Below are 71268 nucleotides of genomic sequence, written 5' to 3' on the forward strand. Positions count from 1 at the left end.
TGATCGTGACGGACCCCCGGGCCGACCACCAGCCCCTGACGGAGGCGTCCTACGTCAACATCCCCACCATCGCTCTGTGCAACACCGACTCCCCGCTCAGATACGTGGACATCGCCATCCCCTGCAACAACAAGGTATGACACAGACACTCAGAAACTCAGACACTCAATACTGCTGAGGAACAGTTGAATGATCCCTGATGTTCACGCAAAGAAACACAAACAAGTGTGACTTATCTATTGTTGTTTACAAGCTTAACCTGGCTACTAGGAAGGAACTGCATGTGCCTTTGAGCCAGGCAGTTAACCCCTAATTGCTGTAGGGGTGCTGACTATGGCTGACCCTAGAGCAAAAAAAGACCAAATTCCAACAATTGACTGACAAGTTGATTGCCTGGCAGATCAATGATAATGTCATAATAATACATTAGACTTATATAGCGCTTTTCTAGACACTCAAATAAGCTTTACAAACTGAAAAGATTGAGTAGTAATAATAAAAATAAACAAGAAATAAATAAAAAAGTATAGGGGCCTAATTAAGGTAGTGCTGGGGACACATGGGAGGGGGGAGGGTTAACTAATGAAGGCGAGCTTGAAGAGGTGGGTTTTGAGGGCCTGTTTAAATGTTGGGAGGATGTAATAAAACCTTCTACTCTCCCGTGAGTTGCATGATGGGAGTTGTAGTCCGTACAGCACACATTTAAAGCCTGGCACCGTGTGGTCGGTGTTCGGGTGTCGGAAGTGTGCCAGAGAGACTCGGCCAGGATTCGCTAACACCAGAAGGGCTTCCCGCCCAATGACTGGAGTTTGATAGTAACCTGCGCCACACTTACACAACACGCATCATGACCTGTACTTTAATGGGGGTAGATAAGAGTGTGTTTTTATGATAATACCCCACCCCTCCCAAAACAACATTCTTTAAAACAACACACCCTCTCTGGTTGGCATGGTAACATCTAATCCCACCCACTAATTCTGTTTACGTGCTCTGACAATAACTGAGCCTCATAGTGCTGCACATTCCCCACGGGGCATTCACACTCTGTGTGTGTGTGTGCCTGCCTGTATGCATGCATTCCCCGTGCGTGAGAATGTGAACATTTTGCCCGTACACTGCCTAGTGTTGTCCCGCTGTGTTGTGTTCCTCCATTGTCTCCATTGTGCGTGAAGCCGGGGGGGGGGGGGAAGAATGTTTACATGCCTGCCGCACCAAGGACGTCAGAGCGTGATTCTGCGTCCTGTGAATGACCTTTGTCTGGGCAGTGGTGGCCTAGTGGATAGTGGAGTTGGACTGGTGATCAGAAGGTCATGAGTTCAAACCCCACCTGGGAACACCACCACTAGTGTTCCTTTGAGTAAGACCTGGGAACACCACCACTAGTCTTCCCTTGATTAAGGCACTTAGCCCTACATTACTCCAGGCTCTCTGAGATCTCTTAATTCTAAGTCGCTTTGTATAAAAGCGTCTGCTAAATGGCTGTCATTTAAACGTCTGTGTGTGTGTCTTGTAAGCTAACGTGCGGGGTTTCTCCTGTGTTCCAGGGGCACCACTCTGTGGGGCTGATGTGGTGGATGCTGGCCAGGGAGGTGCTGAGGATGAGGGGCACCATCTCCAGGGAGCACCCCTGGGAGGTCATGCCTGACCTCTTCTTCTACAGAGACCCCGAGGAGGTGACACCCCCACGCATACACAAACTGGCCTACTGCTGTGTACACAAACACACACACAAACTGGGCTACTGCTCTGTACACACACACACACACACACTGGGCTACTGCTGTGTGTACACTGCTGTGAGTATGTACGCGCACACACACACACACACACACACACGTGGGCTACTGCTATGTACACATACGCACACACACGCAGGGCTACTATGGTGAACCCCCCCCCACATGCACAAACACTCCTTCAAAAAAGCACTTGCTTGGTCTGGTCAGTGGCTGTGTGAGTTGTCGATGAAGGGCAGAGTGAGCTCATCACTGGTGGGTGAGTTGGCAGTCTTACACATGCTGTACAATCTCAATCCGTGATGGAACAACACTCAAACCTGGCAGTTTAGAATGTTAGCCGTGACACCAGGTGTGTGTTTGTTCGTTTGTTTTTAAACTGAACATATGAAATGGGTTAAGTATACGATCACTCTTGTTCCCAGCTGCTATGCTGCCCCAGAAAGTATTTCTGTCTGTCGGCATTATATTTACCACAGAGGAGAGCGATTACGCCTGCGTCACATTGAATTAGATCAGCTCCAGTGGAGAATAATAATGTATGTGTTTCCGGAGGTCTTAATGGAAAGCTTGTCGTCACGGGTAACGCATCACGTTGCCTTAACAGCCTCCTGTCCCTGTTTCAGATCGAGAAGGAGGAGCTGGCCGCGGCAGAGAAGGCCGTCGGCAAGGAGGACTTCCAGGGCGAGTGGACCGCCCCGGCCGCCGACTTCGCCCAGCCCGAGGTGGCCGACTGGTCGGAGGGCGTCCAGGTCCCCTCCGTGCCCATCCAACAGTTCCCTGCGGGCGTTGAGGGTAAGGAACCCCGTAAGTTACCCTGTGGGGGTCGCACCGCCGCGAGGGACTAGTTGCTTGGGTGTCTTAGTGATCTTTAGGTCAGTTGTTATTGGCCACCCCTTCAAAAAAGCACTTGCTTGGTCTGGTTAGTGGCTGTGTGAGTTGTCGATGAAGGGCAGAGTGAGATTGCCACCTCACCCACCGGTGACTGTCTTAAACATGCTGTACAATCTCAATCCGTGGCGGAACAACATGCATCAAACCTGGCAGGATGTCAGTTGTGACACCTGTTATGTTTGTTTTTTTAACTGAAAATATGAAATGAAACTGATCACTTGCTAAACCTGTTTCTCTTGTTGCTCTCAGCTGCTGCCCCAGCCAAGGCCCCAACCCCTGCTGAAGGCTTTGCCGGTAAGTTATTTATATCATTATTAATCATCGTTATTATAGTTACAGGTATATATTGTTTTATTACTATTTTACATGTTCCAGTTTGGTTGTATGTTCACACACACACACTCCTGTCTCAACAGAGGACTGGAGTGCCCAGACAGCCACTGAGGATTGGTCAGCTGCCCCCACCGCCCAGGCTTCTGAGTGGGGCGGAGCCACTTCTGATTGGTCTTAGGTTGATGTCTGTCATAACCCAGGCCTGACTCATAAGCAGCTGTGAGCTGTGAACTGTGAAGTCAATAAAATTGGCTGGTTATTTATTGAGCCTGGTGTTTGTCTGTGTTAATGGGGGGCGGTGGTGGCGGGGGAGTCACGGTTATATTTAGTTTGGGTACGAAGGCGTTCTCCTGTCCAAAAGCAGAAACAAAACAAGCTATCCGATACTGACCCCATTGCTATGGATACTGCCTACTAAAACCCATTGCATTTATGTGCACTGTACAGTTTATGGTGATGTATGAAATCTTAGACATAAACTGTAACTTGGACTGAGAATTGATAGTTGGACACATTATCATGTGTTAATGGTGGATTTTGGACCAATACAATTAAATGGACAGACATGGATGAACAAAATGAAAAAACATTGAAGGAAAAAGGCACTAAACGCAAGGTGAAAAGGCTGTCTTAAACTTTATTTTGAATATCCAGCTTCAACTGTTCTCAGATCTGGGCAGTCACTTTACCTTTCATGAACATGTACTTAACACATACATGGCCAATTCAGAGATGCAATGAACAACGGAATTTAGGTTGTGTTTATTTGTCATTACATTGAATACAATTCAACGAAATACCGGAGGCAGAGCAGCTCTATAATAAAATGTAACAAGAATAATACATAAACTGCCAATAATAAAAGAGTAGAAATAATCAGAACATACAGGATTATTACAGCAGCAGTCATCCTCCCTCCTGAAGACCTCTGTCTAGTTCTTCTACTCTTAATAATAAAGAAATAACTTCTAGCATTATGACTGTCAACGGCACCTGCTCATAACAGATTTTTCCTTATGATCACAGAGATGATTCACTTACTTTAGACAGATGTGCTTGTAAGTCTCTTAAAGTGACTTACAACAAGTACATTTGTCCAAGTAAGTGAATCATATATCAGTTAATATACATAATATGTACATTCGTGTGTACTTTACTAGTGCTCCATTACATTTTAGACGGTAATATGTATATTAATGATATATTAATGTTAAAATGATTAACTTTAATATACATATTAAACTCTAAAACGTAAAGGAGAGCTAGTGTACAGAGTACCGTAACATATAGAAGATATTCTGAAACCTGTTGGTCTGGGACCAGAAGCTTCAGTGCCGTCTGCCAGATGGAAGCAGAGAGAACAGGACCATCTTCCCCTTCCTGGCCTTCCTCTTACATCTCTCAGACTAGCCGGCTGGGATGGACTGGGCCCCGGACACCACTCTGCAGGGTTGTACAGTCATGTGCGTTGCAGCTGCCATACCAGGTGGAGATGCAGACAGACGGTACGCTCCCCACGGTCCACCATCAGCTCCTTGGTTTTGCTGACGGATGTTCAGACAGATTATTATCCTGTCACCAGTCTGCCAGGACGTTTAAAGTTTAAACTCCTCCTCGTAGGCCCCCGCCTCGTCACTGTTGGCTGCTGATGACATCAACCACGGTCGGTGGTGTCCTCAGCAGACTTGATAATGGTCTTGGAGCTGTGTGTGGCCACACAGTCGTGGGTGAACCTTCTAGAACCTTCACACACACACTTCTAGAACCTTCTTCTATAGCATTATGACTGCCAGTGGCCCCTGGTCCTAAAAAATACTGTAGATTACTTTTTCTTACAATGACTGATAGTATAGACGAGTCACTTACTCAGACAAACGTATTTGTTGTCAGTCGCTTTGGATAAAGGCGTCTGCTGAACGCAAAACATGTAAATGTAAATGTAGGCAATAAACAGCATTCTCACGTAGGTGCCCTTCTTGTCCAGGTGAGAGAGCAGTGTGTAGGGTGAGGGCAATGGCTTCATCAGTGGATCTGTTGGGACGATATGCAAATTGAAGGGGGTCTAGTGTGTGTGTGTGTGTGTGTGTGTGTGTGTGTGTGTGTGTGTGTTGAATCTTACTGCATGTCCCAGGTCTCCCAGAGAGAGAAGGGAAGAGGACTGTGTCTGTCCATCTGTCACAGGGAGACTCACAGTCACCACCCACCCAGACTATGTTCCTCACTGGGTTCACAAAGGGTTAATAAATAAAGATGAGAGATGCTCTTGCTAAGACGTGTGTGTGTGGGCTGATTTATTCACACAAGATCTTCTCTACCTTATCATCTTTTGTGTATGTTATGTATGTATAACAATTGTGTCTGCCTGTGTGTTTGTGTGTGTGTGTGTGTGTGTGCGTGTGTGTGTGTGTGTGTGTGTGTGCCAGGTCCTCCCTGCTAGACCTCAATGACCCCGCCCAAAAGGACAAGACCGTCATCGCCACCCTGGACGCCAAGATCCTGCAGAAGGAGGAGCAGCTGAAGCAGCAGAACAAGTAAGGACCCGGCCAGGCGTCTTTTGGATTGTTGACAGACAGAAGGACGGACGGACGGACGGACGGACAGACAGACGGACGTTTTTTTTTATTGAATGCGTTTCGTTGTTTTTGTACTTTGTACTCTACTTACTCTAAAAAAAATGTTTTGTAATATTATTATTATTTATTTTTATTTTTTATGCGTGGGCCAGAAGGGGGCAGTCCCACTCCTATGTTTCATTTTATTGGACAGATTTAGTGAAGACAGACAGTAAAGTAAGGAGGACCCCCCCAGGCCATGGTGCTAGACCACTGCACCACCCCAGGCCATGGTGCTAGACCACTGGACCACCCCAGGCCATGGTACTAGACCACTGGACCACCCCAGGCCATGGTGCTAGACCACTGGACCACCCCAGGCCATGGTGCTAGACCACTGGACCACCCCAGGCCATGGTGCTAGACCACTGGACCACCCCAGGCCATGGTACTAGACCACTGGACCACCCCAGGCCATGGTGCTAGACCACTGGACCACCCCAGGCCATGGTGCTAGACCACTGGACCACCCCAGGCCATGGTACTAGACCACTGGACCACCCCAGGTCTTTAACCGTAGTGAGCTGTTTGCGAGAGATAGGTTTCACCCAAACAGGTATGGTGCCCGCCTGCTGTCGATGTCCATGGACCTCGCTGTCCAGCCCTGGACCTGGCCGGTGCCCTGTCAACGCTGATGTGGGATGAGTCCGATCCATTCCTCTAACACCAAACATGCCATCCAGACTATTGTCTCCCATCGGACTCCCTCCACCACAAATAAGGTAATACATGGCGCAAATTTGAGAAATGTATTACCCATTTCATTAAGTATGCCCTCGAGTCAGTCCCAGTGTCAAAATGACATCTCCATGGCAATTTTGAATATCAGGTCCCTATCAAACAAAAAAACATTTATCATAAATGAGCTCATTTGTGATAGAAAACTCGACTGTATGCTACTCACAGAAACCTGGCTAGATACAAATGGAGCAGCAGCCCTTATTGAGGCATCTCCCCCCAACTACAGTTTTTTCCAATCAATCAGAAATGGAAAAAAGGGGGGAGGAACAGCTACCATAGCTTCAAATAACCTAAACTGCAGGAGCATATCCTTTGATATATTCTCCTCCTTTGAATATCATGCCACAGTTATGGCATGCCAACCACCTATTCTTACGGTAACTGTATACAGGCCGCCGAAACCAGCCCCTACCTTCCTACCTGACTTCTCTGAGTTCCTATCCATTATCCATCCCAACTATGATAGGATTATTATCACTGGTGATTTTAACTTTCATGTTGATAATGAGGCTGACTTGAGGGCTAGGGATTTTATTGACCTCTTGGAATCTATGGATTTTGTCCAACATGTCAATGAACCCACTCACAATCATGGCCATACCCTTGATCTTGTGATTACAAAGGGTCTTGAGGTCTCAATATCAGGTATCAGCGACCTGGCCCTCTCTGACCATTTCTGTATTTTCTTTACCATTGTAACACGTAAAGCTGAAAGCAATGCTGAACGTGTTGTTAAAAAACGTTATCTTACCCCTGCAGTGGCTGAACATTTCAAAGCTTTAATGAACAGTAATCACACAACTCCCACGTTATGTGAAAACGACTTAGTAATTACCTTAAATAAAGTAAAAATGGCCCTAGACTCCCTGGCACCTACCAAACTAAAAAAGGTTGGAGCCAAGAGGAGAGCACCATGGCGAAACAGTGAAATAAATCTCCTAAAGAGAACATGTAGGAAAGCTGAGCGCAGATGGAGAAAGAGCAAATTACAGATTGATCAGAATATTTTTAAAGAACATCTATCTGCCTTTAACTTGGCAATGCGAAATGCTAGAAAAAAATCACTTCTCAAAGATAATATCTACAAACAAGAATAACCCCAGGGTCTTGTTCTCGACAATTGATTGCCTTGTAAACCCTGCTCCTAGAACTCTAGACGGCGCAGCCTCTGTCACCAAATGCGAGGAATTTGCAGCCCACTTCAGGGATAAGATAACAAATATTAGAATGTGTATTACTCAGGAAAGACTAGGTTTGTGTAGCACCACAGATCCGCCACCACAGAACATGACTATGAGCATGTTCACCATGATTAGTACGGAAACATTAGGTAAAATTGTGTCACAGCTTAAACCGTCTACGTGTCCTCTTGACCCTATTCCTACCACCTTTTTTAAGGACATTTTTGAATCTGTGTCTGATGACATACTAGGCATTGTAAATCACTCCCTACTTAAAGGGATATTTCCAGCGGCGCTTAAAACTGCCCTGGTTAGACCCACCCTGAAGAAAAGTAACCTAGATCCTTCTGATCCAAAAAACTGTAGACCAATATCCAATCTCACTTTTCTAAGCAACATTTTAGAAAAGGCAGCGTATAGACAGCTTCATGAATTCTTAGTCTTAAATAATAGGTATGACCCACTTCAGTCAGGTTTCCGATCATACCACAGCACAGAAACCGCTTTGCTTAAGGTAACTAATGACCTTAGGATAAATGCAGACTCGAAAAAACTCTCGATTCTTGTACTCTTAGACTTAAGTGCAGCCTTTGATACGGTAGACCACTCCATACTTATTGAGAGACTTGAAAACTGGGTTGGCCTCTCAGGTCCGGTCTTAAACTGGTTCAGGACTTACCTGGCTGACCGAGACTACTTTGTAGCCCTTGGTGACCATAAGTCAAAAAATTATAGCACAACCTGTGGAGTTCCCCAGGGGTCCATTTTAGGACCGTTGCTTTTTAGCCTATACATGCTACCCCTCAGTTCTGTTATCAAGAAGCATAGCGTTAACTACCACAGCTATGCTGACGACACTCAGCTTTATATCTCAGTAACTCCCAACGACTACAAGATGATCGACCACCTGATAGATTGTATTGCCGATATTAATATTTGGATGACACAAAACTTTCTCCAACTAAATCAAGAAAAAACAGAGGTATTGATCATTGGCGAGAAAACTGGGAGAGAGAAATTATCTGCACACTTGAAAACACTAGCTCTTAACACTAAGTGTCAGGCCAGGAATCTTGGTGTCATAATTGACCCAGATCTAAATTTTGAAACTCATATTAAAAACACTATTAAAACATCCTTCTACCATCTAAGAAACATCACTAAGGTACGACCATTTCTCTCCCAGGCAGACACTGAAAAATTAATGCATGCGTTTGTTACTAGTAGGCTAGATTACTGTAATGCTCTCCTGACAGGTCTCCCCCAAAAAATGATAAATAGACTACAAATGGTTCAAAATGCTGCTGCTCGTGTCCTTACTAGGACCAAACGAAGAGCGCACATCACACCTGTCTTGAGATCACTACACTGGCTCCCTGTCAGTCATAGAATAGACTTTAAGATCCTTTTACTAGTTTATAAATCACTTCACTGTGATGCACCCAATTACATGGTGGACATGCTCATAAGATACACACCAGCTAGACCCCTACGGTCTAGTGGCACGGAACTTTTAATAGTGCCAGAGGCTAGGACAAAGAGATTTGGAGGATCAGCTTTTAGCATATATGCTCCTAGATTGTGGAACACCCTACCTGAGGGCCTGAGGTTGTCTAAAACTCAGGACATTTTTAAGCGTGACCTCAAAACCTACTTATTCAATGTCGCCTTTTGATACTAAGGGAGACATTGGACATTATAGAACTAGGATCACTAGGCCATTACACCATACTCGTGTTTTGAGATTTGTGTTGACAGGAAAATGGACCCGGGTGCTGATGAGGCACTGTCAGCTCCAAATAGTACCTAGAGCAGTACTGGAACCGGTACAAGGGTGTACCAGGACCACCATCAGGTTGTATTGCTGTCATCTTTATTGTCTTTATTGTGTTGTTGCATCATAACTGTGCTTAAGATTCTCTTTTGGCAGGACCTGTGACCATACTGGATGCAGAACGATGCAAATATAACACTAAATTTATGGACAGTGTGTACGCGGATAATATGCAAGGAATTTTTCCTGGATACATGGCGTAGAGGTTTTTGCCCTTGCTTGCTTGCTTTGTGCCGGTGGTCCTTGGCCTCCCCTTGGGGACCGCTGGGTACTGGTAAGAAAACTGGCTAGTAGTCGCTCTATTGGTAGAGGGCTGCAAGGGAATTTTTCCTGGCTACATAGTATACAGGTTTTTACTTTTGCCTGCTCGCGGCTCTGTCAGTATTGATTGATTGATTGCCTGATTGACTGAACATTTTCATTGTGTGAAGCGCATTGAGTTGCATCTTGTAAGAAATGCGCTATACAAATAAAATTTGATTTGATTTGATTTGATGGTGCTAGACCACTGGACCACCCCAGGCCATGGTGCTAGACCACTGGACCACCCCAGGCCATGGTGCTAGACCACCCCAGGCCACTGTACTCCGCGGTGTCTTGAAAAGTATTAAAAGTTGATAAATACATATTGGGAAAATCAAGACGCTTAATAAGTATTAAAAAGTCTTATCACGATTTTATGAGGTCTTGAATTTTGTAGGTATTTTTCTGAATTAGAGTCTTTCCAAAGAGTTTGAGTCCTAAAAACCTTTAGTAAAAGTTCGTGAATTTATTAGTTTTATTAAAAAACTAAGATGAACCGGAAATTCTGTTGTATGATAGTGGTCTAGTCTATTGCAAACTAAAACTGTTAAGTTAAAAGTGTCACTGATGTAAACGGTTATAGCTCCAAGTGGCGGTGAGGTCTGGAAAAATATTGACAAGGTCTTTAAAAAGTCTTTGAAAGGTATTGAAATTAACCTCAAGATTCCTGCATATACCCTGCTCTAATTAAATTGAATCTGAATTATTATAAAATGTTTTCTTTTTCTTTTTTTATTGAACTCTATTGAATGCGTTTAACAGAACGACTATTAATCAATCACAATGTTTACGATACGTTTTCATCCCGTCGCATTTCGGCCCCATTCCCCCCCCATCTTAATCAGAGTGACGTAGAATAAGTGTGTTTAGATGTCTGAGTGGATCACTGGAGGGACCCCAGGCCAAAATGGAGGCCAGGGTTCATGTAGTAGTGAAGTGTCTGACATCACCGGCGTGCTGCAGAATGTCAGACCACCTCAGTACACTCACACAGTGCAGTGCATCAAGAATATGAAGAAGTTCAAGAGGGAGCTGGAGGAGGCGGAGGAGGAGTCCACCCGGGCCAACGCCTCCCGCAGGAAGCAACAGCGGGAGCTGGACGACGCCACGGAGGCCAGAGAGAGGCTGAACCGCGAGGTCAACACCCTCAAGAACCGCCTCAGGTACCCACCCCACCAGACGTTCATTTTTTCATTTTTTTTCACTTTTTGATGATTTTTTAAAATCATTTTTATCATGATAGAATGACAGAATGATCATAGAATCTGTGTGTGTCTCTTCTGCCCCCTCAGCCGTGGCGGTCCTCTCACCTACTACTGCAGTGCGAGGACCGAATCCAGATGGTCCAGGCGGCTTCGGGGGCACCAGGGTGACGGGGCGTCCGTGGACCTGTCAGACGACGACGTCTGACCTCACCCCGACCTCTGCTGCCGCTCCCTGGCCCCTGCAGCGCAATACATGAAGTATGGCTTTACAAGAAAGTTCTGTTCTCTTACTGTGTTCTACTGTGAGTTGCCTAGTTAATTGTTTCACTCGTCATTGCTTGGCTAGCTATCTAATGTACTTTACTCTGTTTATTAATACTTATCCGCTCTCTCCTTTTTCATAGAGAGTAGTTTTCAGTTAGTGTTTCATGGGAACCTGTTTTTGTTACCCTTATACAATAAATCATCAAAACTATAATTCTCCAGTCACCTCTGGTTCTTGTTCACCTGGTTTATCTTATTGTTCCATCCCATATCCCCTAGATTCTACAACCTGTCTCCCTCCCCCTCTACAGCCTGTCTCCTCCTCTACAACCTGACTAACACCTGACTAACACCTGACTAACACCTGACTAACACACCTGACTAACACCTGACTAACACACCTGACTAACACCTGACTAACACACCTGACTAACACCTGACTAACACACCTGACTAACACCTGACTAACACCTGACTAACACACCTGACTAACACACCTGACTAACACACCTGACTAACACCTGACTAACACACCTGACTAACACCTGACTAACACACCTGACTAACACACCTGACTAACACACCTGACTAACACACCTGACTAACAAACCTGACTAACACACCTGACTAACACCTGACTAACACACCTGACTAACACCTGACTAACACACCTGACTAACACACCTGACTAACACACCTGACTAACACACCTGACTAACACACCTGACTAACACACCTGACTAACACACCTGACTAACACACCTGACTAACACACCTGACTAACACACCTGACTAACACACCTGACTAACACACTTACTTATATATATATATATACACACGCACAGATGAGGATGTTGCCGTGGCGGTCCTCTCACCTTCTACTGCAGTGCGAGGACCGAATCCAGAGGGTCCAGGCGGCTTCGGGGGCACCAGGGTGACGGGGCGTCCGCGGACCTGTCAGACAACGACGTCTGACCTCACCCCGACCTCATCTCAAAACCTCTACCCTCCTCTCTCTCACCCATCCTTCCTGTCCGTGGAGCTGCTGGCCGCCTCCCTCACTACTGGCCGCCTCCCTCACCTCCCTCACCTCTCCAGTTATCAACCTGACTGACTGTATCTGTCCCCCACCAGTGGACTCAGCTTGCCATGGATGGTAAGAGTCTTTTTTCCCAATTTTCTCTTAGGATGTGGTTGTGTTGTTGATCAAGGTAAAGCTACAGTATACCGGCTCTCTCTGGCCTTTAGTCTGCCAGCCCCGTTCAGCGGCTTCCTGTGGTATATCGAGCAAATGTCAGGTCTAACTGCACTCACCTACCTGAACAAGGAACCACTCACCTACCTGAACAAGGAACCACTCACCCTCTGAACAAAGAACCACTCACCCTCTGAACAAGGAACCACTCACCTACCTGAACAAGGAACCACTCACCTACCTGAACAAGGAACCACTCACCCTCTGAACAAGGGGTTCTGATGTGTGTCTGGTTCACCAGACCTGAGACTCTATAACCAGACCTGAACATCTGACTTCCTCTGAACGTATGGTCATACGAGTATCTCGTATGACCATCGTGCACTAAGCAGAATGGTCATACGAGATGTCATACTTGCACCGTAGGATTATAACTATGTCTTTTGTTCCGAGAGATCTGTGACATCTACAACCATATCTCTGCTGTTACACATGTCTGTCTCTCCTCCAGGCAACCCTATCTATCTCAGATATGTCTAGATAAGGGCAACAGATCAAACCTTATCTCACCTCTATCTCGCAATCTGTATGGGTAGAGGCAGGCTGTACAACATTCACTAAGATTTGCAGAGTGGGTATTACTTGTATATGTGTATTGTGATGTTGAAAACTGTCTGTCACTCTGTTGTTTGTACTGTATATATTTTAACATGCAAATGATACAGGTAAGACACACTTGTCAGGTGTTGCAAAAAAAGTTTTATTTAAGTTTTATTTTTTTATGATTAATAGTTTTTTATTATTTTCATATTTATAATTAATTATTTATAATAAAATAAAATAAATAAAAATATTGATATTTACATGAGCTGGAGTTGCCATTATTTCTCAATATATGAGTGATACTGCCCCCATTTCAAGCGGTATTCCTCCACCTTATCTAGCAGCCTATATGATAATTGTTCTAGGGCTGCCAGCTGCCCAAGAGAAATGTGCCACAGAGACGGTGCTGGTGCTGTTGAGGCCTTCCACTCTTTAACTAGTAGTTTCCGTCCTAGCATTAACGCTGTCTGGATCCAATTGGCGAGTGGTGGAGTCACCTCACTTAATGCTGTGGGGTCACCCAAAATAAAAAGACTGGGGGTGAACGGAATGTCAAGGCCGACAATTTTTTCCAGATAACCATGGATGGCTAGCCAAAACTCCTGGGTTTTTGGACATCCCCAAAGCATATGCACTAGAGTACTATTCCTGTCACTACACCTCCAGCACTCCGAACTGTCGACCAGACCCACTCTATGTAGCCTTGATGATGTCCAGTAGATTCTGTTAATAATCTTGAATTGGATCAGTCTCGTTCGGAGTTTCCTTGACATTTTTTTCCCATTCTTGCGAATTCTTCCCCATTCTGCCTCTGTAAATGATACATTTAAGTCTATTTCCCATGTTAGTTTAAGCGACCATATCTTTGGGTCTGAGGCCACTAGGATCCTCGAATAGTAAGCAGAGGCTTCATGACCTAGTCCAAAGATGTTCAGAAACCATTCAAGTGTATCACCACTAGGTGGGGCAGTTGTGGGGGAGCCAAATGTTTGCACCATTAAGTGTCTTAGCTGTAAATACTTCCAAAATTGATTGTGTGGTAAATCAAATTCCCTTCTAAGAGCCTCAAAAGATTTTAGCGTTCCATCCTGGTATAGGTCTCCTAGAACTTCGATACCTTTTTGAAACCAGGGCTTCCAAAAGAAGGGCGATTTATCTATACACAGCTTGGGATTCAGCCAGATCCCAGCAGACTGGTGAAGATAGGGGTCAAATTTAAAGATGTAAGCAACTCTCTTCCAAACCCATTGTATATATGGGATACAATAGGGTGCGATCGATTCTCTTGGGTTAGTCTGGCCGTAATACAGCACCTGAGTGCCAGAGGAGTGCAGATTGCACTTTCAATATGGAACCACGGGGGGGCTCTCTCTGGAGGCAGAGTCCAGTGTGCCATGTGCCTGAGAGTGAAAGCATAATGGTAATATAATAGGTTAGGAACACCAAGACCTCCTCGGTCTACAGGCCTCTGCAGTTTCCGCAGGCTCATTCTAGGACGTTTGTTGTTCCATAAGAATTTATTACAAATTTGATCAAATTGTTTAAAATAGAGTAATGGGATTCGGACTGGGAGAGCTTGTAACAGGTAGTTAAATTTAGGAACACAGGTCATCTTTATTATATTTACTTTGCCCCACATGGAGAGAAATAGTGGAGACCACCGCTCTACATCTGCCCGCAGTTTATCCAATAGGGGGACAAAGTTTATTTTAACTAAATCAGCCAGTGAGGGGGGGAATGTTAGGCCAAGATATCTAATGCCTTTCTTCGGCCAAGAAAAGGTGCCTGCTTGAAAAGGGGATTTGGGACAATATGGCGAAAGAGGAAGAGCCTCCGACTTTGTCCAGTTCACTTTATAACCTGAAATAGATGAGAACTTGTCAATGATTCTAAATAGGGAGGAAAGAGAGCGTTCTGGATCTGAGACAAATAAAAGAATGTCATCCGCATATAGCATCAGTTTATGGCATCTATCACCGATTTGAATGCCTGGAAACGTGGGTTCTCTCCGGATAGCCATTGCTAACGGTTCGAGAGCAACAGCGAAGAGCAGAGGGGAGAGGGGGTCCCCCTGTCTCGTACCCCTACCCAGCTCAAAGGGAGATGACATAATGCCATAGGTAAGCACTGATGCCGTAGGGTTAGTATATATAGGACTAATCCACTCTATAAACTTCTTGCTGAAACCAAAGCATTCCAGGGCGGAGAGCAAGTATTGCCACTCCACCCTGTCGAACGCCTTCTCAGCGTCCAGCGAGATGGCGGCCATGGGAGAGGCATTGTCCCGAGTGGCCCACATAATATCAACAAATCTCCTAACATTGTCTGCAGAGGAACGGGAGCGTATAAAACCGACCTGGTCGGGGTGAATCAGAGAGGTTATCACCTTGTCAAGGCGGTTAGCCAGAATTTTTGATAATATCTTACTATCGCAGGAGGTTAAACTGATAGGTCTGAAATTCTTACAATCTAAAGGGTCCTTCCCTTCCTTCAAAATAAGGGTAATAATGGCCTCCGATAGAGTAGGAGGAAGTTTTCCCTTTTCCAGGGCTTCGTTATAGGTGTTTAGTAGTGAACATGTTTTATAGTATTGTTTCCAATTTCTGTCACAGGCCTCTCTATGTGATGTTTTTAATTTATCAGCATTAGGTATTTGAATTGTAGCCTGTAGATATTCATAGGTTTGTTATCAAGATATGTATATCCAAGAGCAGGGGAGGCTGGTTCATTAGGGGCAATTGGACAATGCCCCACCAAAGGGAGAAGAGAGAGATTTTTTTCCTATGACTTCTAGACAGTGTTGCTTCTGAATATCATAGTCCAATCAGCTAGTGTTCTGTGGAGTATATCATAGTCCAATCAGCTAGTGTTCTGTGGAGTATGTTCCAATCAGCTTCAAGTCCCGCCCCTTTCAGGGCAACTTTCAGTCTACTCGAAATTGCACTAGGCTGTTCTCGTAGACTTGCATGTAAAATCTATTTTGGTAACTTCAGGCCATTCGGTCATTTGTCTATGGGGTTTTGGGACATGCACAAAGAATCGTACGTGCTTACGTCATGTCATACGGCCGGCGTCACGTTCGTTCACCTGCTTCACCATGGCTAGTAATGTTCTGAACAACTCGGTTGAATCTTTAAAAGAAACACCGTTCAGCCGTCGTAGCAACCAGGAGAAATTAACAGTAATGGAATTAGGACCACCCAGACCAAATTTAATTATAAAGCAAGTTTATAAGGCAGGGAAAATTGGAAAATCGTATAACCGAGGATTTACGAGGGGTTGGTATGAGAAGAAAACATGGCTAGCGGGATGTGAAGTAACAAATGCGTTGTTCTGCTTTCCACTACCGGACTTTGTAAACAAATTGAACAAATGGATTAGAAGGAGGCATCTTTTGTTCCCAACTTGATATTGCAACTGGACCTATTACCGAAGTCAAACTTGTGTAAGTAAGTGAATCATCTGTCCTTCAGTCATGATAGGAAAACCAAATCGATGCTGGGAGAAGGAATGGCAGACTGTATTCTGATTGTATCTTATATGCTCTTTGTATGTTTCTATGCTCTTTGTATGTTTCTATGCTCTTTGTATGTGTCTTGGTGTAGGAGAAACGTAGGACCACGTTGGAAACAAGTGTTTCGGTACACGTTGACGTGTAGAAACTGTAGAGAGAAAATTGTAGAAATTGTAGAGAAAACTGGGGGGGGTAGAGGTGATGAAGAGGTCTGTACAGGGGGGTAGAGGTGATGAAGAGGTCTGTACAGGGGGGGGTAGAGGTGATGAAGAGGTCTGTACAGGGGGGTAGAGGGGATGAAGAGGTCTGTACAGGGGGGGTAGAGGTGATGAAGAGGTCTGTACAGGGGGGTAGAGGTGATGAAGAGGTCTGTACAGGGGGGTAGAGGGGATGAAGAGGTCTGTACAGGGGGGGTAGAGGTGATGAAGAGGTCTGTACAGGGGGGGTAGAGGTGATGAAGAGGTCTGTACAGGGGGGTAGAGGTGATGAAGAGGTCTGTACAGGGGGGGTAGAGGGGATGAAGAGGTCTGTACAGAGGGGTAGAGGGGATGAAGAGGTCTGTACAGGGGGGTAGAGGGGATGAAGAGGTCTGTACAGGGGGGTAGAGGGTATGAAGAGGTCTGTACAGGGGGGTAGAGGGGATGAAGAGGTCTGTACAGGGGGGTAGAGGGGATGGAGAGGTCTGTAGAGGAGGGTAGAGGGGATGGAGAGGTCTGTACAGGAGGGTAGAGGGGATGAAGAGGTCTGTACAGGGGGGTAGAGGGGATGGAGAGGTCTGTAGAGGAGGGTAGAGGGGATGGAGAGGTCTGTAGAGGAGGGTAGAGGGGATGGAGAGGTCTGTACAGGAGGGTAGAGGGGATGAAGAGGTCTGTAGAGGTGGGTAGAGGGGATGAAGAGGTCTGTAGAGGAGGGTAGAGGGGATGAAGAGGTCTGTAGAGGAGGGTAGAGGGGATGAAGAGGTCTGTACAGGGGGTAGAGGGGATGGAGAGGTCTGTACAGGGGGTAGAGGGGATGGAGAGGTCTGTACAGGGGGGTAGAGGGGATGGAGAGGTCTGTACAGGGGGTAGAGGGGATGGAGAGGTCTGTACAGGGGGTAGAGGGGATGAAGAGGTCTGTACAGGGGGGTAGAGGGGATGGAGAGGTCTGTAGAGGTGGGTAGAGGGGATGGAGAGGTCTGTAGAGGTGGGTAGAGGGGATGAAGAGGTCTGTAGAGGTGGGTAGAGGGGATGAAGAGGTCTGTACAGGGGGGTAGAGGGGATGAAGAGGTCTGTACAGGGGGGTAGAGGGGATGGCGAGGTCTGTACAGGGGGGTAGAGCTATTCTCATGCTAAAATTGACTGTAAATCCAGATTTTAAAGTTGATATTCTTCCCCGTGGAGCATGCCCCCATAACCTGTGCCCCACCCAAACATTTTAGCACCAGCCGCCACTGTCCAAGAGTCTCTTTTTGACATTGTTTGAATGTAAAACATATAAACGATGTATACGGAAAATAAGTTGAATAAAACAATTGTCACATATTTGTCTCATTTCTAAAGTTAAAATCATAATTTTGGTTTGGATGTTATTGTTGCATTGCATTTTATTTACATTCCTTGACACGAACTTCGTGCAGCGTGAGCGAGCTACTACGGTCACCACCAGGCACGAGGGAAGGTATTTTGACTGGGGGTGCTGAGGTGCTGTCTATATACGCTACAGGGGAAAAAATTGCCAGGGAAAAAATTATAACGATTTCTCTCCCTCCCTCCCTCCCTACCTCTCGCTGATTGCTCGTTCGCTCACACGCACACAGTGGCATAACGACGGGCCCCAATGCACGGGCAATAATAGTTAAGCACGCACGCACCCACACACTACAAAGACGTAACGTTAAATATTTTACCAACAATGTGTTGGAATTTACAGTAATTTCCACTCAGCTCACAGTGTCCCACAATGTCCACAAACATGATGTTGACCATTATTACAGACAGCACTCCATGTCGATTGTTATTGCCTCTTAACGGAAGCCCTTCGCTGCCGAAGAATCGGATGGATCTGAATATCAGTTCTAATACGTTTCTGGCCGTCTGTTGCTCTTTCTCAACAACGTCCGACAGTAGAGCATTAATGGGAGTGTTGTTAAGCTCAGCATCTTCTTCCAACTCCACTTCAATTGTTCTGGCTGATTTAGCATTTTTGCTAAAGAACTCAGAGATTCCCTAGCAAGATATGACCATGTGATCACTAACATTAAAACTAACAAACACATTTTTACATTTATTACAAAAAACACATTTATTTTTATTCCCAAAAGCAACAATAGTTATTATATTGTTTGAATAATACTTTTATTTTTTTAATTCAGGCAGGAGGAGCTCCCTGCGTGACTCAGCATTGGAGCAGGGAAAACGCAAACTTCAATGTATTGTATTGTATCTGTGGTAAGAAGTAATTTTACTGTGAGATTTTCATATTTTGACTTATCACCGAATAATATTCATATTATTATGTGATCTGTTATCTCCCAGTAATGTCGCCGCATGTTGGAGGTGAAAAGGTTTCACCCCAGATGGGACTCGAACCCACAATCCCTGGCTTAGGAGGCCAGTGCCTTATCCATTAGGCCACTGGGGCTATTGCGATTGTAACAGGCCTAAAACACGCTATTCATAGGATACTATCTATTAGGGGGAAATGTATGTCTTCTTAATTTATATTTTTACTAATGTATACACTTTTCGCAAAACGGCTAAAAGTGAAACCATTTACAATCTCGGTGTTTATAAAGATACTCGCACGTCCCTATCATCTCTCAGACCTATCTCCACAAAAATATAGGCTGCGTTCGTAAATTCGCTCTGGAAATCTGCTTAGCACTCGTGGAATGCCTCTTGTCCAATCCAATTACTTGGTCCCTTTATGACGTTGAACCCAGTGTGCGGTCCGGCGCTCTCAGAGTGGATTTACGGACGCGGCCAGAATGTAGCCTACGTTGCTAGGCAACTACTGTAAATCCCCCACGCCCTCACATGGACAGATTTGCTATGCTAGCTAGCACTTGGGTACCAAGCAACAAAACACATTCTTGCATTTCAGAAAGCGTCAAAGCAAAGATAAGAGGTTTCTTTTCACCAGAAATTCGCGAATAGCGAACTCGCTTGCTAGTTAGACGTTGCTTTCTCGAGGTAACTAAACATTATGTTGCCTGTCGAGCAAATGAGAAGGTGGCTGAGAGTGTAGTTAGCTGCCTAGCCCTTAGCTAGCTACCTGGTTTACATTATTATTATTATTATTTTTATTTATTTATTTATTATTATTATTAAATCTACCTCGTTAGCTAGTTATACATTACACATGCAAGAGTGACTCCTGTTTCATCATGGTAAGTTTGCCAGTAAGCTGGGGAGGTAGCTAGCTTACCTACCAACCTAATCAGGCTAGCCTGAGTTAGTGACAGTTTAAGATAGCATCCAAATAGATTTTCGTACAACTTTTTATTTTTTATTTTTACGTTTTTAACATGTTAAGGTTTTAGTGTCAAACATCCTCTCTGTGTTGACAACACTGTAGATTCTGTCCCGGATGAAGCCAGCGGTCGGGGGGGAAGCTTCAGGCAGCGTCGGTGAGAAAAAGAAGAAATCCAAGGCCAAGAAGATCCCTCGAGTAGACGAGTACCTGACCCAGAGGGACTACCTGGGGGCTCTGACCCTGCTAGAGGTAACCAGCCAGGCAGCCTGGGTCTCTCTGACCCTGCTAGAGGTAACCAGCCAGGCAGCCTGGGTCTCTCTGACCCTGCTAGAGGTAACCAGCCAGGCAGCCTGGGTCTCTCTGACCCTGCTAGAGGTAACCAGCCAGGCAGCCTGGGTCTCTCTGACCCTGCTAGAGGTAACCAGCCAGGCAGCCTGGGTCTCTCTGACCCTGCTAGAGGTAGCCAGCCAGGCAGCCTGGGTCTCTCTGACCCTGCTAGAGGTAACCAGCCAGGCAGCCTGGGTCTCTCTGACCCTGCTAGAGGTAGCCAGCCAGGCAGCCTGGGTCTCTCTGACCCTGCTAGAGGTAACCAGCCAGGCAGCCTGGGTCTCTCTGACCCTGCTAGAGGTAACCAGCCAGGCAGCCTGGGTCTCTCTGACCCTGCTAGAGGTAGCCAGCCAGGCAGCCTGGGTCTCTCTGACCCTGCTAGAGGTAACCAGCCAGGCAGCCTGGGTCTCTCTGACCCTGCTAGAGGTAGCCAGCCAGGCAGCCTGGGTCTCTCTGACCCTGCTAGAGGTAACCAGCCAGGCAGCCTGGGTCTCTCTGACCCTGCTAGAGGTAACCAACCAGGCAGCCTGGGTCTCTCTGACCCTGCTAGAGGTAACCAGCCAGGCAGCCTGGGTCTCTCTGACCCTGCTAGAGGTAGCCAGCCAGGCAGCCTGGGTCTCTCTGACCCTGCTAGAGGTAACCAGCCAGGCAGCCTGGGTCTCTCTGACCCTGCTAGAGGTAACCAGCCAGGCAGCCTGGGTCTCTCTGACCCTGCTAGAGGTAACCAGCCAGGCAGCCTGGGTCTCTCTGACCCTGCTAGAGGTAACCAGCCAGGCAGCCTGGGTCTCTCTGACCCTGCTAGAGGTAACCAGCCAGGCAGCCTGGGTCTCTCTGACCCTGCTAGAGGTAACCAGCCAGGCAGCCTGGGTCTCTCTGACCCTGCTAGAGGTAACCAGCCAGGCAGCCTGGGTCTCTCTGACCCTGCTAGAGGTAACCAGCCAGGCAGCCTGGGTCTCTCTGACCCTGCTAGAGGTAGCCAGCCAGGCAGCCTGGGTCTCTCTGACCCTGCTAGAGGTAACCAGCCAGGCAGCCTGGGTCTCTCTGACCCTGCTAGAGGTAACCAGCTAGGCAGCCTGGGTCTCTCTGACCCTGCTAGAGGTAGCCAGGCAGCCTGGGTCTCTCTGACACCAACTGCTTCTTCAAGTCGTCCGTTAATTATTAGTATTACATTTTTTTTAGACATTGCACACTGAACAATGAATGTCAGGTGTGGAATTAGACCCTAATGTGATAGAATGATTTAGTATCTTTCAAGTCGTGGACATTTCAAGTCGTGGACATTTACCCGTGCCGTGTGTGTGAGAAGATGGAATTTCACCCCTGTGAAATAAGATGTCTTGCGGTTCCCAAAAGCGTTTAACCTCTGTGTTGTCTGTACTTGCTGAGAGCCTCAGACCTTCCTATTACAGATTTAAGAGAGGGTGTGTGCCAGTGTGTGCCATTTTGCTGATAGTGGTGTTTATGCATCTTGTGTTCATCCAGTTCCAGCGTGATGTTGGAGAGAAAGAGGAGCATGCCGACCTGTGGATTGGCTACTGTGCCTTTCACTTGGGTGATTACAAGAGAGCAATGGAGGTAATAAGCTGTGTGTGTGTGTGTGTGTGTGTGTGTGTGACTGCGTTTGTGAGGGAGAGGGTGAGCACCTGCATCATGTAGCCAAAAAATGCACACGCCTTGTATATTATTTCATAAGTGTACATGGATGTTCAGAGCCTGACAGAGCAATGAAGATGCAACGCCCATATAGATAGATACAGATAGCTAGATAGCTAGATGGATAGGTACTTTATTGATCCCTGAGGGGAAATTCAAGTGTTACAGCAGCTCAGACCACAAACAACAACAAAATAAAGTGACAATTGAACAATAGACTAAAACGTCTATTTCTCTTCTCGACAGGAGTACCGGTCGTTGAGTCTGCAGCCTGACAGCCCAGCAGAGGTGTGGGTGTTTCTGGCCTGCACGCTGTTCTTCCTGGGGCTCTACACCGAGGCTGAGGAGGCTGCATCCAAGGGTGGGTCATAAATACCCAACAAAGTGTTCTGTGGTGTTGAACCTGTCTAGTGTCCTTCTTTTTCATCTCTCTTTTATTCTCTTTTTATCTGCCCCCCCCCCCCCCCCATCCCCCTTTCTTCCATAGCTCCAAAGTGTCCGCTCCAGAACCGTCTTCTCTTCCACTTGGCACACAAGGTTAGAAAAACACAATTATACAACAGTTAGTTCCGACCAAGTCATTTGATTGGACAAGAGGCATTCCATGAGTGCCGATATACACAGTATAACAGCACTGGGACATTTAACTACATGTATAGAGGCCCTTATTTCCATAAGTATCTTCAAGCGTAGATTAAAGGATGTGGTCACCGCTCGCTGTACCTGCTTTGGTTAGACTTCTCAATGTTTTAATCACCTTGTAAATACCCCTACCATTGTTCAGTGGCGGGCGGTGCATTTCACACCTAGGCCTTCAGTGATGTCCGACACATTCCTACCTGAATTATTCTACCTCTTAATACCATCGTTATGACGCCATGGCTCTAGAAACTAGACAGAAACACAGTATAACCGGGCGTTGCATCACCTTAACATAGTCAGACAAGTACAACAGAGTTATATTAATATTTCCGAAGCATTTTTAATCAATAAATCCGCATTTACAATGAAGAGTGTTAAACTAACATCTTTAAGATCGCTACATTACCCACGTCTGTCGTCTCGTCCACCATAATAGCGACAAAGGGTGCCTTTTTAATCTCCATTTTGATCTCTTCTCCCATCACTTCAGCAATAGCAAAAATCAGGTCGTTTTGTATTTTGCCTGACGTCCCAGTAAACACTTTGTTTGTGGACAGGTGGTAATGTAAATCTGGGTTGTTTTCAGCCAGAAAAGAAAGAAGCTCAACGTAGTTTCCTCTGTTTGTGGACTCTGCGCTTTTATCGTGTCCCCTAAATGAAAGTTATTGTTTACCCAAAAACAGGACACAATCGATCAGTATTATCGATCAGTCAACGAAAGCTTTCGTTGTGGAGCTCCGTTTCCCTGCGCACTTTCAAAAGTTTCACATCTACCGGCATAGTTACGCATCTCAATAGTGAATATCAATAGTGCGTATCAATAGTGCGTATCCAATCAAAAGACGTGCTGGGTGCTGACATCATTGAGCCTTACAGCAGGCGCCGTTGTTGCTTTTGCTCGCATCTACGTAGGTTTACTAGGTACGCCACAGGTTTTCTCGTTCCAACGTTAAGTTACAGGGCGTATTCGCGGCACCGTTTATCGTGCAGGCGGGCAGATTTTGGAGCCTCCTAGCAACACATTTTGATTGGATAAAAGCTCTAACATAAAGGCCAGCCCTCCAAATCTCAATCGGAGACTGGAAGCAGCGCAACCAAGAGGAAAGCTATGAAATGAAGAGAATTGACTATGGGGAATCATTAATACATATTTGTGGAAAAAATATATTAAAATAAAATGTATATTCTGATGATGTTTAGGCCAGCAGAGAAGGCCTTGCTGGCCCTGACGGCACACCACTGCCATTGTTTGTCTATTGTATTGTTGCCACTGTCTTATGTCCTGTCTTGTGATCTGAACTGTTTTTTAAGCTACTATTTTGACCCTGTCTTGGCCAGGTCTCTCTTGTAAAAGAGGTTTTAATCTCAATGTGACTTCCTGGTAAAATAAAGGTAAAAAAATAAATAATAATAACACTCCGCCACTTCTATTAAATGACCGTTACTACAAAGTAGCTAGCCTGCGGATGTTTGTGTTCGGGTTACTAGGCAACAGTACAGTTGCAAAGTTCAGTTGCAGAACTGGTGAAGTTGGTGAAGCCAAACTTAAATGATTAAATAAACAAACAAATCATAATCTGTTGTCGCTTAGTACTGTTAACTAATAAATGGCGCTGTAGAACTGTTGTATAAATGTATGTATATGTCAATTATCTCTGTCCCTCGTGTCTCATCGGAGTCCCCCTCTTTTCACCCCCATAAATGACAACCACAGGTTATAGATACAATACACAAGTATGTTTACAGTATGTATTGTATGTAGCATAAAGCTTATAACGTCTCTCCCGGCCCCATTCACCAGTTCAACGATGAGAAGAAGCTGATGGGCTTCCACCAGAACTTGGAGGATGTGACGGAGGACCAGCTCAGCCTGGCCTCCATCCACTACATGCGCTCCCACTACCAGGAGGCCATAGACATCTACAAACGCATCCTGCTGCAGAACAGGTACTGAGCTCTGCTCTATTCTACTCTGTTGTGATCAATATTAGTCTATTATACTCTATTGTATTCTATATTGTTCTATTCTACTCTATTGTATGCTATACTTTTCTATTTTATATTATTTTATTTATTCTACTCCATCAACGTTTTTTTTTTTTTAGATACAGTATATACACAAAATGACAATAGTGTTAAAGCACTTGTGAATGGCAGTGTCGTATTACCGGGGGGGGGGGGGGGGGGGGGGGAACAGCATACAATCCATAGCAACTACAAGACAAACAACAAACAGTCCGCTTGGTCATATTTCACAAGTTACTGTAAACATAATACCCTCACCAGGTCGGAATTAAATAAATAAATAATAATAAGTGCTATTCAGGGATAATTGGGAAGGTACATTTCTCCAAAGTTGTCAAATCTGACCATTAATGAACGTGTCTTTTTTGTCTTGTCTTTTTTGTAACTATGGCCACTATAACTATAACACTGTAACTATACTTTGTAACTATTTTCTCTTGCTGCTGCAATATCGAAGAATGTTACTGTCTTATACTTGTATAATGGGATGTAACAATAAACCTGATTCTGATTCTAACATGAGCAGTGGTGGGGGACTAGAGGCAAAGTGGCTGATCATCGCAGAACATTGTTTGTTTAGTTGTTCTTCATGTTCTCCAGAGAGTGCCTGGCTCTGAATGTGTACGTGGCCCTGTGCTACTACAAGCTGGACTACTACGACGTGTCCCAGGAGGTCTTAGCTGTGTACCTGCAGAGCATCCCAGAGTCCACCATCGCCCTCAACCTCAAGGCCTGCAACCACTTCAGGCTCTACAACGGCAAGGCAGCCGAGGTACAGCAACATTACATTTTACATTTACTTTTCTTTTTTTTAGGGGGGGGGGGGGGGGGGGGAAGGGGCGGGGGGGCATTTAGCTGACTGTAACCAAAGCGACTTACAACAAATGCATTTGTCTGAGTAAGTGAATCATCTATCCATCAGTCATCATAAAAAAAAGTAATCTATGCTATGACCAGGGGCCATTGGCAGTTACAATGCTAGAAGTACTTGTGAAACAATGAAACAATGATAACCTTCTAACCTTGCCTGTTGCCCAACGAGGACTCTTTTGTGTCAAACACATAATCGACACTTGAGTTTACTTACTGGTACTATTGAACCAATTGAATAGTCCCAAAAGTGCAAACTCCAAGCTAAATCAAGCACACCTCAAATACATTCAAGTACTGTACTTGACGTGTCCGTGTGTGTATATGTGTGTGTATGTGTGTGTATGTGTGTGTATGTGTGTGTGTGTGTGTGTGTGTGTGTGCGTGTGTGTGCGTGTGCGCGCGCATGTGTGTGTGTATGATTCAGATCTTGTGGACATGTATTGTCTACCCACGCTATCTCCTCAGCAGAGAAACTGATACGTAAAAAAATAAAATAAAAAAAACTTTAGCAAAGTCATTTATTTTATAGCATTTTGAAATTGTCTCATTTATTCAACACTGTGGTTTTATATTAACAACAAAGCAATTCAACGTGTTTAATGACAATCGTCTGTCAGTGTGTCATCCAACCCTGGGTTCTTCTTCTCTGTCTCTCCAGGCTGAGTTAAAGAACCTGATAGACATCTCCTCCTGCTCCTTTGAGTTCGCTAAGGAGCTTATCAGACACAACCTGGTAAGCTGCTCCACACAACCTCTGCCTTGTCTGTGACCCCAAATGCTCTCTTCCTCTGATACGTGTGTGTGTGTGTGTGTGTGTGTGTGTGTGTGTGTGTGCGTGTGTGTGTGTGTGTGTGTGTGTGTGTGTGTGTGCATGCACGTGTGTGCGTGCGTGTGTGTGCGCGCGCGCGCGCGCGTGTGTGTGTGTGTGTGTGTGTGTGTGTGTGTGTGTGTGTGTGTGTGTGTGCATGCACGTGTGTGTGTGTGTGTGCGCGCGCGCGCGTGTGTGTGTGTGTGTGTGTGTGTGTGTCCACAGGTAGTGTTCCGTGGTGGTGAGGGCGCCTTACAGGTGCTTCCTCCGCTCATTGATGTCATCTCCGAGGCTCGTCTTAACCTGGTCATCTACTACCTCAGACAAGGTGAGACCATATATGGTCATATGTGGCACGTCTTAACCTAGTCATCTACTACCTCAGACAAGGTGAGACCATACTGTATATGGTCATATGTGGCACGTCTTAACCTAGTCATCTACTACCTCAGACAAGGTGAGACCATATATGGTCATATGTGGCACGTCTTAACCTAGTCATCTACTACCTCAGACAAGGTGAGACCATATATGGTCATATGTGGCACGTCTTAACCTAGTCATCTACTACCTCAGACAAGGTGAGACCATATATGGTCATATGTGGCACGTCTTAACCTAGTCATCTACTACCTCTGACAAGGTGAGACCATATATGGTCATATGTGGCACGTCTTAACCTAGTCATCTACTACCTCAGACAAGGTGAGACCATATATGGTCATATGTGGCACGTTCCATCTTCATCAAGCCACTCTGATTCATAGTACGTTCTGAATGCACTGGTATAAGAATACTGTGTATATATAGTGTGAAACTAACTGGTGGAATTATAATCACAGCACATCTTGTCTGTGTGAATCCCAGGGCTGGGTTATAACATAGAATCTACACTCACATAACACTTTATTAGGAACACTATACAAAAGAGCCTCAATTCTTCCTGGCATTGATTCCACAAGATGGGTTGGAAACATTCCTTTGAGATTCTGGCCCATGATGACAGGATTGCATCACACAATTCCTGCAGATTTTTAAGGTGCATTTTCAAGCTGTGATTCTCCCATTCTACCACATCCCAAAGATTATTCTATTGGATTCAGATCCGGTGACTGGGAAGGCCACTGAAGAACACTGAACTCATTGTCATGTTCATGAAATCAGTTTGGGATGACTTTTGCGACATTGTGACATGGTGCATTATAATGCTGGAAGCCACTAGAAGATGGGTAAATTGTGGCCATGAAGGGATGCACATGGTCAGCAACAGTATTCAAATAGGCTGTGGCATTCAAGCGATGATTGATTGGTATTAACAGGCCCAAAGTGTGCCAAGAAAACATTCCCCACACCAATTACACCACCTCCATGAATGAGAAGGTGTACAGGTGTTCCTAATAAAAAGTGGTCAGTGAGTGTATCATTGAGTGTATCATTGTTTTATTGCCATGCAATCAACTAGTCAGAATTTGTTTTCTTTGTGCTCTAGGCAAGGGGGTCAGCCATAGACGGCGACCCTGGAGCAATTAGAGGTTCAGTGCCTTGCTCAGCGGCACCTCGACACGTGGCCAGCTGGGGTTCGAACCGTCGAGCTGCCGACCTTTGCGATCATTAGACGCCGGCTCTACCTCCTGAGCCACTGTATATAGGTTATAAGGAGCTTTTGAGCCTATAGTCTTGTCTCATGTTTTCAGATGATGTTCAAGAGGCGTTCAACCTCATCAAAGAACTGGAACCAACCACACCGCAGGTCAGAAGATGAACTAGATACTATACTGTGAGCTAATATAACAGCTGCCTGTGTTATGGTACCTGCGCCCAGCACTCGAGTTGAGGGGGGATGAGGAGGGGTGGCATCCCCCCTGAAATAAAAACAGTCAAAATCATCCCCCTTCTAAAAGTGCCATCCCCCCTTTCCATCCCTTATGTCATTTTTATCAGTGAACTTAATTTACTGCTATTTCAACATTTCAACATTTTGCGCATATTGAGTAAAATACTGTGGGTGAGGGAGGGGGCACGTACACAGGCAATGACATTTTTACCAAGTCACCGACACTGAAGTCACTGACGCTGTGGGGATGCTAAAATTGTTCCCATATGATAAAATCCACCATCCCCCCTGATTTTCTTTTACAACTTGAGTACTGCCTGTGCCACAATCAGAGCAAACAGTTTACCCTGTGTCTGTCTGTCTCAAGGAATACATTCTGAAAGGAGTAGTGAATGCTGCGTTGGGTCAAGAAATTGGTTCAGTGAGTACAATGTTTTTTTCTACTAAGTACCGTGTAGGAAACACACAAGGGACACAGTATAGATTTATTCTTTTGGTCACATTTTCACATTGCCATTTTTCTTCCTCCCTCTGTCCTCTTTCTTTCTTTCTTTCTTTCACCTTGTGTATGTCCTCTCACTCTCTCTCTCCCTCTCTCTCTCTCTCTCTCTCTCTCTCTCTCTCTCTCTCTCTCTCTCTCTCTCTCTCTCTCTCTTTTCCCCAGAGGGACCACCTGAAGATTGCTCAGCAGTTCTTCCAGTTGGTTGGAGGTTCAGCCAGCGAATGCGGTGACTGGAATATGACCTTCTGATTCTGAACATGCCTGTGTATGCCTGTAGGCCTCAGGCTATTTGTGTGTGTGTGTGTGTGTGTGTGTGTGTGTGTGTGTGTGTGTGTGTGTGTGTGTGTGTGTGTGTGAGAGTGTGTGACTAACTGTGTTTGTCCCCTTCCAGACACCATACCTGGTAGACAGTGCATGGCCTCCTGCTTCTTCCTGCTGAGGCAGTTTGAGGATGTGCTCATCTACCTCAACTCAGTCAAGGTTGGCATCGCCCACTACATGTTGCACACACACACCAAACTTGGAGAGATATTGACTTTCTTTTTTGCATTTGATTGCATTATCGTGTTGGCTTGCGTTGTGCGTCATGATTGTGTACAGCTGGTGACATGTGAAAGTGTCCCGCTGGGACCATATGTGACAGGATCTGGTGACAAAGTTCCCAAGTAGGGCAAGGTCTTTTTTTATTTATTTTTTTATTTTATTATTATTTTTTACAGATTATGCAAGTGCAGATTGTAAGCTTTCAAATTATGTGTCATACGCTTATTTGTGCTTATTTGAATGTTGGTACACCTCAAACCAAGTAGAGGAGAAAATCGCTCTGAATCAAAACAGACACGTTTGCTACCATCGCGTTGGTAACTAACTAACTAGCTAGCTAGAAAGAAACATGGCTATGAACATCTAACTGCATGTTTAGCACACCACAACATGCTGATAGAACATCAAACATGCTAAAAAGACATAACTACATAATTAGATGATCACACAGTCCTTAAATGTAAGTTTTCATTTAAAAACCATGTATCACTTACCCAGTAGCCTACGAAGCAGGACTGCAGAAGATACAGTGAATCCAATTCACGAATTATAAGTATTTAGTGATCCTAAAACTGTTGTTTGTTATATTGAGTGGTAGCTATTGAGTGAAGCTTTTTTGTCATTTATGCGACTTGAGATTTGCCGGCATTCAGACCTTTTTACGAGACCATGTGACATATAGTGAAATGTATGCACTCGCTGCAGTAGTGTAAGTCGTTTTGGATAAAAGCATCAGCTAAATGGCATATATGAAGTAGTAGTGGTGAAAGTATTGATCATGTTGTATGTAAGGTCACATAAGACCCCTCTATGTTCACTGGCCCGTGGCATGCTTTACAGAGTTACTTCTACAACGAGGACACGTTCAATTTCAACTACGCCCAAGCCAAAGCAGCCCTGGGGAACTACAAAGAGGCAGAGGAGGTACGACATGTCAATGTTTACTAAATAATACTTCCTCTTGCAAGACTAACGCATTGATGTTTTTTTTAACTGGTCCTGTTGTAATTGGCCCATTTAGAATGACTTTAAATGGAATGACTTAAACTTAGAATGACTTTAAACTTTAAAAACATTATTTTTTTTTTTTTTTTTTAAATCACTCAATGTGTTCAACATTTCACTCAGTGTAAACTACAAACTTAGTTCCTGAAAGTCGTTCTAAATGTGTTCATCTGTGTTGTATGTTGGTTTCCAGGTGTTTCTGCTGATTCAGGGTGAGAAGATAAAAAACGACTATGTGTACTTAAGCTGGCTGGCACGCTGCTGTAAGTGTATAAACTACAGCACTTAAAAACATTATTATCTTTCATTTTTTACTTTTTTAATTCACTCAATGTGTTCAACATTTCGCTCAGTGTAAACTACGACCTGAAAGTCCTTCTAAATGTGTTCATGGGTTTTCTGCCTCTCTTTGTCTCAGACATAATGAACCAGAAAGGGCGTCTGGCCTGGGACCTGTATCAGAAAATGGGGACCTCGTCCGACTCCTTCAGTCTCCTACAGCTCATAGCCAATGAATGTTATAAGGTGATACCCTTCGCTGCTTTCCCCCCGTTGCTGGGACGCCCAACCAGCCTATCTCTCACTGTGCAAACGTGGCGTTAGTGTGGGAGCATAGCGTCATGTATTCTTTGTCATGCTACCTGTCTCAAGCTGTGGAATGCTTCTTGCTACTCACCTCAAGCAAAACAGCTTTCGTGCATGTATCATCTTGACAGACTTCGTATAAGCACCCACATCTGTCAAGTCAAAGTTCATTGATCATATGCACACGAGACACGATGTAAACTCTTCAAAGGAATGCTTACGTTCGCAAACGTCCTCGAGTCTCAACAGTGCAAATATCAGGACGTAACAATAAAATACAAACATTAACAAAAAAAATACAAAGTTGAGGATGCCAACCCTTTTTATGATGCTTTTTAGTCTAGGATTAGTTTTTTTTATTCTCGGTTCGGGGGGGAAATTGTAACTCAATGCTCAATATTAAATGTAGCGTTTTGTCTGTGCTTTCAGATGGGGCAGTTCTACTATGCAGCCAAAGCTTTCGATGCTCTGGAGAAACTGGACCCGGGTTCGAACTACTGGGAGGGTAAACGAGGCGCCTGTGTCGGTATCTTCCAGCTCATATTGGCAGGCCGAGAGCCTAAGTAAATACCGCTCCGCCATTGTTTGTTTAGTTTTCTGTACTTGTGGTCTGTGACCAGCGCACACAAGTGTGATCAACGTGAGGTACTACATACACGTGTTGATTACGTGCTTCATAACAACGGCATTTCTGTCTTACTCTTGTGAAAAGAATGCCCTTGGCTTGACAGATATGTATTTTTCTTTGTGCCTTTAAGTAAAGTAGTCCCTAAAGTTCTGCTGCTTCATTATATAACTTTTGAGGTTTCAAAATGATTTCTCGAAAGCAACATTGTATTATTAAGATGTCATTAAAGATATAGCGCTATTGTTTAGTCCTCTGTTCCCGCTGCTAATTAAAGAGCAATTACCGCCTTCTCCTCAGGGAGACGCTGAAGGAGGTGCTGCCCCTGCTAAGGAGCTCAGGAAACCCCCAGGTGGAGTACATCATCAGGGCGCTCAGGAAGTGGGCCAAAGACAACAGGGTCTCTCTCTAACATAACACACCTACCGGTTGTAGTTGTATAACAGGACATATACATGTTGTAGTTGTATAACAGGACATACATTGTTATGTTGTATTTGCATAACGAAACTAAAACATGCATGTAAGAGTTGTATAACAGGACGTACATGTTAGCATTATGGAATTACGGTACATTTGTAGAATCATGCATATGCACTTATTACCAGACAAAAGGTTATAGTTGCAAAATCTATAAGAATATTTGTATTGTTTGCTGATACTGATGATTCTACATTGTGAAGTTATAATTCCTGTCATGTATTCATCATTTCAACTGTATAATCAAATGCCTATGCGTTTATGCATATGCCAATGCATTGTATTTGAAATGTGTATTTGTATTTTCTCTATTGAAATGGTGGATGTATATTTGTATTGTGATGCTGATCCAACTATTAAATTGTATTCTTTTATCACTTGTTTTGTTGTCAATTACTTATATCCATTGTTTATTTGTTTCACCAGTTTATCACTACACTACTTCTCTGATGATGTCATTCTTGTATAATTGAGTCATGATGTAATGACTTTGCATTTGTTGTTCTTCACAACATCCTTTTGTTGAGCAGCTGAATAGTGTAAAGCACAGAATAACACAAAGCAGTTTATACTGTCGTCCTGTAGCAACAGGTGGTCATCAATGCTTGTGTTATTATAGATTAGTATGGGCTGGGTGGGTAACAACATCCAGATAGCGGTCCAACTGGCTTGCTTGGTTCCGGTTGGGATTTGATTTGTGTGTGTAGGGCATTGTGGAAAAACGCACAATTCAGCATTTCAGCTCTTCTGAGAGAATGTACAGGATAAGAATGGAATCACACAACTGATGCCTTGCATGTGCAGTGGTCGTGAGCAAACCTCACATGTTTATTGATGACACTGGCATTGTTGGATCTAAATGTTCTTTTATCAGACATCTTTAAAGGTCATAAACAATATCATATGATTGTCTTATTATCGCCTGTTGTAACATGGGCGGGTCTAAAATGGGGCACGCGCCTGATTGGCCGAGCCAACCCCCCTCGCTCACGCTGCTTCCGTTTTGTTCCCCGCGCGCAGGCGCAGTGACCTCTCTCTGATATTTTATTTACTCCTGAAATCCAAGATGGCTACATTGAATGCCTCGGTCCCATAGCAATTGAGGATGCAAGCAGCCACAGGGAAAACAACTTTTCCCCGACCATCTGATCCCCTGGAATTGAATTCGTATGGTGCGGAGGAGAACCCCCGACCTCTTCTAGCCGCTAAGTAGCCGTCGCGTCCCGGCGTAGCCCCCCTCCACTTCGCCGATTGGAAGTAGTTTCGCGAAGTAGCTCTTGTCTGTCCGGAGAGAGAGAGGGTTCAGACAGGCAAGCTCATCCAAATGGCCGAACCCAGAAAAGTACCATTTGTCACCCTCTCGGCCTTCGCTGCTGGGTCAGCCACCGAGTCTAGGAAACGCCGCTTGTCGGACGAGGCCGACGGCAACTTAGATGGAGACGCGCCGGGGGTCGACGACAGGACAGCTATGGCCGGGGCAGGGGCAGGAGCCGGGGGCGGCGAGGGGGTTTTCGGCCAAACTGTCGACGGGGACAAGCCCGAACCGAGAAAGATGACCGTGCGACTGAACCTTTCTCTGTCCGAGCCCAGCGATCAATCGTCGGCCGAGTTCAATTACAGCGAACTCATGCAAAACCTCCAGGTAATGTAATGACCTCCTCTTATGTTTCATGCACGGGGGGAAGACCCGTGGTTTAAGAGTTGATCTTATTAGCTTTGGGAAGTGGGGACTTGTCAGATTGCGAGGGGCCCCGGGGGGAAGTGCACCTTGTCTTCCCACGGACTCTTGTGGTGGCAGATGACCAGTCACGGACTTGACGCAAAGACCCCAGCAGGGCTGCCATTCATTCGGACTCAGGCACTGTTCAGTCGGACAACTAGTCCAGCTTTGGACGTCAACAATCGCTGTTGAATCGAGTCCCTTTTTTGGACGTGACATGACGTGTTACCTGGTGCTGCCTGCTTTCCTACTCTGTTGCTGACATGTCTCGCTTCTTGCTTGGCTGTTTTTAAAAACAGGCATCCAGCCATTACAGGAGTTGTAAATGTCAGGGCAGTTCAGCCTCCTAGAGGTGGGAGATTGAAGATCATTGCTGATGGAATGGGTTTGGAAAGTACCAGGATGTTGTTGCCTACTGGGAGCGAAGGAGACATGTTTTGTGATAGCGTTAATTGGATGAATGCATAATGGCTTGATACTGTTAAGTTGGCCTCTTTTTCCTTTTTTGTCATTCGCCGTCATATTATTTGCTGAGCAACTACGCTGAACTTTTTTTTCTCCTATTTATAAACTTTTTGTTACATTTTTAGAACAAAACTTTTCAAGCTGCGTCAATGCTGAGTTTACACGACAATATTAGATTCAAGCATTTATATTCATTAATAACATGTTATTGTTCACATTTAATTGTTATTACTGTCAGTGTTTTATAAAGGGGTCATTCTCAGTCTGATTGTGGGCTAGTCATTGTGATTTTCAGAAATTACATATTTCTCATTACCCTCCAGACAAAGAAGAACCCTGTCCCCCCTCCACGTCTCACCCCTGCCCCGGTTCCTGCCCTCGACCCCAACGACCCTTTCAACGACGACGAACGAGACAGGCTGCGGATGGAGGCTCTGGCCAAGAAGTTTGAAAACAAATATGTAAGAAATGTTAATGTTTATTACCAAATGTACATTGCCCTGACACAATGCCCATTGCTAACTGGATGTCATATAAAGGCATTGCAGTGCTAACAAATGACCACAACTTGAATATCTAATTCCTTATCTTAATTCCTTACTGGTTGTTTACCACCTGTTTTGTCAACGGCTGCATGGAGACATTGTTAACCCTTTCCTTCCCTCACAGGGTAACGACACTGCCGGGAAGAAGAAGAGGAAGGACAGAATGCAGGATTTAATAGACATAGGCTTCGGCTACGACGAGACCGACCCGTTTATCGACAACTCAGAGGCTGTAAGTACCCCCTTTTGTCTACCGCCCCCCCCCCCCCCCCATCTCTCTGCTGGATACTTCATTATTCACTGTGTGTGTCATTTAGAAGTTCAGTTTCTGTCTGCGTAGCCTAATTCCTGTCACATTAACATTAATATCGTCTAATGTACTTCAAAGCTTGCTTGTCTTTTTTTTTTTTTTTTTTTTTTTTTTGGTGTCCCTCAGGCTCTATTTTCTTTCTTTTTTTCTTTTCTTCTTTTTTTCACAGCAAATGTCAATAGCACTGTTTAAAGACTTAATGAATCCCCCAGAGCCTCCGTTTCTAAACAGCAGCAGGCAGTATTCTAGGCCTCCGCCACGCCCAGAGACACTTCCCACTAGCCTCCTCTGTGACATGTTGTTGTTTGGTTGTCAACGACCAGAAACAGAGGGAGAGAGGCAGCACTCTGCTGCTCTGTCTGTCTGTCTGAGGCTCTGCCGTCTCTCTGCATCTCTCACTCTCTCTCTCCCTCTGTCCCCCCTCTTTCTCTCTCTACCTCTCTCTCTACCTCTCTCTCTACCTCTCTCTCTCTGTCTGTCTTCCTCTCTCCCTCCCTCTCTCTGTCCCCTCCTCTTCCTCCCTCTCTCTCTCTGTCCCCCCTCTTTTTCTCTTCCTCCCTCCCTCTCTATCCCCCCCCACTCTCTCTCCCTCTCTCTCTCCCTCTCTCCACCCATCCCTCCCTCCCCACCCCCCCTCTATCTATTTACCGGCTGTCGTCCCTGTGACAGTATGACGAGCTGGTCCCGGCCTCCCTGACCACCAAGCTGGGGGGCTTCTACATCAACACCGGCACGCTACAGTTCCGCCCGGCCTCGGAGTCGGAGGGCGAGGACGGGGGCAAGGAGGGGGGCAAACCCAGGGTGAGTCAGGGGCGTCTGCGTGGGTGATGTTGATTCCCCATACATTGATTATATAAATATATATATAGATATGTCATTTACATATACGTTGATTATATGTTACGGTACATGTGGGAGAACTAGGGTTGGGTGCTACGGTTAGGGTTAGGGTTAGACATGCCAGCATGTACCAAGTCACCCTAGCACCTAACCCTAGTTTTCCCACATGTACCGTATTCCCACATGTACCGTAACATATATATATATATATATATAATCAACGTATCGTGACGTGACGTGAACAAGATGGCGGAGTAGAAGCCTCGCGGTTACTCTCCGTTAAGTTTGTCGGAGCAAACATCTATATTTCTGCTACGAAATCTGATATTAACCTACACCAGTTGAACGTTTATTAGCCTGTTTAGTACTGTCCATAATGGCTAGCCGTACGCGCAAAAATAAAGATCCTTTGGTCATGCCGATGGACGGCGACGAAAACTCAGAGAGCGCTCTCACAGTGGCCTCTCTCGAGGCTACACTTAAACGCTATTTCAATATAGCGGAGAAAAACTCTAACGATCGATTCGACCGGCTGGAGACCCAGCTGGGAGTCATGGAGGCAACCCTGACCAAACACGATAAGGAGATAAATGCACAACGCACTATCACCTCCAAGCTACAGGAGCGGGTAAAGGAATCCGAGGTCACTACCTCTCAACACACCACATCCCTAGCTCAGCTTGAATCCAAACTGGCATCCTTCGAGGATAGGAACAGAAGGGACAACCTACGAATGATTAATCTAAAGGAGGGAGAAGAATCGGGGAATGCAATGTCCTACCTCACTGCCAACTTCCCAAGGTGGTTCCCCTCCCTGGCTGACAAGCCGCTGGAGATCATGCGAGCTCACCGCACCGGGTCTCCTCGAGCCTCTTCATCACATCCCAGGTCCTTGATCATTAAATTCCTTCGCTTCACAGACAGAGACCGTATCCTCCAAGAATCAAGGAAAACTCCCGTGGAGATCGCCGGGCGCACCATCCGTTTTGCAGCGGATTACAGCGAGTACACTTCTAAACTCAGACGTCCCTGCTATCCGGTCATGCACCGGGCTCGGGGATTGCGCTGTGAGGCATTCTTGCTGTACCCCGCGGTCATTAAGCCAGGGCTTGCCGCTTACCTTTTCCCCAGGTAGCACTGTGCTACCATGTTGAAAAATTTAGTAGCACACCAAGAATTTCAGTAGCACAATGAAAATTGCGCAATTTTCGTCAACAACGACAACAAATTATCATAATCATAACATATCAAAATGATCATAACCGGCTCTTGGCCGTAATAAAAATGGAGACTCACACAATGTAAAGGGGAAGTAAGAATCTTAATTTCAGTTGGCCCACGGTTCGGTATGAACCTCGGTTTTTGGGTCACGGTTCACGGTTCGTTTTTTTTGTTTGTTTCAAATGCTACTATTTATTTACAAACTGTTACTTTATTTTGCTTATACTTATGGAACTTTAACATTTAGACACATTCCAGAATATGACTGGTAAATTGTATAATATAAATATATATAAACAAAACACTTTCAAATGTAAAAAAATTACAGAAACACTTTCAAATGTGACGTGTTGTGGATTGGAACTACGGATCATAAACTTTCAAATGATGCGTCATACATTGAAATCCGAAAAAAGATGAAGTTAGAGTCATTTGAATGTTAGACATCAGGCACATATAGGGTTAACCTCTTTGTAATGAAACCGGAAGCAACCGCTGCTAGCAGCTAGCGGCTAACAAAACACAGCGCTACGAACTATGAGAGCTGTATCCCATATACCCATTATGCGCATTTTAAGCATATAGGACTCGCGTGAAGCATTTCTGCGACACACGTTTCTGTTCACTGTTTTCATTCCCTCATCGCTTATACACATAGGTTTGACTGCGCATGACAGTAGTTCAGCAGTTAGTCGCACTGGTGCGATTGAATGTATTTCCAAGTCGCACAGAAATATATTCACTCGCAAATGCGACCAAAACAGTCGCACTGTCGAGCCCTGCATTAAGCTCATCCACAGCTCTGGGCACCATCTATTCCACGAACTATCAGAGGCAGAGAAGTTCCTTTCTTCACTTGAGGACAATTCCTGATCGGGGTAAGGCTCTTAACAAGAGCTCGCTCTAGACTTTGTTTTTCAAACGATAACTGTTGACTACATGCTGGACTTGTTTACTTCCTGGTGGGCGTTACTCATGGAGGACGTCACTCCAATGACTCTGTTTGTTTATTTCAATCGTGTAGCAACTCAGTGAGTGTAAATCCGGCTGACATCGCTGTAAAACCACTATAGTTATTATTTTTGCTTTCTATTTACTGTAAATGCTGATCCAGCTGTATGGTGGCTGACTGTGTGCGACACATTTCGCAATCTGAACTCTATGATAGGTTGCTGACTAATCAGATTGAATAGCGTTATAATAGCCTAATGTTTTAAGTTTGCCTGTTCCACACAACCTTGCTTATTTGAGTATTTTGAACATATGGGGTGTCCCAATTTACGTATGACATTATAGGTAGCTTGAACACAATTATTGTTTTTTATTATAGAACTGAATGAATATATAATTTCATTGCTGATGGCTTTATAACCCCAAATGATACTTGAAAATGATTTCTTTTTTTCTTTGGTTTCTAATTCTGTATTATCATTATTTTTTTATTATATATGGTAATTACTCAAACAAGGAATAGCTACAAGGGAGAGGGAGGGGTATCTGACTATCTTTTCTTCACTGTCACTTTTTTTGGGGGGAGGTTGGGTGGGCTCTGGATGGACCTTTTTGTCCATTTATTTTTTTGGGGGGTTGGGGAAGAGGGGTGCCGATTGGGATTAGGGGGCAAGGGGTGGGTGGGCTATGATCATGGGGGTTGGGGGGGAGGGACAGGACCCTATGGTTGGAGCTCTTCGGTTAGTATCTTTCACTTTTTTCTTTTACCAAGATAGCTATGACTAGCATTACACTTCTGTCTTGGAATGGGCGGGGCCTAAATATCCCTCATAAACGCACAAGTACCTTAGACTTCCTACAGAGAAAAAAGATAGATGTGGCCTTCTTTCAGGAATCTCACCTATTGGAAAAAGATGTTAGTAGATTTCAGAATAAATATTACCATGTAATTGCCTCCTCCTCAAATACCAAAAAAAAAAGGGGAGTAGTGATCGTTGCCAAGCGCAGTTTTCAGTTTAAAGATCTAGGATCTGGGAAAGATTCTGAGGGCAGAGTAAGCTATATAAAAATGATGGTAAATGATAAGAAACTGGCCTTTGTTTCAGTATATGCACCAAATTCCTTTGATATTGGCTTTTATGACTACTTAATCTATCTGATTTTGGTTTAATAATAGGGGGTGACTTCAATGCTGTATGGCTACACACGATGGACAGAACTGGGGTTAACGAGGGGAGAGAGCAACACCTGGCGTCCTCTGCACTAAGGAAATGGGCTAGTGACTGTGCTGTGGTAGATGTCTGGCGTTCTTCTAACCCCTCCGTGAAAGAATTCACTTGTTTCTCCTCTCGACACAGATCATTCTCTCGCATAGATTATATTTTTATATCCAAACATCTGTATGATAAGACATCAGATTTTAATTTACTTCCTATGTCTCTCTCTGACCACAGGGCGGTCTTTGGCAGAGTAGCGATCTCCTTGAAGCCTAAAAGGGCTCCTCGCTGGCGCTTTAACTCCACCCTTTTGCAGAATGAATCATTCCTAAAGGAAATGAAGGAACAACTTGATGAGTTTATTGTAATTAATAAGCCATCTGTGGATGATCCTGGTATTCTCTGGGATGCAGTGAAGGGGTTCATTAGGGATAAAACTATTGGTTTTGCCTCTAATCTACACAAATCCAGATTCAAACATATTCAAGACTTAGAAAAGAAAATTGCTGAACTGGAGATCACAATGACTCCGCATGTTACCCCTGAGCTAGTTCTTGAGAGAGAAGTGTTATTTAAAGATCTTAACCATCTTCTCAGACATAGAGCTGATTTCCTCATTCATAGAACTAGACAAAACCATTACTTGCACAGTGCATAGCCAAGCCATTTACTAGCCTCAAAACTTAAAACCAATGAACAACTAGCAAACATCTCTTCAATTAAAAGTTCTACAGGTACTTTGTGCACTGATCCAACAGAGGTTAACAATAACTTCTGGGCATTCTACTCGGCTCTATATACTTCTGAGATTGATTATAATGATCAAGCCGTTAGTTCTTTCTTGAACCCCTTACAGCTCCCCCAGCTTTCCCAAAATGACTCCCTTGATTTAGATTCTCCTATTACGCTATCTGAACTATACAAAGCTCTTTCATGCATGAATAAAGGCAAGTCACCAGGGTTAGACGGTCTACCACCTGAATTGTATCTGGCCTTTTGGCCCCAAGTTGGCCCCTTGCTGTTGGGAATGATTCATTCTGCAATCAAAAATGGCTCCTTCTCCAAAAACAACAATATAGCTATAATCTCTTTGCTCTTGAAAAAGGGGAAGGACCCTACTGACTGCGGAAGCTATCGCCCCTTGTCAATTTTAAATACAGATACTAAACTGTACGCCAAAGTTCTAGCCTCTCGACTGGAACCATTTATGACTACCTTAGTGCATGAGGACCAAACAGGCTTAATTAAAAATCGCCTTGCCTCAGACAATGTTCGCCGCCTTCTCCATATTATTGACTCTTCGAATATTACTGATTCAGCAAATGCTATTCTCTCACTTGATGCTGAGAAAGCCTTTGATCGTCTCGTGTGGCACTTTTTATGGGCGGTTTTACGCTATATGGGCTTTGGAGATCATTATGTGGATATGATAAAACTACTATATTCCAACCCGACAGCAATGGTTCTGACAGGGAACACATGCTCTCTAAACAGTTCCCAGTATCCCGCAGCTCGCGCCAGGGTTGCCCTCTCTCTCCTTTGCTGTTTGCCCTATCTCTGGAACCTGTGGCCCAGGCCGTTCGCCAGTCAGTCACCCATGATCCTATTACGGTCCAGAACACCAAACATCACATATCTCTGTATGCTGATGATATCCTTCTTTTTATTCAGAATATCCCTCAGTCACTTCCTCACCTTCTAAACATCTTTAATAATTTCAGGTTACAAAATTAACTGGGGAAAATCAGCTCTATTGCCACTGAATGCCTCAGCTAGACAGTTAGATATCTCACTAAACATCCCAGTGGTCCAGAATATTAAATATCTAGGTATCACTATCTACCCCTCAATTTCAAACACAGTATCAATTAATTATAAGAATGTGCTGAAGGAGGTAGATTCTGATCTACAAAGGTGGAAAACTTCACCCCTCACATTTCATTCCCGTATCTCAGTTATTAAAATGAATATTCTTCCACGAATAAACTTTTTTAGTTCCATGCTCTCTCTAGCCCCACCAAGTGGTTATTGGAAGAAACTACACTCTATCTCTTCTCATTTTATATGGAGGGGGAAGAAGCCCAGACCCAAATTCTCAACCCTCCAGAGGCTAAAAAACGAAGGGGGATTGGGGCTACCAAACTTCGAATGGTATTATTGGTCCTTTGTGCTGCGTCCTCTCTCCACATGGTTTGATCCGGCTGCTCGTGTTTCTTGGCGCCCCTTAGAGGAAAACATTGTCCATCCTCATAGGTTACAAGATGTAATATACTCTAACATTTCTATTAAACAGTCCAAATTGAAATTCGGCTCCATCACTGAATTAATCTCAGTTTGGCGATGCGCAGAAAAGTTCTGCAAAATCTCAACCAACTGGTACCTCCATTCGCCTATATTTAAAAATTCAATTCTCCAGTTGGGAGGGCGTCCAATCTCATTTCCCCAGTGGAGTGACAAGGGAGTTCACACATTCTCAGATTTATTTGGGGCTGAGGGTCTCCGCTCATTCCAAGACATTCAGAGAAACTTTAATTTACCCGGTACGTCCTTTTTTTTCTACCTTCAATTACGTACAGCTATGCGCACATACGGGGTACCCTGGAATAGCTCATTAGACATGCATCCATTTCACATAGCATTCACCAGACCCAGGGGTCAGGTCTCAGCTCTTTACTCCATCCTGGTTAAGGCTTCTTTAAAACCATTACACATTGACAGAGTGTGGAAAGACACTTTATCACACAATAACTTAAATTGGCAATTAATTTGGCAAAACATATCCCTTTCCTCCAGAAATCCCAACCACCAGGTTATCCATTTCAATTTTACTCATAGGACATACTTCACTCCATATCTGCTACATAAAATAAAGACCATACCTTCACCTAACTGTACTCTTTGCACCCGAAATACAGTTGGCACCTTTTTTCATATGGTATGGGAATGCCCGGGAGTGGCTGATTTCTGGAGGACAGTTTGTGATGCATTGTCCCTGATCCTGTCCAAACACATTCCACACTCACCAGTAGTCCTATTGTTAAATGACAGTTCAAACCTTGATTTAAACATCAAACAAAGACGCATCTGGCTGGCCGGCCTTACAGCAGCCAAAAGGCTTATAGCTTGCAGGTGGAAGTCACCCCATTTCTTGACCACGCAGAGATGGATATTAGACTTCATTGACATAGCCAGCATGGAACACTGGATAGCCAACAGGCATCATGCAATTTCGGACAATGTTTCATGCTGGGACCAAACTATAACCATCCTCAAGACACTACTATAGGCTAATCGATTTGCTCCTTCCATAGGGTCCTGTAGGGGGGGGGCTGGGATTGGGTGGGGGGTGGTGGGCGGGGGGCTGTGATAGGGTGGGGGGTGGAAGGCGGGGGGCTGTGAGTGGGTGGGGGGCGGGGGGCTGTGATTGGGCGGGTGGGTTGGAGGTTTGTGGCGGGAGGGACATGTGTGGGAGGAGGGGGAGGTAGGGGACTGCTGGGGTAAAGGGAGATTGGGGGGGGGGGGGGGGGGAGGTTTCTACTGGATTTTTGTTATTCTATTTCTCTTTTGTTCTTTTACATGTTACCACTCCCTTGTACCATTCCCTGAAAAAAAATCAATAAAAAATTGATCACAACATTTTTTATATAATCAACGTATATGTAAATGACATACAGTATATCTCAAAAGTGAGTACACCCTTTAGATTTTTGCAAATATTCTGTCATATCCTTTCAGGGGATAACACTATCTTAATGAAACTTTGATATAACTTAAAGTAGTCAGTGTGCTGCTTGAATAACAGTATATATTTATTGTCCATTGAAAATTACTCAGTACATAGCTGTTAATGTCTAAACAGCTGGCAACAAAAGTGAGTACACCCCATAGTGAACATGTCTAAATTGTGCCCAAAGTGTCAATATTTTGTGTGACCACCATTGTTATCTAGCACTGCTTTAACCCTCCTGGGCATGGAATTCACCAGAGCTGTACAGGTTGCTTCTGGAATCTTCTTCCACTCCTCCATGACGACATCACGGAGCCCACGGATGTTGGACACCTTGCACTCCTCCACCTTCCTCTTGAGGATGCCCCACATCTGCTCAATTGGGTTTAGGTCTGGAGACATACTTGGCCAGTCCATCACCTTAACCTTCAGCTTCTTCAGCAAGGCCGTTGTCATCTTGGAGGTGTGTTTAGGGTCATTATCATGTTGGAAAACTGCCCTACGGCCCAGTTTCCGAAGAGAGGGGATCATGCTCTGCTGCAGGATGTCACAGTATATATTGGAATTCATGTGTCCCTCAATGAAATTCAGCTCCCCAGAGTGCCGGCAGCACTCATGCAGCCCCAGACCATGATGCTGCCACCACCATGCTTGACTGTAGGCAAAACACATTTGTCTTGGTACTCCTCACCAGGGTGCCGCCACACACGCCGGACACCATCTGACCCAAATAGGTTTATTTTGGTCTCATCAGACCACAGGACATGGTTCCAGTAACTCATGTTCTTGGATTCATTGTCTTCAGCAAACTGTTTGCGGGCTTTCTTATGCATCGGTTTCAGAAGAGGCTTCTGTCTGGGGCGACGGCCATACAAACCGATTTGATGCAGTGTGCGGCGTATGGTCTGGGCACTGACAGGCTGACATCCCACTTCTGCAACCTCTGCAGCAATGCTGGAAGCACTCGCACGTCTATTTTTGGAAACCAACCTCTGGATATGACGCTGAGCACGTGGACTCAACTTATTTGGTCGACCCTGGCGAGGCCTGTTCCGAGTGGAACCTGTCCTGGAAAACCGCTGTATGATCTTAGCCACTGTGCTGCAACTCATTTTCAGGGTGTTGGCAATCTTCTTATAGCCAAGGCCATCTTTGTGAAGCGCAATAATCCTTTTTTTCAGCCGCTCAGAGAGTTCCTTGCCATGAGGTGCCATGTTGTCCAGCATTCAGAGAGAATTGTGCCCAAAACACCAAATTTAACAGCCCTGCTTATCATTTACACCTGAATCCTTGTAACACTAACGAGTCACATGACACCAGGGCGGGAAAACAACATCATTGGGCACAATTAGGACATGTTCACTATGGGGTGTACTCACTTTTGTTGCCAGCTGTTTAGACATTAACAGCTGTGTACTGAGTAATTTTCAAAGGACAATAAATCTATACTGTTATTCAAGCAGCACACTGACTACTTTAAGTTATATCAAAGTTTCAGTAGGATAGTGTTATCCCCTGAAAGGATATAACAGAATATTTGCAAAAATCTAAAGGGTGTACTCACTTTTGAGATATACTGTATATATATGTAATCAATGTAATTTACATATATGTTGATATGTTACGGTACATGTGGGAATACGGTACATGTGGGTAAACTAGGGTTAGGGTTAGGAGCTAGGGTTAGGGTTAGACATGCCAGCATGTCCCAAGTCGACGTTTTATGCTGACATGTCCCCCGGAAATGCAGACATAAACCGTTTTACCACATGTACTATAACATATATATGTCATTTATGTTATGCTTTTATCCAAAGCGACTTACACTGCAGTGAGGGCATACATTTTTCAGTATGTATGGTCCCAGTGGGAATCGAACCCACAACCTAAGTGTTGTTAGCGTCATGCTCTACCAACTGAGCCACAGAGGACCACAATTGATTAGTGACATTGATTCAGTGAAATTACTACGTCTCATGAAATTAGACAAGTTATGAACACATTATTCATAAGTTGGCATGATTTAATCTAGTGAATAGAAGAGGTCTGTGTGGATAAGTGACATCAAGCCAAATGGCTCTGATCAGATTGTTTGACTGGTGAAGTAAACTGGGTCTGTCTGTTCTGTCTGTTCTGTCTGTCTGTATGTCTGTTCTGTCTATGTCTGTTCTGTCTATGTCTGTTCTGTCTGTCTGTATGTCTGGTCTGTCTATGTCTGTTCTGTCTGTCTGTCTGTTCTGTCTGTATGTCTGTTCTGTCTATGTCTGTTCTGTCTGTCTGTATGTCTGTTCTGTCTATGTCTGTTCTGTCTGTCTGTATGTCTGGTCTGTCTGTATGTCTGTTCTGTCTGTCTGTTCTGTCTATGTCTGTATGTCTGTTCTGTCTATGTCTGTTCTGTCTGACTGTATGTCTGGTCTGTCTGTATGTCTGGTCTGTATGTCTGTTCTGTCTGTATGTCTGGTCTGTCTGTATGTCTGGTCTGTCTGTATGTCTGTTCTGTATGTCTGGTCTGTTCTGTATGTCTGTCTGTCTGTTCTGTCTGTTCTATCTGTATGTCTGTCTGTCTGTACGTCTGTATGTCTGTCTGTCTATTCTGTCTGTCTTTTCTTCTGTCTGTATGTTCTGTCTGTCTGTCTGTTCTCTCTGTTCGGTCTGTTCTGTCTGTATGCCTGTCTGTATACCTGTCTGTCTGTCTGTTCTGTCTGTTCTGTCTGTCTGTTCTGTTCTGTCTATCTGTTCTGCATGTCTGTCTGTCTGTCCTGTCTGGGCAGAAGCTGAAGCAGGGCGAGGAGCAAGTGATCAAGAGGCGGAAGAGGAAAGAAGGGAACAATTTAGAGGAGAAGAAACCGCGGAAGAACAGAGTACCTAAACAAGGGTGAGATGAAAGGAGAAAAACATCATTACTGTCAGACGTTTTTATTCATGTAATATTTACATATTTGTCAACGGAACGGAAAACAAAGTAAATAGTGTTTACGAAGGTGAGGGAAAACAACAATGTATTCTCAAAATGTCATTTAGTGTCATTTATTTCAATCGGTGTCTTTTTAAAATACTTATTTAATGTTTTAAAAATGTACATTTATTATTATTATTTTTTAATTTTTTAAACCATCTCTATCAATTGTGCTGTTAAATCGTCCTTGTATACACATGCTTTTGTGTGCGGCCCTGCCCAGCGGTGTCTTGCCTGGTGCGTTGTCAAGCCTGCTGCCTCTGAATGGCCTATGGGCACCCTGACAGGTCAACCGCCCTTAACAAAGGCACCATTTGACACACTCCGCTAGGCTGATGACTCCGCTGCCGTTAATACTCCCGCTCTAAAGACCTCCAGGAATAGAACGGCTATTAGGAAGCGTTGGCAGCGACTACCATTGTGTCATCTTGAAAAGTGCTGCCGTGCTGATGTCTCTGGTTTCCAGATGTATGCCGTTTTCGCTGACGCTTCTTGTATCCATAGCAACTTACATCGCAGCGAGTGCATGCGTTTTTTCCCCGTATAGACGGGACCCCCCCAACCCCCAAAGGGTTGTTAGAGCGCCACGCTCTAACATCTGAGCCACAGAGGACCAAGTCATACGAGACCTGCTCCTCCTAGCCAAGCTGCTGTCTCTGAGACGCTCATTCTCCTCAACTGAAAACGTTTGTTTCCTGTTTTTTTCCGCTCCAGAGTGCCGGGTCTCAACCTCCACCGCCCGGAGAAGAAGAAGAGGAAGAAGCTGATGAAGGACTCCCTCTGCCTGGCCGCCATCCTCCGCCGCTTCACCCGGGAGAAGGAGGAGATGAGGAGGAGGAACCCCAGCGTGCCTCACCCCGTCCTGGGCGGCGGCGGCGGCCTCTCCGGCGCCCCCCCCCGGCCCACCAACCACATGGCGCCGCCCAACTCCCACCTGCACGCCGACGCGGCCAACCACGACCTGTCCCTGGCCGACCTGACCTCCGACCCCGCCATGATGTCGCTGCTGGGCTCGGCCAACGAGAAGGAGCTGCAGGACCTCCTGGGCGACCTGGACTTCGGGGCGCTGGACTCGGTCCCGCACGGCTCCGTGGTGACGGAGAGAGAGCCGCCCAACGGCCTGCTGGGACTGGGAGTTTCGGGGCCGAGGGCCGGAGGGGCCGGGTTAGGGAGGGGCCAGGGGGGGCTGGGGACTGCCGCGGGTCTCCTGACGCCTCCTCCGCTGCCTGGCGGGCTGCCCCCCCCCCTCATCAAACGCATCGAGGACCTACGGGCGGTGAGTGGTGTTGTTTGTGTTTAGGGGGGGAGGGGAGAGGAGGGGGGGCGTCCTGTTGACTCGACATTTGTTTACTGCTGACGTTCTTTTCACGTCCTCCGTTGGTTTAATTGTTTTTGGTCATTTGGGTTCACACACACACACACACACACAGACACACCGCCCCCACACACCTTTTCTGTTGAGTTGTAACATTATTATGCACAAGGAGGAAGGTAGTCAGGGGTTGTATTGGTTCCTTGAGTGTTACACGGAAAGAGAGGGTGAGGGTGAGTGAAAGAGAGAGAAAAGGAGAGGATGGCAGTGACATTGGGAGAGAGGGGGAGACAATCAGAGGCTGAAAAACGGAGATAAAAGAGAATACCGTAGGGAGGGAGGGGGGGGGAGGAGAGAGAGAACTGGAAAGATGTATTGAGTGACTGATGTGATGGGGAAGGGTTTAGCTGTGTGTGTGTGTGTGTGTGTGTGTGTGTGTGCGCGTGTGTGTGTGTGTGAACAGAGCCCTGCTGATGTTTTAACTCCACCTGTTTCTGTTCCGCAGGCCTCACGTCAGTTTGATCAAGAGGGGCGGAAGAAATTCTTCACCCTGGACATGAATAACATCTTACTGGAGTGAGTCTGGCGTTCTGTTGACGTATAGGCCAGCCATATATCTCTCTAACTCCACCCTTGGTGTGTCATGCAGCAGATTTTCGAGTGGATTTTAATCTCTCTCTCCCTCTCTCTCCCTCTCTCTCCCTTTCTCTCTATTTCTGTCTCTGTCACCTTGACTTTATTTCCCCCTCCCTCTTTCTCTGTGTCCGCCTCTCCTTCTCTCCCTCTGTTTCTCCCAATGCCTCTATTCCTCCTCCCTCCTTCCCTTCTCTCCCATATTTCCACATTTCTCTATTCCTGTGTCTGTCACTTTACTTTATTTCCCCCCCCCTCCCTCCATGTATCCCCCCCATCCCTTCTCTCCCTATCTTTCTCCCAATACCTCTATTCCTCCTCCCTCTCACTCCCTCCCTCCCTCCTACCATCCCTACCCTCCCTCCTACCCTACCTCCCTCCCTCTCTCTCTCCTACCCTCCCTCCTACCCTACCTCCCTCCCTCCCTCTCTCTCTCCTACCCTCCCTCCTACCCTACCTCCCTCCCTCTCTCTCTCTCTCCTACCCTCCCTCCTACCCTACCTCCCTCCCTCTCTCTCTCCTACCCTACCTCCCTCTCTCCTACCCTACCTCCCTCCCTCTCTCTCTCCTACCCTCTCTCCTACCCTACCTCCATCCCTCCCTCCCTCCTACCATCCCTCCCTCCCTCCTACCCTACCTCCTTACCTCCCTCCCTCCTACCCTCCCTCCCTCCTACCCCCCCCCCCCTCCTCCAGTATTGAGCTCCAGGTGCAGGAGCAGCCCATGATGGTGCGGGGGGAGGTGTACTCCCACCTGGAGGCCTTCGTCCCCTGCAACAAGGAGGCGCTGCTCAAACGCCTCAAGAAGCTCAGCCTCAACATCCAGGTGAGCCGCCGCCGCCGCCACACACACACACACACACACACACACACACACACACACACACACACACACACACACACACACACACACACACACACACACACACACCGCCACGCAATCAACAGAAAATACATATATCATTTTTTAAACATAGAAATGATTGAATAGATAAGTGTTGGCCTCACGCCGTGGGAGATTGAGAAATGGCAGCTGGGAAAAGCGCCTCATCTCAAACTGATTCTAGCTGTCTCGTCCACCGCCTCGGCCTGGTAGGGCTGCCGTCACGGGCCATTAGAGCACCTCCGTCTAAACCCATTATCCTGTTTTCTCTCTCTTTTTGTGTTCTCTTTTCCACCTCTCTCTCTCTATCACACACACACACTCTCCTACCTCCTGCTCTCTCTACCTCCTTCTCTCTCTACCCTTCTCTCTCTCTACCCCTCTCTCTCTCTACCCCTCTCTCTCTCTACCCGCTCTCTCTCTACCCCTCTCTCTCTCTACCCTTCTCTCTCTCTACCTCCTGCTCTCTCTACCCTTCTCTCTCTCTCTACCCTTCTCTCTCTCTCTACCCCTCTCTCTCTCTACCCTTCTCTCTCTCTCTACCCTTCTCTCTCTACCCCTCTCTCTCTCTACCCCTCTCTCTCTCTCTACCCCCTCTCTCTCTACCCCTCTCTCTCTCTACCCTTCTCTCTCTCTACCTCCTGCTCTCTCTACCCTTCTCTCTCTCTCTACCCTTCTCTCTCTCTCTACCCTTCTCTCTCTCTCTACCCCTCTCTCTCTACCCTTCTCTCTCTCTCTACCCCTCTCTCTCTCTACCCCTCTCTCTCTCTACCCCTCTCTCTCTCTACCCCTCTCTCTCTCTACCCTTCTCTCTCTCTACCCCTCTCTCTCTACCCCTCTCTCTCTCTACCCTTCTCTCTCTCTACCCTTCTCTCTCTCTACCCCTCTCTCTACCCCTCTCTCTCCAACACAACCAAACAAACACACCCCCCAAACCCCCAACAAAACACCCAACAAACAAACCCCCAACAAACCCAAAACAACCCAAAAACAACCAAACAAACCAAACAACAACCCAACACAACACAACAACACACCCCCCCACACACACTCACCTTACCCTCTCTCCTCTCTCCCTTCTCTCTCTTCCTCTCTCCTCTCTCTACCCTCTCTCTCTCTCCCCCTTCTCTCTCTCTCTACCTCCTCTCTCTCTCTACCCTTCTCTCTCTCTCTACCCTTCTCTCTCTCTCTACCCTTCTCTCTCTCTCTACCCTCTCTCTCTCTACCCTTCTCTCTCTCTCTCTCTCTCTCTACCCCTCTCTCTCTCTACCCCTCTCTCTCTCTACCCCTCTCTCTCTCTACCCTTCTCTCTCTCTACCCTTCTCTCTCTCTCTATCCCTCTCTCTCTCTCTACCCCTCTCTCTCTCTCTACCCTTCTCTCTCTCTCTACCCTTCTCTCTCTCTCTATCCCTCTCTCTCTCTCTACCCCTCTCTCTCTCTACCCCTCTCTCTCTCTCTACCCCTCTCTCTCTCTACCCCTCTCTCTCTCTACCCTTCTCTCTCTCTCTACCCCTCTCTCTCTCTACCCCTCTCTCTCTCTACCCCTCTCTCTCTCTCTCTCTGTATCTCCCTCGCTGTCTGTCTCTTTTCTCTCACACTCTCCTCCCTCCTGCTCCCTCTCTCTCCCCCCTCCCCCCTCCCCCCCCCAGGACGACCGTCTGCGTACTCCTCTGTTGAAGCTGAAGCTGGCGGTGTGCAGCGTGATGCCGGAGCAGGTCCAGAGGTACAGCCTGGACTGCGTGGCCAAGGCCGCCGCCAAGTAAGAGAGAGGCCAGGCCTCCACACACACACTCACACACTCACACACTCACACACTCACTCACTCACACACACACTCACACTCACACTCACACTCACACCCTTCACTGCCAGGCCTCCAGCGCTGAGTTAGAGGAATGTGTCAGCATTCTCCCCTCAGTGTGTCACACCACGGCCATGTTGTGTGTGTGTGTGTGTGGGCTGATTTATTCACACGTGATGTTTACCTTTTTTGTGTATGTTATGTATGTATAACGTGTGTGTGTGCAGGCAGCAGTCGGGGGAGGTGGAGAGGAACGGCTCTGAGGAGGAGGACGAGGAGAAGCCGGGGAAGAGGGTGATGGGACCACGCAAGAAGTTTGTCTGGGACGACAGACTGAGGTAACACACACACACCTGTAACACACACACACACACACACTAACACTACACACACACACACACACACACACTACAGATACACTCTCAGGTAACATACACTAACACTACTGTGTGCGTCTATATGACGTGTGTGCGTGTGTGTGTGTGTGTGTGTCTGTGTGTGTGTGTGTGTGTGTGTGTGTGTAGGACCCTGCTGTGCACCCTGGTCAGGGTGAAGCTGAGCTGCTATGAGCTGGAGGCCCAGCCGGGCCTGGCGCTGGAGGACTACCTCAAGGCCTTCATGGAGAACGAGGTCAAGCCTCTGTGGCCCAAGGGCTGGATGCAGGCCAGGTAGGTCTCCATGGCAACCGCCTAACACGCAACACGCAGGGTGGTTAGTGGTGGCGGTAGGGGGGGGGGGGGGGGGTGTGTGTGTGTCCTTCGGTGTGTGTGAGTGCCTGTGTGTGTGTGCCTGTGTGTGTGAGTGCGTCATTGGGTGTGCGTCTGTCATTGGGTGTGTGTGTGTGTGTGTGTGTGTCCTTCGGTGTTTGAGTTCCTGTGTGTGTGTGTGTGTGTGTGTCATTGGGTGTGTGTGTCCATGGGTGTTTGGGTGTGCCTGGGTGTGTGTGTGTGTGTGGGCTGATTTATACTCAGATGATCTTTACCTTATCATCTTTTATGTATGTTATGTATGTATAACAAGTGTGTGTGTGTGTGTGTGTGTGTGTGTGTGTGTGTGTGTGTGTGTGCGCGTGTGTGCGTGTCTTTTGTCAGGATGCTGTTTAAGGAGAGTCGTTCTGTACACAGTCACCTCACTGGCAACTTGTAAGTCCTCTCATTCTCCTACAACATGTTAACTATTATAACAGTTAATCCAACATGTTAACTATTATAACAGTTAATCCAACATGTTAACTATTATAACATTTAATCCAACATGTTAACTATTATAACAGTTAATACAACATGTTAACTATTATAACAGTTAATACAACATGTTAACTATTATAACATTTAATCCAACATGTTAACTATTATAACAGTTAATACAACATGTTAACTATTATAACAGTTAATACAACATGTTAACTATTATAACAGTTAATACAACCTGTTAACTATTATAACAGTTAATCCAACATGTTAACTATTATAAGTTAATACAACATGTTAACTATTATAACAGTTAATCCAACATGTTAACTATTATAACAGTTAATACAACCTGTTAACTATTATAACAGTTAATACAACATGTTAACTACTATAACAGGTTGTATTAACTGTTATAATAGTTAACAGCTTGTATTAATGATTGTAATAGTTAACATGTTGTATTAACTGTTATAATAGTTAACATGTTGGATTAACTGTTATAATAGTTAACATGTTGGATTAACTTATAATAGTTAACATGTTGGATTAATTATTACAATAGTTAACAGGTTGTATTAGTTATTACAGTAGTTAAGTTAGGTATGTCAGAATGTTACTGAATTCTTGTTTCTCTTGGTCCAGAGCCAAGAAACGAATGGTCCCCACACCCAGGGCGAAGGCCAAGGTAACGCCTCAGCTTCATCCATCCATCCCATGTCCATCCATCCACTCATCCATCCACTCATCCATCCACTCATCCATCCATCCATCCATCCATCCACCCACCCATCCATTCATCCACTCACCCATCCATCCATTCATCCACTCATCCATCCATCCACCCATCCATCCATTCATCCACTCACCCATCCATCCATTCATCCACTCATCCATCCACTCATCCATCCATCCATCCACTCATCCATCCATCCATCCATCCATCCACTCATCCATCCATTCATCCACTCACCCATCCACTCATCCATCCACTCATCCATCCATCCATCCATCCACCCATCCATCCATCCATCCATCCATCCATCCACTCATCCATCCATCCATTCATCCACTCATCCACTCATCCACTCATCCACCCATCCATCCATCCATCCATCCATCCATCCATCCATCCATCCATTTTCCACCCATCTGTGTAACCCTGATGACAGTGTGTTGATTGGTTGATTGGTTCCTGGCCAGTGTTAACGTGTCTCTTCTCCCCGTCCTCCAGGAGGGTCCAGGTTGGGTCCAGCGGCCACCCCTCCCCACCGCCATGACGCCGGCCCTCCCCCACTCCTCCTCCTCCGCCCCCCACCACCGGCCCCTCCTCTGCCCCTCCCCCTCCGAGCCCATCTGCCTCTCTGACTCGCTGGACGAGGACCTGATGGCGCCCTCGCTGGACTCCATCTCCCACGCCCTCGCCCTCCTCAGCAACGCCGCCATGGGCCTTCCCTCCGTGGACAGCCCCCTGTCCCCCCCGCCCCTCCAGATCCCCACCTCCTCCCCCCCCTCCATCACCCCCCACTACCCCTCCCCCCTGGCCGCCTCCTCCTCCTCCTCCTCCGCCGCGGCGGCGACTGCACATTCCCTCTCCAAGATGGAGGCCGCCCCTATGACCACCTCCTCCTCCATGGCCCACCTGACCACTCTATCTACCTCCACCTCCTCCTCCTCCTCCTCTTCCTCCTCTCTGGCCCGCATGCAGTCAGGCTCCGCCCAGATGGCGTTGTCGGCGGGGGTGTCGCAGCAGCGGGGAGGCGGAGACGCGTACGGGATGCTCAAAGGGGCGGGGTCAGCGGGGCAGGCCGCCCAGAGACACGTCGCCATGGCGCCAGCCGCTCACAGGCAGGGCGTGGTCGGGGGCGGGAACAACAAGCTCCACCCCCCACCCTCCCCCTCCCCGCCCAAGCCGCGCCCCCCTCCCACTGCGTCGCCCCTCCTGCCCCCCCACCAGAAGGCCTTCGGGTCCCTGGGGGTGGGGGGGGCGGGGGGCATCAAGCCGGGGGCGGGGGGGACGATGGCGTCCGGACACGGGAGGGGCGGGGCCAAAGCCAGCAACGGAGGAGCGATGACCCTGACCCCCACCTCCTCCTCCTGCTCCTCCTCCTCCTCCTCCTCCATGCCCCCCCAGCCCCGGGGCAACAACTCCTACAGCCCCTCCCCGGCCGCCTCCTCCCCCTCCCCCTACCCCCAGGCCAAGCCCCACCCCCACCCCCACCCCCCCCACCACCACCACCAGTCCAACTTCATCACCCCCATGCAGGCCACCCTCACCAAGTCCTCCCACAGCAACCACTCCCCCATCATCAAGCTCACGCCGCGGCCCCCGGCCCCCATCCCCCTGCCGGCCCCCTCCCCATCCCCCTCCTCCTCCCCCTCCCATCTCTCCCTCTCCTCCCTCCCCCAGATGATCCCCAGCGTGCACCAGTACTCCCCCAAGACCTCCGCGGGCTTCCGGCCCCCCTTCAGCGTCCAGGGCGGGGTCAAGGCCGGGGGCCAGGGCGCGTACGGCTTCGCCGGGGCCCAGAAGGGGGCGACAGCCTTGTCCATCGGCGGCGGGGCCAACGCCACCATCCTCAGCATGTCCCCCGTCAACAGCCCCTCCCCCTCCTCCGTGTCGTCCAGTCACGGCCAGAGGCAGAGGTCGGTGGGCGGAGCCGGCCAGGGGGCCAAGTCGTCTGTAGGCAGTCGGGCGCCTGCGGCAACCATGGCAACCACCCTGGCCACCTCCCACCTGTCCCAGGTGAGTCGACCAATCACAGGTGTTCTTTGAAGGGCCGCGCCAACAACAACTATTTTTTGGGGGATGTAAAAAACCAGACAGATTTGACTTCATACTTCATACCACCAACGGGATGGAAAACTGAGCAGAAAGCCAAGGACATGACAGAGTGTGGAAACAGTAGAGGAGCTGTTGGGTTGAACTGGCTAAGATGGGTTTTTAACATTAGTTCTTTTTTTAAACAATGTGTTGATGAATGTGATTCTGATCCCTCTCTTCTTTCTCCCCTTCACTCCTCTCTAACCCTCCCTCTCTCTCTAACCCTCTCTCCCCCCCCTTCCCTCTCTCCCCCCTTCCCTCTCTCCCCCCCTCTCTCTCTCCAACCCTCTCTCACCTTCCCTCCCTCCTCTCCAACCCTCTCTCCCCCCCTTCCCTCCTCTCTAACCCCCCCCCCTCTCTCTCTAACCGTCTCTCACCTTCCCTCCTCTCTCTCTCTCCCCCCCCCCCACCCCACCCCCCCCTCCCTCCCTCTGTCCAGGTGTCGTCAGCTGGTAACCCCCTCCTGGGCAGCCCCCCCTCCCTGCCGCTGGGCTTTGGCATGTTGGGGGGTCTGGTGCCCGTCTCCCTGCCCTTCCAGTTCCCCTCCCTGCTCAACTTCACCCCCCCCGGGGCGCCGGGGGGCAGCGGCATGGGCACAGCACCGGGCGCCAACTCAGGATACACCCTCGCTCAGAGTGATCTCATAGGTCAGGAGGCCCTGGGACCTACACACACACACACACACACACACACACACACACACACACACACTGAGGTGACCTACCACACACACACACGCACTGAGGTGAACAGCCACACACACTTTGGTGACCAGACACACACTTAGCCACACACAGTTCAGATCATTAGAAACATTATCAAATCATCAAAGAGCAGGTTTTTTGTCCTCTCTAAGCCATTCTGTTAGGAGTTTATGGTGCTTTTTTGATAAGTTCTCTCTCTCTCCCCCTCCTGTCATCCCTCCATCTCTCCTCAGATCTGTATAAGAGTCTCCAGTCAGGGTCGCAGGCTGCTCTACCTCCTCACTTACAGCTTGCTTTCTCAGGTAAACTGCACTCCTCCCCCCCATCCCCCCTTTCTCCTCCTCCGTCTCTCACTCCATCTGTCTCGTCGTAGGTCACTGTGCTGCTGTTTCTCTCTCATACACTGTGTGTCTGTGGTGTGTGTCTGTCTGTGGTGTCTGTCTGTGGTGTCTGTCTGTGGTGTCTGTCTGTGGTGTCTGTTCTGCCCCAAACTGGTCTGCTCACTTCAGTATTACTGATGACTTGCATGTTTTGAATTTGTGTGAAATTCTGTTGCTGGGTCAAATACAGGTCAAATACTTGAGCTGCACTTGATTTAGTTTGCCTGGTACAATGTGGGCGGCGGTATACTAGAGGTTAGAGAGGCCGGCTAGCAATCGGAAGGAGCTTGCATGTGCCCTTGAGCAAAGGCACTTAACCCCCTAATTGCTCCAGGAGCACCGAATATGACTGACCTAGAGCAAAAAATACCAAAGTCCAACAATTGACTGACAAGTTGATCGCAGGGCAATAAATCAGTAACAAAGTAAGAAACAACGAGAACAATGGAATGGTCTCAGAAGAGCTAGCTAACTCCGAGCATACCTCAAATACTTTATGGACCGGCTTCACAGACGAGGCCTGGTCCTGGACTAGATCACACTGTCAGTGTAAAACCTCCATGGAAGATGTTTGTAGTCTAGGACTAGGCTCAAGTCTGCTCTGTGAAACCCGGGCCTTGTAAGTATTTGACGTGTACGTGTTTGACCCAGGTCTGGAAATAGCAGCATGTCTAAGTGGTCTGTGATCTGAACCGTGCCCCCGTGTGGCGTGTGACATACCAGAGACATGTTCAGGGGGGTGTACTTGTACATCATGTACGCTACGGAAACAGGAGATTTCGCCTGTGGGCCGATAGACTCCAGAACCATCGATTCTCAAGGCTACATACTTGACTTTACTTGCCTGCAGGGGTGTAAACTTGTCACTTTTCTGCTAAATTAGCTGTTTTTACTTCAAAATAGGTCATCCACGTGAATCCTGTAGATCTGCCCAAAAAATATTTGGGGAGGGGGTGGGGGGTGGGGTGGTCTACGTTTCATCCAAGTCACATGATGACTATTCTTCTAACTAATCTTCCTGTCTGCTAAACTCCGCTGCTGTTGAAATACCTTTTAGCTTCAGGCAGCTAGGTACAGTTCTCGACAGCGTGGAGAACACAGTCACAGTAAACTGTTTTCGAAGTAATTCTGTAGGTGTTAAGGTCAGGGCTGCCGCTACTCACACGCGCATCATTGTTAGACCGCCGTTAGGGCTAGCGATATCCATTTAGCACCATTAGTACTAGCTAGCGCTATCCCCCCCCCAAGGTAAGCCGCGCATTGATCATTTTCTTCGTTTGCACCCCTGACTTGACTGTACTGACCTGTGTGACGTGTCTGGTGAGACTCTCCTCATTCTCTGACCTGTGTGACATGTCTGGTGAGACTCTCCTCATTCTCCCATCCTTGATCCCTAAGGATTCCTGCCCACCCTCCCTCCTTCAGATGCCAACCAAAGCCAGGGCGGAGACATGAAGAGGAAGTCACACTGACCAATCAGAAAGGAGGAGGAGGACCGGAGAGTAGAGAAACCCCGCCCACTGATGACGTCACAGCTTCCTGGAGGAGGAGGAGACGCTTTCACTAGGGTCACGTTGATTGACTAGACGCGATGATGTAATACAAAAAGGGGAGGAGCTACTACTGTACCTCCCCGTCACACGGACCTAAATTGAAGACTCGATTACCCATACGATGACGACAACGACGACGATGATGATGATGATGATGATGATGATGATGATTTAATTTAATTATATTTTTTAATGACCGGGTGTAGACAGGAAGTAGTTTGGGGGGTGAATGATGAAACCGTTTCCTGTTTTTATTTAATGTTTTTGTCAACATGTTTACATGACAGACCTTTATCACTGTGGAACGAGAGAGAGGGAGAGAGAGAGACAGCGAGCGAGCGAGCGAGTAAGCTACGTCAGGGTTTCCGTTAACCGGTAATTACCTGTCTTTGTCCGGTAAAATTTGTTGAAGTCCCCTCTAAGCACAATTTGAATACAATTCGCTAAAGTTCACATTTTGTATTCAAATTGGCTTCGGGCCACCATTTTCAGCTGAGCACCAAACACACACACACACACACTCACTCATACACACACAACACTGCCCGAGAGAGAAGGACCCGCCCCCTTTAGTTAGCCTATAGGCCCTATAGGCTAACTAAAGGGGGCGGGTCCTTCTCTCTCGGGCAGTGTTGTGTGTGTGTGTTTGGTGCTCAGCTGAAAATGGTGTCCCGAAGCGGAGCGCCTTAACTTTATCGCACAATAACAAGGATAACAAACGAAACGGACAACATTTACACTAAGATGGAGACAAACTTCAGCGATATGATCTAACAGCCGGTCTTCAGGACGACATACAGACCCGTATGAGCTTACAGGGCTATCCCCTATCTATCTGAGAAAAGGCATAGGCCGGCTGTAACATCGAACAGAAATTAGCCTATACGCATTGCAAGTTAATTTAAAGCCTATTTATTTTCAAAGAGTTTTATTCTATTTTATTTTATCTGATAAAAGGCATATGAACGGAAATTAGGCTAGCCGTGTCACGCCAGAAGCTTACATGCTTGCACTGTTCAATAACATGTTATACATCTAGACATTGTGGTATTTCTTTATATACGTATCCCAGCCTGCCTATCAATTGTTTCTCAATAAACAGTTATGTTCTCCTCATTGTCATACTCCCGAGTCCGATTAAGTATGATTTGACAGGCAGCTAAACGAAATGCCTTCCCAACCAGCGAGACCTGAGGGGTATTCCATCAACGTCGCTAAAGGAAAATCTAGGCTTATTTTGACAAGTCTCGCGAGATCTATCAAGATATGCCTGGATCTTTTTAAGAGTCTCGTGAGACTTAACGAAATAAGCCTAGATTTTCCTTTAGCGACGTTGATGGAACACCCCCCTGGTTATAGAAATGACGTTGTTTTATTGATTAAAAAAAGGGTAAAACTGGAAAGAGAAAATAGAAAACTCACATTAATCCCAAACAATTTAACAAACTTCAGTTAACGTAATGTGGAGTCCGTTCATTGATCGATGCTGTCTGTTCAGTTCCCAGTGAGGCGCCCGTTCAGCGCTGGACATAATGGCATAGCGCGCATGCGAATCATGTTATATTATTATATATTATATAGCTCGCATCTAATCGTATCGGATGAGAAATAGACATTAAATGGCATATAGGCCGCTACACAACAGTAATCACCGCGACAAACAGCTATATTATATTTTAATATGATGACCGGAATATATCACGTTTGTCCGGTAAATCGAAATCTTCCCGGACACGGTGTCCGGCGTCAATTTTTTCTAACGGAAACCCTGAGCTACGTAATATAATTTCTATTTAAGTCAATAAGTTAAATAATTTGACTCGTTTCGGTTCTCTCCCTTTATCGCAGATTTAGATATGAATTATTTTTGTCTTTTGTTTATGATGATGACGATGATGACGCCTCCCTCTCTCTGTCTGAGGCGGTAGTTGCTTTGTGTCCCCGCCGGGGGGACGGTGTGTCCATATAGAGCTGTACTGTCTCAACGTCACCTCTGCTCCCACAAATGACTGTTAAAGGTAGTAGCTAATATTGATAAATTATTTGTAATGAAAAAAAGAAGAAAAAAAAAAGTTTAGAAGTGAGAGAGAGAGAGCGTGTTAAGATTTGATTGATTGAATGTGTGTGTATGTACATACATAAACATATATATATATATATATAATATACTGTATTTTCTTTTCAGGTCAGTGTGAATGTGTGTGTGCGCGTATGTGAGAAAACATATCCCCTTCTCTCTGTGTGTGTGTGCACGCAGCTGCGTGTGTATGTGTGTGTCCCCCTCTCTAGCTCAGTGTCTTTGGTGCTGTTAGAAATCACACTGGACCTTTCTGGATAAAGACTTGAAATGTAAAGCGAGCGCCTCTTCTTCCCAGAGAGCAGACCTGAGAGAGGGGAGAGATGGGAGATTGTGGCCTACTTGAAAAATTATTTTTTCTTTTCTTGGAAATTCACTTTTCCTTTTTTTGTGTGCTTATCAAACTCAAAAACACTCAACTTAATATAATATAACGACAACAACAACGCCTTAGTTTGTAAGTTTACTGAACTATGCAGGACTGTAAAAAAATGCTCAATGCAAAAGTGCAAGTTGTGGCTTGGCTTTGTTTCGCCCTCTACTCAGCTGTCAGCGTGTCTTCTGGGAGGTGTGTGTGTGTGTCTGGGAGTTGTGTGTGTCTCTGGGAGTTGTGTGTGTGTTTGTGGTAGTTGTGTGTGTGTCTGTGGGAGTTGTGTGTGTGTCTGTGGGAGTTGTGTTTGTGTTTGGATGGATGTCTGACTCCCCCCCCCCCCCCCCCTTACTGAATACCTCTCTAGAAAACTGTTCTTCCTTCTTCCGACATCCATCTGCCCATCTCTTGTGTATTATCCCTGTGCGTGCGTGTGTGTGTGTGTGAGTGTGTGAGACCAACTTCACCAAGAATGGCGCCAAAGAAGAGTTCTCTAGCATTAGGTGGGGTGCGTTGGTCAGAGAGATCGGGCCGTGTCTGAGCACACGCCTCCTCAGTTCTCCCGCAGGAAGTAACCACTCATCTCTAACGCTTGGGATTGGTCGAAGCCAAGGCCTTCCACTGAAATACTTTGACCAATCGACTCGTGTTAGATCAGTGATCTCTTCCAGGACGGAAGGGTGGAATTCAAGAGTGTGTGTGTGTGTGTGTGTGTGCTGACATTCTCTTCAAAAACGTAACCCATGAGTGTTGTCTGTGGTCTGTCAGAATGTCATAGTGAATCCATGTTTTTTTCTGTGACTGGAGCAGGGGGAGGCATTTTGAAGTTGTGCTTGTGGGGTAGGAGGGGGGGAAATACATTTAAATGGTAACTGGTTACTTAATTTGGTCTCTTTTGTAGATTATTTTTGTGTCGATTATGAAATTAAAAACGCAGTTGGTTTTCAGTATGAATAGTCTTGTTTCTGCTCTGTCGGCCCTCCCAGCACACAATGTAACCGCTGTGAGGCAATTAAATATCTCATTATTGATTCGCCGTTCCCAATATGACTTTTTTAATGAAGGTTGGTGATGCAGGCAATGTTTTGACAGACCTGGTGAAGACAGACAAAGCCGATGCGTTTGCATCAGTAAGCTTCATTATAAGAACCTGTTATATCACCTCTATATATAAATACCTGTTATATAACCTCTCTCTATATATATATATAATTATTTAGTTACATTTCCTTCAGGACAAAGTCACATCACACACCTCTACAATGAATAATGCTTTATTTTTTCTTTTACAAAAAGTCAGTCAAGGTATACAAGAAAAAACTGAACTGAATAATGAACAAGAAAAAAATGAACTGAAAAATGAACTGGAGTGGAGGAGTGGAGGAGAGGAGGAGTGGAGGAGAGGAGGAGTGGAGGAGAGGAGGAGTGGAGGAGAGAGTAAGGCAGAGTTGTTCTCCCCTGGTAGGGGGGTGGTAGTTCTGAAAGAGGGGTGGGGCAGTCTCCTTGTGGGGAGGGGGGTAGTGTTGTGTGTGTGTGGGGGGGGGGGGGAAGGGTAGTTTTTGGGTGTTGTGGCTTCTTTAAGGGGAATAGTTCATCATTTTTGGGGGGTTGGTGTGTGTGTGTGTGTCAGGGTTAGGGGTCCATGTATCCCTCCCTGCACTTCTGTATGTATGTACAGCCACTCCCTGTTCTCAGCATTACGACACAGTACACACACACTGTCACAGTCCTCCTTCACACCCGTCAGGACCAGCCTGTTCACCAGACACAGTACACACACACTGTCACAGTCCTCCTTCACACCCGTCAGGACCAGCCTGTTCACCAGACACAGTACACACACACTGTCACAGTCCTCCTTCACACCCGTCAGGACCAGCCTGTTCACCAGACACAGTACACACACACTGTCACAGTCCTCCTTCACACCCGTCAGGACCAGCCTGTTCACCAGACACAGTACACACACACTGTCACAGTCCTCCTTTACACCCGTCAGGACCAGCCTGTTCACCAGACACAGTACACACACACTGTCACAGTCCTCCTTCACACCCGTCAGGACCAGCCTGTTCACAGTACACACACACTGTCACAGTCCTCCTTCACACCCGTCAGGACCAGCCTGTTCACAGTACACACACACTGTCACAGTCCTCCTTCACACCCGTCAGGACCAGCCTGTTCACCAGACACAGTACACACACACTGTCACAGTCCTCCTTCACACCCGTCAGGACCAGCCTGTTCACCAGACACACACACTGTCACAGTGTTAGTCAGGTGTTAGTCAGGTGTTAGTCAGGTGTGTTAGTCAGATGTGTTAGTCAGGTGTGTTAGTCAGATGTGTTAGTCAGGTGTGTTAGTCAGGTGTTAGTCAGGTGTGTTAGTCAGGTGTGTTAGTCAGGTGTGTTAGTCAGGTGTTAGTCAGGTGTTAGTCAGGTGTTAGTCAGGTGTTAGTCAGGTGTGTTAGTCAGGTGTGTTAGTCAGGTGTGTTAGTCAGGTGTTAGTCAGGTGTGTTAGTCAGGTGTGTTAGTCAGGTGTGTTAGTCAGGTGTGTTAGTCAGGTGTGTTAGTCAGGTGTGTTAGTCAGGTGTTAGTCAGGTGTGTTAGTCAGGTGTTAGTCAGGTGTGTTAGTCAGGTGTGTTAGTCAGGTGTGTTAGTCAGGTGTTAGTCAGGTGTGTTAGTCAGGTGTGTTAGTCAGGTGTGTTAGTCAGGTGTTAGTCAGGTGTGTTAGTCAGGTGTTAGTCAGGTGTGTTAGTCAGGTGTTAGTCAGGTGTGTTAGTCAGGTGTGTTAGTCAGGTGTGTTAGTCAGGTGTGTTAGTCAGGTGTTAGTCAGGTGTGTTAGTCAGGTGTGTTAGTCAGGTGTTAGTCAGGTGTTAGTCAGGTGTGTTAGTCAGGTGTTAGTCAGGTGTGTTAGTCAGGTGTGTTAGTCAGGTGTGTTAGTCAGGTGTTAGTCAGGTGTGTTAGTCAGGTGTGTTAGTCAGGTGTTAGTCAGGTGTTAGTCAGGTGTTAGTCAGGTGTGTTAGTCAGGTGTTAGTCAGGTGTGTTAGTCAGGTGTGTTAGTCAGGTGTTAGTCAGGTGTTAGTCAGGTGTGTTAGTCAGGTGTGTTAGTCAGGTGTTAGTCAGGTGTTAGTCAGGTGTGTTAGTCAGGTGTGTTAGTCAGGTGTTAGTCAGGTGTGTTAGTCAGGTGTTAGTCAGGTGTTAGTCAGGTGTTAGTCAGGTGTGTTAGTCAGGTGTGTTAGTCAGGTGTGTTAGTCAGGTGTGTTAGTCAGGTGTTAGTCAGGTGTGTTAGTCAGGTGTTAGTCAGGTGTGTTAGTCAGGTGTGTTAGTCAGGTGTGTTAGTCAGGTGTGTTAGTCAGGTGTGTTAGTCAGGTGTTAGTCAGGTGTGTTAGTCAGGTGTTAGTCAGGTGTGTTAGTCAGGTGTTAGTCAGGTGTTAGTCAGGTGTTAGTCAGGTGTTAGTCAGATGTGTTAGTCAGGTGTGTTAGTCAGGTGTTAGTCAGGTGTGTTAGTCAGGTGTGTTAGTCAGGTGTGTTAGTCAGGTGTTAGTCAGGTGTTAGTCAGGTGTGTTAGTCAGGTGTGTTAGTCAGGTGTGTTAGTCAGGTGTGTTAGTCAGGTGTGTTAGTCAGGTGTGTTAGTCAGGTGTGTTAGTCAGGTGTTAGTCAGGTGTGTTAGTCAGGTGTGTTAGTCAGGTGTGTTAGTCAGGTGTGTTAGTCAGGTGTGTTAGTCAGGTGTGTTAGTCAGGTGTGTTAGTCAGGTGTGTTAGTCAGGTGTGTTAGTCAGGTGTTAGTCAGGTGTGTTAGTCAGGTGTGTTAGTCAGGTGTGTTAGTCAGGTGTGTTAGTCAGGTGTTAGTCAGGTGTTAGTCAGGTGTGTTAGTCAGGTGTGTTAGTCAGGTGTTAGTCAGGTGTGTTAGTCAGGTGTGTTAGTCAGGTGTTAGTCAGGTGTTAGTCAGGTGTTAGTCAGGTGTGTTAGTCAGGTGTGTTAGTCAGGTGTTAGTCAGGTGTGTTAGTCAGGTGTGTTAGTCAGGTGTGTTAGTCAGGTGTTAGTCAGGTGTGTTAGTCAGGTGTGTTAGTCAGGTGTGTTAGTCAGGTGTGTTAGTCAGGTGTGTTAGTCAGGTGTGTTAGTCAGGTGTGTTAGTCAGGTGTTAGTCAGGTGTGTTAGTCAGGTGTGTTAGTCAGGTGTTAGTCAGGTGTTAGTCAGGTGTTAGTCAGGTGTTAGTCAGGTGTGTTAGTCAGGTGTGTTAGTCAGGTGTTAGTCAGGTGTGTTAGTCAGGTGTTAGTCAGGTGTGTTAGTCAGGTGTGTTAGTCAGGTGTGTTAGTCAGGTGTGTTAGTCAGGTGTGTTAGTCAGGTGTGTTAGTCAGGTGTTAGTCAGGTGTGTTAGTCAGGTGTGTTAGTCAGGTGTGTTAGTCAGGTGTGTTAGTCAGGTGTGTTAGTCAGGTGTTAGTCAGGTGTGTTAGTCAGGTGTGTTAGTCAGGTGTGTTAGTCAGGTGTGTTAGTCAGGTGTGTTAGTCAGGTGTTAGTCAGGTGTGTTAGTCAGGTGTTAGTCAGGTGTGTTAGTCAGGTGTTAGTCAGGTGTGTTAGTCAGGTGTGTTAGTCAGGTGTGTTAGTCAGGTGTTAGTCAGGTGTGTTAGTCAGGTGTGTTAGTCAGGTGTGTTAGTCAGGTGTGTTAGTCAGGTGTGTTAGTCAGGTGTGTTAGTTAGGTGTGTTAGTCAGGTGTGTTAGTCAGGTGTTAGTCAGGTGTTAGTCAGGTGTGTTAGTCAGGTGTTAGTCAGGTGTGTTAGTCAGGTGTGTTAGTCAGGTGTGTTAGTCAGGTGTGTTAGTCAGGTGTTAGTCAGGTGTGTTAGTCAGGTGTGTTAGTCAGGTGTTAGTCAGGTGTTAGTCAGGTGTGTTAGTCAGGTGTGTTAGTCAGGTGTTAGTCAGGTGTGTTAGTCAGGTGTTAGTCAGGTGTTAGTCAGGTGTGTTAGTCAGGTGTTAGTCAGGTGTTAGTCAGGTGTTAGTCAGGTGTGTTAGTCAGGTGTGTTAGTCAGGTGTGTTAGTCAGGTGTGTTAGTCAGGTGTGTTAGTCAGGTGTGTTAGTCAGGTGTGTTAGTCAGGTGTGTTAGTCAGGTGTTAGTCAGGTGTGTTAGTCAGGTGTTAGTCAGGTGTGTTAGTCAGGTGTGTTAGTCAGGTGTTAGTCAGGTGTTAGTCAGGTGTTAGTCAGGTGTGTTAGTCAGGTGTGTTAGTCAGGTGTGTTAGTCAGGTGTGTTAGTCAGGTGTGTTAGTCAGGTGTGTTAGTCAGGTGTGTTAGTCAGGTGTGTTAGTCAGGTGTGTTAGTCAGGTGTGTTAGTCAGGTGTGTTAGTCAGGTGTGTTAGTCAGGTGTGTTAGTCAGGTGTGTTAGTCAGGTGTTAGTCAGGTGTTAGTCAGGTGTTAGTCAGGTGTGTTAGTCAGGTGTGTTAGTCAGGTGTGTTAGTCAGGTGTTAGTCAGGTGTTAGTCAGGTGTGTTAGTCAGGTGTGTTAGTCAGGTGTTAGTCAGGTGTGTTAGTCAGGTGTTAGTCAGGTGTGTTAGTCAGGTGTTAGTCAGGTGTGTTAGTCAGGTGTGTTAGTCAGGTGTTAGTCAGGTGTGTTAGTCAGGTGTTAGTCAGGTGTGTTAGTCAGGTGTGTTAGTCAGGTGTGTTAGTCAGGTGTTAGTCAGGTGTGTTAGTCAGGTGTTAGTCAGGTGTGTTAGTCAGGTGTGTTAGTCAGGTGTGTTAGTCAGGTGTTAGTCAGGTGTTAGTCAGGTGTGTTAGTCAGGTGTTAGTCAGGTGTGTTAGTCAGGTGTTAGTCAGGTGTGTTAGTCAGGTGTTAGTCAGGTGTGTTAGTCAGGTGTTAGTCAGGTGTTAGTCAGGTGTTAGTCAGGTTGTAGAGGAGGAGACAGGCTGTAGAGGGGGAGGGAGACAGGTTGTAGAATCTAGGGGATATGGGATGGAACAATAAGATAAACCAGGTGAACAAGAACCAGAGGTGACTGGAGAATTATAGTTTTGATGATTTATTGTATAAGGGTAACAAAAACAGGTTCCCATGAAACACTAACTGAAAACTACTCTCTATGAAAAAGGAGAGAGCGGATAAGTATTAATAAACAGAGTAAAGTACATTAGATAGCTAGCCAAGCAATGACGAGTGAAACAATTAACTAGGCAACTCACAGTAGAACACAGTAAGAGAACAGAACTTTCTTGTAAAGCCATACTTCATGTATTGCGCTGCAGGGGCCAGGGAGCGGCAGCAGAGGTCGGGGTGAGGTCAGACGTCGTCGTCTGACAGGTCCACGGACGCCCCGTCACCCTGGTGCCCCCGAAGCCGCCTGGACCCTCTGGATTCGGTCCTCGCACTGCAGTAGAAGGTGAGAGGACCGCCACGGCTGAGGAGGCAGAAGAGACACACGCAGATTCTATGATCATTCTGTCATTCTATCATGATCCTAGGATGATAAAAATGATTTTAAAAAATCATCAAAAAGTGAAAAAAAATGAAAAAATGAACGTCTGGTGGGGTGGGTACCTGAGGCGGTTCTTGAGGGTGTTGACCTCGCGGTTCAGCCTCTCTCTGGCCTCCGTGGCGTCGTCCAGCTCCCGCTGTTGCTTCCTGCGGGAGGCGTTGGCCCGGGTGGACTCCTCCTCCGCCTCCTCCAGCTCCCTCTTGAACTTCTTCATATTCTTGATGCACTGCACTGTGTGAGTGTACTGAGGTGGTCTGACATTCTGCAGCACGCCGGTGATGTCAGACACTTCACTACTACATGAACCCTGGCCTCCATTTTGGCCTGGGGTCCCTCCAGTGATCCACTCAGACATCTAAACACACTTATTCTACGTCACTCTGATTAAGATGGGGGGGGAATGGGGCCGAAATGCGACGGGATGAAAATGTATCGTAAACATTGTGATTGATTAATAGTCGTTCTGTTAAACGCATTCAATAGAGTTCAATAAAAAAAGAAAAAGAAAACATTTTATAATAATTCAGATTCAATTTAATTAGAGCAGGGTATATGCAGGAATCTTGAGGTTAATTTCAATACCTTTCAAAGACTTTTTAAAGACCTTGTCAATATTTTTCCAGACCTCACCGCCACTTGGAGCTATAACCGTTTACATCAGTGACACTTTTAACTTAACAGTTTTAGTTTGCAATAGACTAGACCACTATCATACAACAGAATTTCCGGTTCATCTTAGTTTTTTAATAAAACTAATAAATTCACGAACTTTTACTAAAGGTTTTTAGGACTCAAACTCTTTGGAAAGACTCTAATTCAGAAAAATACCTACAAAATTCAAGACCTCATAAAATCGTGATAAGACTTTTTAATACTTATTAAGCGTCTTGATTTTCCCAATATGTATTTATCAACTTTTAATACTTTTCAAGACACCGCGGAGTACAGTGGCCTGGGGTGGTCTAGCACCATGGCCTGGGGTGGTCCAGTGGTCTAGCACCATGGCCTGGGGTGGTCCAGTGGTCTAGCACCATCAAATCAAATCAAATCAAATTTTATTTGTATAGCGCATTTCTTACAAGATGCAACTCAATGCGCTTCACACAATGAAAATGTTCAGTCAATCAGGCAATCAATCAATCAATACTGACAGAGCCGCGAGCAGGCAAAAGTAAAAACCTGTATACTATGTAGCCAGGAAAAATTCCCTTGCAGCCCTCTACCAATAGAGCGACTACTAGCCAGTTTTCTTACCAGTACCCAGCGGTCCCCAAGGGGAGGCCAAGGACCACCGGCACAAAGCAAGCAAGCAAGGGCAAAAACCTCTACGCCATGTATCCAGGAAAAATTCCTTGCATATTATCCGCGTACACACTGTCCATAAATTTAGTGTTATATTTGCATCGTTCTGCATCCAGTATGGTCACAGGTCCTGCCAAAAGAGAATCTTAAGCACAGTTATGATGCAACAACACAATAAAGACAATAAAGATGACAGCAATACAACCTGATGGTGGTCCTGGTACACCCTTGTACCGGTTCCAGTACTGCTCTAGGTACTATTTGGAGCTGACAGTGCCTCATCAGCACCCGGGTCCATTTTCCTGTCAACACAAATCTCAAAACACGAGTATGGTGTAATGGCCTAGTGATCCTAGTTCTATAATGTCCAATGTCTCCCTTAGTATCAAAAGGCGACATTGAATAAGTAGGTTTTGAGGTCACGCTTAAAAATGTCCTGAGTTTTAGACAACCTCAGGCCCTCAGGTAGGGTGTTCCACAATCTAGGAGCATATATGCTAAAAGCTGATCCTCCAAATCTCTTTGTCCTAGCCTCTGGCACTATTAAAAGTTCCGTGCCACTAGACCGTAGGGGTCTAGCTGGTGTGTATCTTATGAGCATGTCCACCATGTAATTGGGTGCATCACAGTGAAGTGATTTATAAACTAGTAAAAGGATCTTAAAGTCTATTCTATGACTGACAGGGAGCCAGTGTAGTGATCTCAAGACAGGTGTGATGTGCGCTCTTCGTTTGGTCCTAGTAAGGACACGAGCAGCAGCATTTTGAACCATTTGTAGTCTATTTATCATTTTTTGGGGGAGACCTGTCAGGAGAGCATTACAGTAATCTAGCCTACTAGTAACAAACGCATGCATTAATTTTTCAGTGTCTGCCTGGGAGAGAAATGATTGTACCTTAGTGATGTTTCTTAGATGGTAGAAGGATGTTTTAATAGTGTTTTTAATATGAGTTTCAAAATTTAGATCTGGGTCAATTATGACACCAAGATTCCTGGCCTGACACTTAGTGTTAAGAGCTAGTGTTTTCAAGTGTGCAGATAATTTCTCTCTCCCAGTTTTCTCGCCAATGATCAATACCTCTGTTTTTTCTTGATTTAGTTGGAGAAAGTTTTGTGTCATCCAAATATTAATATCGGCAATACAATCTATCAGGTGGTCGATCATCTTGTAGTCGTTGGGAGTTACTGAGATATAAAGCTGAGTGTCGTCAGCATAGCTGTGGTAGTTAACGCTATGCTTCTTGATAACAGAACTGAGGGGTAGCATGTATAGGCTAAAAAGCAACGGTCCTAAAATGGACCCCTGGGGAACTCCACAGGTTGTGCTATAATTTTTTGACTTATGGTCACCAAGGGCTACAAAGTAGTCTCGGTCAGCCAGGTAAGTCCTGAACCAGTTTAAGACCGGACCTGAGAGGCCAACCCAGTTTTCAAGTCTCTCAATAAGTATGGAGTGGTCTACCGTATCAAAGGCTGCACTTAAGTCTAAGAGTACAAGAATCGAGAGTTTTTTCGAGTCTGCATTTATCCTAAGGTCATTAGTTACCTTAAGCAAAGCGGTTTCTGTGCTGTGGTATGATCGGAAACCTGACTGAAGTGGGTCATACCTATTATTTAAGACTAAGAATTCATGAAGCTGTCTATACGCTGCCTTTTCTAAAATGTTGCTTAGAAAAGTGAGATTGGATATTGGTCTACAGTTTTTTGGATCAGAAGGATCTAGGTTACTTTTCTTCAGGGTGGGTCTAACCAGGGCAGTTTTAAGCGCCGCTGGAAATATCCCTTTAAGTAGGGAGTGATTTACAATGCCTAGTATGTCATCAGACACAGATTCAAAAATGTCCTTAAAAAAGGTGGTAGGAATAGGGTCAAGAGGACACGTAGACGGTTTAAGCTGTGACACAATTTTACCTAATGTTTCCGTACTAATCATGGTGAACATGCTCATAGTCATGTTCTGTGGTGGCGGATCTGTGGTGCTACACAAACCTAGTCTTTCCTGAGTAATACACATTCTAATATTTGTTATCTTATCCCTGAAGTGGGCTGCAAATTCCTCGCATTTGGTGACAGAGGCTGCGCCGTCTAGAGTTCTAGGAGCAGGGTTTACAAGGCAATCAATTGTCGAGAACAAGACCCTGGGGTTATTCTTGTTTGTAGATATTATCTTTGAGAAGTGATTTTTTTCTAGCATTTCGCATTGCCAAGTTAAAGGCAGATAGATGTTCTTTAAAAATATTCTGATCAATCTGTAATTTGCTCTTTCTCCATCTGCGCTCAGCTTTCCTACATGTTCTCTTTAGGAGATTTATTTCACTGTTTCGCCATGGTGCTCTCCTCTTGGCTCCAACCTTTTTTAGTTTGGTAGGTGCCAGGGAGTCTAGGGCCATTTTTACTTTATTTAAGGTAATTACTAAGTCGTTTTCACATAACGTGGGAGTTGTGTGATTACTGTTCATTAAAGCTTTGAAATGTTCAGCCACTGCAGGGGTAAGATAACGTTTTTTAACAACACGTTCAGCATTGCTTTCAGCTTTACGTGTTACAATGGTAAAGAAAATACAGAAATGGTCAGAGAGGGCCAGGTCGCTGATACCTGATATTGAGACCTCAAGACCCTTTGTAATCACAAGATCAAGGGTATGGCCATGATTGTGAGTGGGTTCATTGACATGTTGGACAAAATCCATAGATTCCAAGAGGTCAATAAAATCCCTAGCCCTCAAGTCAGCCTCATTATCAACATGAAAGTTAAAATCACCAGTGATAATAATCCTATCATAGTTGGGATGGATAATGGATAGGAACTCAGAGAAGTCAGGTAGGAAGGTAGGGGCTGGTTTCGGCGGCCTGTATACAGTTACCGTAAGAATAGGTGGTTGGCATGCCATAACTGTGGCATGATATTCAAAGGAGGAGAATATATCAAAGGATATGCTCCTGCAGTTTAGGTTATTTGAAGCTATGGTAGCTGTTCCTCCCCCCTTTTTTCCATTTCTGATTGATTGGAAAAAACTGTAGTTGGGGGGAGATGCCTCAATAAGGGCTGCTGCTCCATTTGTATCTAGCCAGGTTTCTGTGAGTAGCATACAGTCGAGTTTTCTATCACAAATGAGCTCATTTATGATAAATGTTTTTTTGTTTGATAGGGACCTGATATTCAAAATTGCCATGGAGATGTCATTTTGACACTGGGACTGACTCGAGGGCATACTTAATGAAATGGGTAATACATTTCTCAAATTTGCGCCATGTATTACCTTATTTGTGGTGGAGGGAGTCCGATGGGAGACAATAGTCTGGATGGCATGTTTGGTGTTAGAGGAATGGATCGGACTCATCCCACATCAGCGTTGACAGGGCACCGGCCAGGTCCAGGGCTGGACAGCGAGGTCCATGGACATCGACAGCAGGCGGGCACCATACCTGTTTGGGTGAAACCTATCTCTCGCAAACAGCTCACTACGGTTAAAGACCTGGGGTGGTCTGGGGTGGTCCAGTGGTCTAGTACCATGGCCTGGGGTGGTCCAGTGGTCTAGCACCATGGCCTGGGGTGGTCCAGTGGTCTAGCACCATGGCCTGGGGTGGTCCAGTGGTCTAGTACCATGGCCTGGGGTGGTCCAGTGGTCTAGCACCATGGCCTGGGGTGGCCCAGTGGTCTAGCACCATGGCCTGGGGTGGTCCAGTGGTCTAGCACCATGGCCTGGGGTGGTCCAGTGGTCTAGTACCATGGCCTGGGGTGGTCCAGTGGTCTAGCACCATGGCCTGGGGTGGTGCAGTGGTCTAGCACCATGGCCTGGGGGGGTCCTCCTTACTTTACTGTCTGTCTTCACTAAATCTGTCCAATAAAATGAAACATAGGAGTGGGACTGCCCCCTTCTGGCCCACGCATAAAAAATAAAAATAAATAATAATAATATTACAAAACATTTTTTTTAGAGTAAGTAGAGTACAAAGTACAAAAACAACGAAACGCATTCAATAAAAAAAAACGTCCGTCTGTCTGTCCGTCCGTCCGTCCGTCCGTCCTTCTGTCTGTCAACAATCCAAAAG

General features: G+C 46.1%; 3 protein-coding genes across 4 annotated transcripts in view; all 3 read left to right on the top strand.

Annotated features, from left to right (window-relative positions):
* LOC308151601 (small ribosomal subunit protein uS2) overlaps window positions 1-3233 on the top strand; it is a 7871-nt gene extending 4638 nt beyond the window's left edge. Inside the window, exons 4-8 of one of the 2 annotated variants that reach the window (XM_080524501.1) lie at window positions 1-134; window positions 1548-1676; window positions 2366-2546; window positions 2883-2927; window positions 3050-3233. The exon at window positions 1-134 is cut by the window's left edge and continues 112 nt beyond it. In XM_080524501.1, the coding sequence (XP_080380627.1) occupies window positions 1-134; window positions 1548-1676; window positions 2366-2546; window positions 2883-2927; window positions 3050-3144 (584 nt within the window). In that variant the 3' untranslated portion in view covers window positions 3145-3233. The remainder of the gene's footprint in view (window positions 135-1547; window positions 1677-2365; window positions 2547-2882; window positions 2928-3049) is intronic. The other variant, XM_080524502.1, reaches the window with a different exon arrangement.
* Window positions 3234-24301: 21068 nt separating this feature from the next.
* On the top strand, window positions 24302-31983 carry LOC308151600 (intraflagellar transport protein 56). Its single transcript, XM_080524500.1, has 13 exons — window positions 24302-24441; window positions 25120-25291; window positions 26051-26125; window positions 26426-26528; window positions 27895-27950; window positions 28402-28455; window positions 28699-28762; window positions 28928-29016; window positions 29920-30003; window positions 30278-30347; window positions 30503-30609; window positions 31099-31232; window positions 31595-31983. The coding sequence occupies exons 1-13, from the start codon at window positions 24317-24319 to the stop codon at window positions 31704-31706; spliced, it is 1245 nt and encodes a 414-aa protein (XP_080380626.1). The 5' UTR covers window positions 24302-24316; the 3' UTR covers window positions 31707-31983.
* A 1085-nt stretch (window positions 31984-33068) lies between these two features.
* ubn2a (ubinuclein 2a) lies at window positions 33069-57486 on the top strand. The gene is made up of 18 exons (XM_080522899.1): window positions 33069-33416; window positions 34283-34420; window positions 34629-34736; window positions 35484-35615; window positions 45542-45645; window positions 46441-47002; window positions 47544-47614; window positions 48367-48496; window positions 50203-50312; window positions 50582-50692; window positions 50879-51022; window positions 51446-51496; window positions 52190-52232; window positions 52779-53522; window positions 53679-54290; window positions 54808-55015; window positions 55306-55374; window positions 56851-57486. Exons 1-18 carry the CDS (start codon window positions 33099-33101, stop codon window positions 56922-56924), a joined length of 3729 nt encoding a protein of 1242 aa, XP_080379025.1. The 5' UTR covers window positions 33069-33098; the 3' UTR covers window positions 56925-57486.
* Window positions 57487-71268: the final 13782 nt, after the last annotated feature.

The sequence above is a fragment of the Nansenia antarctica genome (genome assembly GCF_963989245.1).
Source record: "Nansenia antarctica genome assembly, chromosome: 2".
Taxonomy (NCBI): domain Eukaryota; kingdom Metazoa; phylum Chordata; class Actinopteri; order Argentiniformes; family Microstomatidae; genus Nansenia; species Nansenia antarctica.

Coding starts and splice junctions, on each gene's coding strand:
- ubn2a (XM_080522899.1), top strand. CDS start 33,099: ATGGCCGAACCCAGAAAAGTACCATTTGTCACCCTCTCGGCCTTCGCT. Junction 53,523..53,678: donor AGGCCTTCGGGTCCCTGGGG/GTGGGGGGGGCG, acceptor ATGCCCCCCCAG/CCCCGGGGCAACAACTCCTA. Junction 54,291..54,807: donor CCACCTCCCACCTGTCCCAG/GTGAGTCGACCA, acceptor CCCTCTGTCCAG/GTGTCGTCAGCTGGTAACCC.
- LOC308151600 (XM_080524500.1), top strand. CDS start 24,317: ATGGGCTTCCACCAGAACTTGGAGGATGTGACGGAGGACCAGCTCAGC. Junction 24,442..25,119: donor CGCATCCTGCTGCAGAACAG/GTACTGAGCTCT, acceptor CATGTTCTCCAG/AGAGTGCCTGGCTCTGAATG. Junction 25,292..26,050: donor ACAACGGCAAGGCAGCCGAG/GTACAGCAACAT, acceptor CTGTCTCTCCAG/GCTGAGTTAAAGAACCTGAT.